The sequence below is a fragment of the Populus euphratica genome, unplaced genomic scaffold, assembly GCF_000495115.2.
Source record: "Populus euphratica unplaced genomic scaffold, PopEup_1.0 scaffold144.1, whole genome shotgun sequence".
Lineage (NCBI taxonomy): Eukaryota > Viridiplantae > Streptophyta > Magnoliopsida > Malpighiales > Salicaceae > Populus > Populus euphratica.
The window spans coordinates 317,431-377,050 of record NW_011500010.1 but is presented as its reverse complement, the minus strand read 5'-3'; the positions used below and the strand labels follow the sequence as shown (position 1 = coordinate 377,050).

At 32.3% G+C, this 59,620-nt stretch overlaps 6 protein-coding genes across 11 annotated transcripts; 4 read left to right on the top strand and 2 right to left on the bottom strand.

Annotated features, from left to right (window-relative positions):
* The first annotated feature begins 5,858 nt into the window (after window positions 1-5,858).
* Window positions 5,859-6,281, top strand: LOC105141422 (secoisolariciresinol dehydrogenase-like). The gene has a single exon (XM_011048634.1). It carries the CDS (start codon window positions 5,859-5,861, stop codon window positions 6,279-6,281), a length of 423 nt encoding a protein of 140 aa, XP_011046936.1.
* A 5,996-nt stretch (window positions 6,282-12,277) lies between these two features.
* LOC105141398 (secoisolariciresinol dehydrogenase-like) lies at window positions 12,278-13,522 on the bottom strand. Of its 2 annotated transcripts, XM_011048602.1 has the most exons (3): window positions 13,427-13,519; window positions 13,318-13,391; window positions 12,278-13,225 (listed from the first exon to the last, which is right to left on the bottom strand). In XM_011048602.1, exons 2-3 carry the CDS (start codon window positions 13,353-13,355, stop codon window positions 12,430-12,432), a joined length of 834 nt encoding a protein of 277 aa, XP_011046904.1. In that variant the 5' UTR covers window positions 13,356-13,391; window positions 13,427-13,519; the 3' UTR covers window positions 12,278-12,429. The 2 variants fall into 2 exon arrangements, with proteins under 2 accessions (XP_011046904.1, XP_011046903.1); XM_011048601.1 differs by having other exon boundaries at window positions 13,318-13,522.
* A 5,023-nt stretch (window positions 13,523-18,545) lies between these two features.
* Window positions 18,546-19,775, top strand: LOC105141397 (secoisolariciresinol dehydrogenase-like). The gene is made up of 2 exons (XM_011048600.1): window positions 18,546-18,724; window positions 18,870-19,775. The coding sequence occupies exons 1-2, from the start codon at window positions 18,687-18,689 to the stop codon at window positions 19,669-19,671; spliced, it is 840 nt and encodes a 279-aa protein (XP_011046902.1). The 5' UTR covers window positions 18,546-18,686; the 3' UTR covers window positions 19,672-19,775.
* A 624-nt stretch (window positions 19,776-20,399) lies between these two features.
* On the bottom strand, window positions 20,400-34,368 carry LOC105141395 (TLD-domain containing nucleolar protein). Of its 4 annotated transcripts, none has more exons than XM_011048598.1 (9): window positions 34,197-34,367; window positions 34,010-34,112; window positions 33,773-33,877; window positions 33,572-33,657; window positions 32,871-33,112; window positions 32,029-32,218; window positions 30,686-30,869; window positions 22,405-22,715; window positions 20,400-21,116 (listed from the first exon to the last, which is right to left on the bottom strand). In XM_011048598.1, exons 1-8 carry the CDS (start codon window positions 34,247-34,249, stop codon window positions 22,410-22,412), a joined length of 1,269 nt encoding a protein of 422 aa, XP_011046900.1. In that variant the 5' UTR covers window positions 34,250-34,367; the 3' UTR covers window positions 20,400-21,116; window positions 22,405-22,409. The 4 variants fall into 4 exon arrangements, with proteins under 4 accessions (XP_011046900.1, XP_011046899.1, XP_011046898.1 ...); XM_011048597.1 differs by having other exon boundaries at window positions 20,400-21,113; XM_011048596.1 differs by lacking the exon at window positions 20,400-21,116 and having other exon boundaries at window positions 22,115-22,715.
* Window positions 34,369-34,887: 519 nt separating this feature from the next.
* On the top strand, window positions 34,888-39,576 carry LOC105141394 (uncharacterized). Of its 2 annotated transcripts, none has more exons than XM_011048594.1 (3): window positions 34,888-35,076; window positions 35,166-35,339; window positions 39,162-39,576. In XM_011048594.1, the coding sequence occupies exons 2-3, from the start codon at window positions 35,172-35,174 to the stop codon at window positions 39,327-39,329; spliced, it is 336 nt and encodes a 111-aa protein (XP_011046896.1). In that variant the 5' UTR covers window positions 34,888-35,076; window positions 35,166-35,171; the 3' UTR covers window positions 39,330-39,576. The 2 variants fall into 2 exon arrangements, with proteins under 2 accessions (XP_011046896.1, XP_011046895.1); XM_011048593.1 differs by having other exon boundaries at window positions 35,163-35,339.
* Window positions 39,577-57,504: 17,928 nt separating this feature from the next.
* Window positions 57,505-57,837, top strand: LOC105141421 (uncharacterized). Its single transcript, XM_011048633.1, has one exon. The coding sequence runs from the start codon at window positions 57,505-57,507 to the stop codon at window positions 57,835-57,837; it is 333 nt and encodes a 110-aa protein (XP_011046935.1).
* The last annotated feature ends 1,783 nt before the right edge of the window (window positions 57,838-59,620 follow it).

Sequence of the window (59,620 nt, the reverse complement as noted above, 5' to 3'; positions counted from 1 at the left end):
CAGTCGTGTCATTTCACTCAAGTCCTAAATTGCAATTTTGATTTAAAAATCAAAATTATAATTGCATCCCTGCTGAAAAATCCAACAGCGGCCCTAAAGTTGGCTGCCTTTTTCACTTTGATCCTTGGTTTTGAATGTGTATAATTTGAGCTTCAATTGAGCAATAAACTTTTAATTTCTTCAATTAGGCCCCTGACCGGTTTTAATTCCAGCCCCTCCATTTACGCACCTTTTCCATTTTAGTCCTTAGTTTTGGATTTCTTCTATTAAGTTCTTAATTGGCCATAAGCCTTCAATATTTATACAATTAAGCCCCTGATTTTATCAAATTAACTTTCAAAATTATAATTTGGCCCTATAACTTTAATTTCTTTCAATTAAAGCCTAAATTGACTCCAAAATTATTTTTTTCTTGCAATCAAACTCTTTATAAATTCAATTAAACCTTCAATAAAATTTAATTAAGTCCACAAACATCTGATTTTGGACTTTTCTTACTCAAATTGAATTTTTTTTATCAACAAGGCTGTCATCAGTTAATAAAATACTACTAAATTTTAATCTTTGTTTTTTTTAAACTCCTCAACCAATTTTTACCTATTTTTTAGGCGCGCTAACATCCTTTGTTCACTATTTATATTTTTTGATAATATTTTTTTGTTTTTTTATTTTTCATGTGGGGGCCCAAAATGGGTTATGAAAAATATAATAAAATTTAAGATACCAATTAAATTTAATTATATATTCAATTAACATTTTAAAGGTAAATTTAACAATATCAATTCAAATTTTTTAAAAAATTCAATTATTATGACAATACGAATAATAAAATAAATAGAACAAATAAAAAGAAAAAACTAAAAAGTTTAAAAATGAAAAATGTTTACCTTAATAGTGAGTTGATTTTAGGATTTTCTATATAAATAATACACCAAACAAAGAACACTACCAAAATAATCATAATTAAAAAAAAAAGGCAAAACGGATAAAAAAAAAAAGAAAGGAGAATCATACCTTTTAATATGTTTAGATAAAACAATAAAAACAATAAAACTACAATGAAAAACACAAACTGAGAGGGGAAGAGAAGGACGAGAAGAGAAGGAATTAGAGGTGCCATGAAAAAGGAACTGTGAAGGGGGGGTCGGTTTTATACTACAGTTTTTTCGATGGAATTACCGAGAAAACATAAAATAATATTTTTTTGGGTAGTGGAATTAAATTATGTCTGTAATTTCTGTTGGTATTTTTTGAAATTCACACTAAAATTTTGAAAATCCCTCTAGATTTTTTGAAGTCCGTCAGCAAATGAATCTATAACAATGTGTTAGAGCACGGGCACCTTGGATTTGCCCCATCCGCATTGGAATGTGCACCATCTATTGGTGATGCTGTCAGTAAACGCACCAGTGATTATGGCAGGGGTTTTAATTGTTTTTGCAACTCTCAACAAAATACCAACTGGCATATGCCGTCAATATAGCCGTCGGTGAATGTGGTAAAATGTAATAATTTTTTTGTAACTCTCTATGAAATACCGATAGGTAACAATTAGAGGTCTTTACGTCGGTGTTGTGTCAAGCTTTTACATGTTTTTTTTTTGTATTGGCTGTTAATTAGTACTTAAAAGTGTATTTTTATCAAGGTTTTATATCATTATTTTTACACTTAAAGTATCAATAACTCCTTAACTAGAGAATATTTTATAATACCATGTCTAATACTATAAGATACCTTTAATTTATGGTAAATATTCATCTTAAATGCAGGCCTATGACATAAATGAAAAGATTGATTGATGAGTTTAACTTCTGAAATTTAGAAAATAATAAAAAGGCCAAGTTTAGAAAAGAGATGTTGGTTTAGTCCAAACTAGAATATTGTTCGGTCATTGGGTCATATTTAGAGTTATAGAATTTGAATCTAGGTTTATTCTATATCAATGGAAAGCTAAGACATAGGCCCTAAAACTTTCATAGAAGTCCAAGATTCAGAAAGGTTGTTTTCAAGTTCAAATTGTAGCAACAATAGAGAAGTTGAAATCTATCCTACAGCCCAGACACTGTTCAGTGTTTAGCAATATCTCTTGTTTCTGCTTCTCATTTCCTTTCCTTTACTTAGTTAACTTATATCTTATTTATGTTCTTATCTTGTTTATTTATATTTCTCCATTTCATTATATTTAGCTAAGTTTATTATGTCAATGTGAAAACATTATACTAATGGTGTAAGAATAAGTATAATATAAACTCAATATGGACTTCAGTGCTTGTATCCTAAACAACTTGCTATTAACATGTCTTATCATTTTTATCTTATTAATTCTTAATACATTGCTTGTTAAATGGTTAATCTAGATTTGTGTTGTATAATACTTGATATAACAAATGCTTGACACTTTCATAGCTCAATCGTATGGTATAACCTACACCTGTGCTATGAAAGAAACTTGATTTTTTGTTAACATAAGTTAGCATCATGAATTCTTAACAATATTTAAAAATTTGGTGTTATTTAAATAAAATAATTAATATGATCATGTTAACAATTTTTAATGAGCTATTAATGACAAATTATCCGATTGAAACCTTCTTTGTGTGTGGTTTGTAGTGGAGTAATAAAAAGAGTTTATATTATACTTATTTGAAATATCATTAGTAAATCCTCTAACCTTAACATTTGTTTTTATCATTGTTTAATCCTTACATTAATTTTATATCTCAAAGTCCTCTTTAACTTATTATTATTATTATTATTATTATTATTATACAGTTAACTTTCTTATGGTTCGACCCCGGTTTTGCCGAGTTATTTATTACTTCGATATTTCTACACCTAGGAGAAAACATTAATCTTTTAGTCATGTCAAAGATCTTTTGTGACAAATTTAAAAACTCTCTAATGTTGAAGTATTTTTTTAGAAAAGACAATTATATTTTAGAAAGAGATTTTAAAAATAAATATATAGTTGAGAATAGAGATTAAGAATCCCTTTTTTTTAAGGATATGATAGGTGTTTATAAATCATTGTTCTTAACTTGTAATAAAGGAGACTAAAAGGTCATCTTCCTCTTATAGCATTGAAACCCATTATGCATAAAAAAGAGAAATTATCTCTGACTCGTTATTTAAATTATCTCTTACACATCAGAGAAAAAATACATCTTACTTATCAGGAAAAAAAATCTTGTGGTTCAAAATAGAGCCTAACAAGATTGTCAGAGCCACGTGAGCTTGGGCTAAAAATTACCTAAGTCTGAGGGTAATGGGATGATAGCTTGCTAGTCTTATTTCTATATGGACTCAATATTTGAATGAGCTCAAGGATGTTACGTGATACAACCATATTATTCGATAATTTCACTCACATTTAACTAGTGTTTTGTCTATGTTTTATATATATAATGCCTTGATATTCTTTATTTTATATTTTAAAGGTACTTTTGGATGAAAGATGCAACAAGAAGTAAATTGAAGGTAATTGATAGATTTGACCTTCAATCAATGTTTTGTGCAGAGCGTGAGCTCTAGAGGTCGAAATGAAGTGATTCTGGTGGCATTAAAAATCTAACATCCATACCTTTATGTACATCTAAGGTAAGAAATAAAATAAGAAAGCTCACGGAAATCGCAGCCTTCAAATTCAAATCTCGTAATCTACCAATGTTGACCTTTGACCATTCTGACTTGAATATCTAGAGTTACAGAAGTCCAATTGATGCAAACTCAATTTTTTTGGATTTCTGACTCAAAAGCATATAAATGCTCCAAATTTCAGGAAAAAAAAAGATGTTATATGAGGGAGATATGATTTTCAAAGATGTCAACTGAATTCTGCTAGATAACAAGTTTCGTGAAGAAATGAGTCCAAATTACGTTTTGAAGAATCAAAACTGATATCCAAGTTTTTATTTCAGCAATTTAACTCCTCTAAGTCAAAACTTGAATATTTCATGCAAGGATATTTCTTTTTTTTTTAGAAAAATAGCTATTAAAGTACTTAAATGTAAACTGTCTACTTAAGAGAAGACTATTTTATAAAATAAAGACTAAGGTTTCCTAGGATATGAAAAGAATGAGAGAATAGAAGGGGTTCAGCCAGCCAAGAGGAGGAAAATGCTCCCCTTTTCTAAAACATGAAATTGTGCATTTTTCTTTCTCTTTAATTAGTTGTTCAATAAAGATGCAAGACTAAACACTTTTTCTTGGTTGCAAGAACACCTGTGAATTTATTTTACCTTTTTGTTTCAGTTTATAAGATGAATATGTTTGTTCTTCTATGCTTATTTTTTCTATAATTATTTATTTTAATTGCTAGAGTAAACTCTAAGTTATTATTGTGAACAATCTATTGCTAAGTTTGATATCATAACCAGAGTTGTCATATATGAACTTGTGAAGCAACTGAGTTTAATGATTGTTATTGATCTACATTTTTAATCTTAGAGAGAACATTCAATTAAATCAAACATAGACTGTGGACAGTTATGTTTTCTTGATTAATCAACTTATCTAGTTCTTAATGTTGCCATTGAATTAAATTACTAGTACGGATACTGTAGTTTTTTGATAGTTAGAGTTAGTTATACAGCGAATCCGTTAACTAACCAATATTAAGAAGAGATAAATATTCAGAATATAAATTGATGTTTCTTTCCAGTTTTGATTTCTGTAGGTGGATGTGTGCTTGCAACCAAGGTTTGTTCTCTTGATAATTTTCTGATTTTATTAAATTTCATTTGATAGTTTTTTGTTTTCTTTTGCTTTAGCCTAGATAATGTCCAAACCCCCCAAATTACATATCATCTAGCATAAAAATTTAACTTTAACATTTCTCGTGGGACTGACCCCTTGCTTGCTATATACTATCCTGTGTGTTCTGTTTGAAGTTAGGGTAACTAATTTATGCAACCACGACATTGCAACACTACGTTTGGCAACTCCTCATACTCGTATATACTTGAGCTTAATATTTTAGACAATATTTGGAATTTTGGTTTCTTTTTCAAAGAATTTTTAAAAAACTATATCAAAATAATATTTTTTATTTTTTTAAATCACTATATCAAAACAATCCAAAATAATTTAAAAAGATATATTTTTTTAATATTTTTTAACCCAAAAACAAACATACACTTGATAATTAATATGACTCCATAGGCTTGGTGTGTCTGGTAAAGATAAGCTCTCAATCATGGTCATTAAAATAACTAGCTTTAGATGTGAAAAGTTGACCGATTTCTTTTTTTCTCAAATTTAAATAATTAGAAGAAATATTGTCCGTAATTATTTTATTTGTATTATATTGTGCATATGACTTTAATCATAATTAAACTACTTTATTTTATGAATTGGATGAAGTGACTTGGCAAACTACTTGGTAACATTTTAGACTCTAAGGCATCCTTTTCCTTTCCTACATGTGTAAGGGCAAACCATTTGGTAAATGGTATTAATTAATACAAACTATAATTAATCTGTGGGTTGGATGGGAGTCAGTATCATCTTTCTCTGATATTGCTACGGTGTTGAGGGTGTATTTAAATGTGTAGTTGTTATTATTTTTTAAAATATTTTTTATTTAAAAATATATTAAAATAATATTTTTTATTTTTTAAAAATTATTTTTGATGTTATCGTATCAAATCGATATAAAAATACTAAAAGAATATGAATTTAAAATAAAAAAAATTAAAATTTTAAAAAATAGATGTTGGACTGCAATTCTATATGTTTTAATTTTTTTAAAAAATACATGTTGGACTGCAATTCTATATGTTCTATTATTTCGCTTCTTATAAAACGCTTACCAAACCTATTCTATTTTCACAAGCAAATTGAAGAGCTCTGCTGCTTCAATGATCCCGGCACAGACGGGCAGCATTTTATTCACTTCACGCTTTGCTTCGGTGTGTTATGGGGCTATGCTCCCATACGCATATGCTGTGTCAAAACATGCTCTGGTTGGACTTACTAAGAACTTGTGTGTAGAATTAGGGCAATATGGAATTAGAGTTAATTGCATTTCACCATTTGGTGTGGCGACTCCATTATTAAGGAAAGGATTGGGAGGGATCGACCAGAAGACGGTGGAGGAGTTCATTTGTACATCAGCGAACTTGAAGGAGGCAGTGCTGAAAGCAAATGATGTGGCAGAGGCAGCACTGTATTTGGGTGGTGATGATTCCAAGTATGTTAGCGGACTAAATTTGGTTATCGACGGTGGCTATAGCACCACCAATGTGGCCGTAAGAGAGCAAATGAAAGAATATTTTGGTTAATAAAGGTGTGTTTGTTAAGAGGGATTAAGAAGGGATAGACAAAAGAATAAAAAGTGAAGAATTGAGTATTTAATATCGCAAGGATGGAGATTGAAAAGATATTGGAAATATCGGTTTCAATCCTTAATTTACTGTGATTTTTAATTAGCTTTTTTAATCCGGATGGATTGAATTTCATCCTTTCTATTATTTTCTATTATTAGCTAAATAATCGAAGGAATGACAAGTCGTGTTATTTTGTCTCCCATCCTTACACTTCGTTCTATCTATTTTTTTTTTTAACAGAATCTATTAAAATATTTAATTACATTAAAAATACAGTTTATTTTTTATGAAGTCCAATACAATTGACGCTTTATACATAGGTTTTGCCGAAACAAGCTACTTTCTTTTTCACTATTCAATGTATTAGTAAATAATACAATTCATTTGTATGGTTCACATGAACAATATGCATGAATTATACTACTTATTTAAAATAATAAATAGTGTAAGTGAAATTTAATTCACTTGTTGTAATAGTTTTTTTAGTATGTTTATTTTTTTAACAGTTTTTTTTTTAAAACTAGTTTAAAATGAATTAAATTCATTCATACTATGATATGATGCGAATAATATTTTTTTCTAAAAAATTAGCGTAGAATGAATTATATTCACTCACACTGTAATATCAATTTTATTTCTAATAATATTTTATCTAATTTTATTGCACGCTCGAAAAATTATGAAAACTGTAGTTTTTATCGAATGAATTTTGTACGTAATGGAATCGTAGATGATTTAATGGAATAATAAAAAATATTTTATATAAAGTATTATTTATTTAATGATGCAATAGTAGTAATTAATTCTACAATATTTAAATTTAAAACCATTAATATTAATATATATAATTTTTTACTTATTTTATAACCTCAATTTAAAAAGTATTATTAACCAAACATATTAAATTACTTTTTGTTCAACTTCAATTTTAACCATAGTTTTAACTAAACATACAGAAATAACAAACCAACCTCAACTAAAAATATGTTTTATAAAATAATTTTTTTCAAATTATAACCACAAAAGTTACCACAATACCATAGCTAAAAGTATAGATACAAAACTCTAACTAGCTAAAAACTCAAGTTATGTGTTGGTTTCTCCAATCTAATTTTATTATTATTATTATTAAAACAATATTGTTTTATCAAACTATCAATGAACCAATTTAACTCAAAAATTTAAATAGTTAGGTAAGGTTCTAAGATTTAATTTATATTATTTTTTAATATGTACTATAAAATAAAAACCCTTTAAATTTGAAACTTACACATGTCATATTACCTTATCCTTATTTTTAATCAAATCAATAGATATTGTAAAATTTAAACTTGTGGCTACTTAAATATTAAGATTTTAATATCATGTCAAAAAAATTAATCTAAAAATTTAAGTTGTTAGATAAAATTTTAATAATATAATTTATATTATTTTATAACACAAACATTATAAATTCTATATTTTTTTCTCTAAATAAAACTATATTATTAGGTTAAAATATTCAACTTCACATAAAACTAAGTACAAACTAGAATCTAATTAATAAATTATCAAATCAAGTTAGATTTATAACTCCCGGTGAAAGTCAATGTACTACCAAAACAAATAAAGTAAGAGTCTATGTACTACCAAAACAAATAAAGTAAGAAAAGTTATCCTTGTTTACCGGGAATACATGAGGCCTGAGGGTTTCAATAACACTCAACGTACAATATATTCATAAACCTTGTTCGTCCTGACGCTAGTTGTATTTGTCAGTGAGCTAAGGTGTTCTGCTATGAATTTTTATACAAAATAAGACATAGTTTGTCTTTTCAGGCAAGGTATCTTGTACTTTGATTAAATCCATGGGCTGTGGAAGACTCATCAAATGCTAATTGGCTGTGTTTAATAATTAGCCATGAATGGCATAACATTTTATGGTTAAGCACTTCATCATAGGCAAACCGATGTAGAGATTAACGTTGTTATACATCAGAGGATCAACCAAGTACACACGGTTGCAAACCTAGTGCTGCCCGTGCTTAAGTGCCTGACAGATCATGGGGTAGGAAAAAAATAATAATGCAAATTCATCATTGCAATTTTCGGCTGTAATTTGTTTTGCTATTTTATAGTTTCATTAAATTTTATGTTTCTCAAAGTCCTTTTATACGCACAGATGTAATGCAGGGTTTGGTTACTGTTCTCAAATAGAAGAGATAGAGACATATATTATTTTTTTCCTTTTACATGAATGTAATCCTCGTCTCATGACACTACCATAATTATATCAAACACAAATGAACTCTATTATAATAATATCAAACACAAAAAAAAATACTAACAAAAAAAAACTCATCAATAAATTACAGTGATATTTATCTATGAAATATTTTATAATTATTTATCTCAATACATATTAAAAGAATTATAATTGAAAATGAAATAATAAAAAAATATCATTATTATAGAAAACATTACAAAAACAAATATGTTCATAGCTATTGGTGAATTCATCAATAATATTTAAATTATAATCTAACAAATAACCCCTTATCTCTCCCTCTCTAACTTCTTTCTCCTCTTCTTCCTTTTAAATCTATGAAAAACTACAGACAACACTCTTATATTTTATCACAAATCAAGCTATCATCTTTAAAAAATAAGATTAGCCTAACATTCAGTCTATTAGCATTCATGTTCTAGATCAATTGTTTTTCAGATTTGTCATATACAGTAAGTAAAATTATCTTTTTTTGTTGTAATTTATTTTTAAAATGTTGATTTTTTGACATTTTGATGTGGTATATATAGTTTATTTATGTATTTACTTGTTTTATAGATATTTTTCTCATAAAAATTTGTTGTATGATTTGTACATGTTAAGGTTTATTTAAGATTTTAAAAAATAATATTTATTTTTTATTTAATGAAATTGAGTTTGATTTTATAATTTAAGTATTTTACAATAAATATTGATGGAGCATTCCATTATTATTATGTGAAATTTTGGTTGTGTGACCTAAATCAAGAGTTTTTCAATTTAACCTAAATTTACTCAGTTTTTTTTAAATAATTATTTTTATTTTATCCTTCAACATTGAGTTAGTTGGGAATTGAGCTTTGTAATTATTTTTTATTTGATTTCTATAAGATAATACTACTTTTATAATCTAGGTCACAGGTTCAAAAGGTTCTTCGAGGTTAACTTGGATTTTTAAGCTATTTTTTAAATTAATTTATTTTTCAAGTTCATCCTTCAACATTGGATAGATTTGAAATTGAGATTTATAATTTTTTTAGTTCTTTTTCTATGGGGTTATTATGATTTCATAACTTAGGTTTTGGATTTAGTGGGTTAATTTGGGTCGTCTTGAATCTTTTGTAAGATATATATTTTTTAATAGTTAGTAATTGTATTTTATAATTTTTTTTAATTTTTTTTCTATGTTGTTATCATGTTCTGATAATCTGTGATGTGAGTTTAGAAGTTTTGTCAACGTTAACTTGATCTAATTTTTCTTGCCCTTTTTTAGAAATCTAATTTTTTATTTTTTATTTTTATACTTCAATATTGCGTTGACTGAAAATAGACCTTTATAATTCATTTCGATTAGATTTTTAAAGAGTTATCTCATTCTTATAAACTATATCATGGGTTTGGTCAGTTTACTCATGATGACTTGGATCATTTTCGTCATTTTTTTTAGAATGATTTTTTTTTAACCTTATTCTCTAATATTAATTTGTCTAGGAATTGAGATTCATATTTTTTTATATAATATTTATTTTTCATGGAGTATCACGAGTTATAGATTTTATAAGTTAATTAGGATTGTTTTAAGCATTTTTTTTTTAAAATAGTTGTTCCTATAATATTAAATGGATTCTAGATACAAAAGTTACAATCTATCATTATTTTAATATTAAAAAATAAAAAATATATTATTATCTTAATATTTAAAAGAGATGAGTTCAGTATACATCATATTTTGATCATATTTTGAGTTGGTCGTTAAATTCAATATTTGGATGACTCGCTTAAGACCAGTGGGAGAAGCCTACACGTACGTGGATATTTGATAAGTATACTTAAATCTGCCAAAGTGAATTTGTTTCAAGTCACAGACTTATGAAACCAATTCTTTAATGTCCCTTTTTAGATAGATCTCGATTGGTTGTGTTGCGACCCTCATCAATGACAAGGTTCACTCTGCTAACATCTATAGAGTCATCACTTCCCTAGTATATTGCTGCCTCTGCTACATCTTCCTCCTCAAGGATGAACTCTTTTGATTTTGCTTCTGCAGGGACCATTTCTAATGTTGTATTCCTTTTGATTCCTTCGAATATTATTTCCTTTACTGATGCCATTTTCTTCACATTTGTAAAGGGTCATCTTGGACATATGTAAACTTTAATGTAGGCGAAAAGTTTCATAGTTATGAACAATTAATTGGAGATTTGGCAGCAGTGGATTATGTATAAAACCAGTAGATTTGTTTGTGAATCAATAAAATAAAGCTAGTCTGAGAAGAGGTATGTTTATGAAATACCAATAATGTTAAATAAAAAAATCATAACTTTCCATCTTATTATTGGATTATATTGAAATTTCCTCTGCTACAATTCTTGTTGACTTGGCTCATTGCACCAGCCAACTTCTATAAGACCCTCAAATTAGGTTTAAGGATATTGTTTGAATTAATTTTGTTATTTTACTTCTTTTTTTGAAATATTTCAATTTAATTGTGAATTTTATAGTGTTTTCCTTTTTAATATTGTCTTCTTGTGTTCTGTCTTTCGCATCACCTGACACTGCTGACAAAAAAAAAAATGGCACTACACTGAGATTTTTATCATGACAGAGCAGGTGATTGTTTTCAATTAACTAATACAGCCCGTACCCATTCAGAGTTCCAAGCCTCCACGTGAGAGTGCCAGCTTAATTTGTCGCGCAAGGTGAGGAATATTTTTTTTTTTTCGGCATGGTTTTGGGCATTTTGAGTTCACTTGCTATTTTTTCAATGAAGTGATTATTTATCACATGAAATTTGGCTTGACATGGAATTTATTGCACCTCCACGAGTTGGTTACGCAGACATTTGTCTAATATGCCATTTTGTCAAAGTTGCGAGCCTCAATTGAACTTTCCCCTCCTCTGAGCTGGATCGACAACTTCTTGACATCTCCTCTGGAGAATTTGGCTGTTGTTTTAATATCTTTACTTTTGGATATTCTTGGTGCTATGTGATTTTGTTCAATAGATAGATTTTTTTGTGTCGGTCGCTTCGCTACGGTTAGTTTTGGTTACTGAGTGAAGATTAAAAGTTCTTTTCTGAGTTTTTTTTTTTTTAGAAGAACACGATTTAATGGCGATGTTGACAGTTTGTTTAACGAAGATAAAGAAGAGAAATTAAACAGTTCTATTAGTGATGAAAATCGTGATTGTGTTTTAGAAACTCCAAACTATTTCTAATGATTTCAAGGCTCCTGGAAATGTTCACGCTTGTTTCTCTATGGAGACTAATTTAATCTCAATATTTCCTTGAGTCCATTTTAATTTTCAAGGGACTAGGTGCTTCGTGACTTCCTTTCTCATAACAAAGAATCTTCTTGACGTTGGCCCTGGTTACAAATGGAATTTGGATTTGACAAGCTGTTGTACCGTTCATGCTTGAGTGGATACTTCATATAAATAGCCTCTGAGCTTTCTTTTTTTTCTTGGTATCATAAATGCTTGATAACACCACAGTTACAGTTTGCAGCCCTTTGCCTTGCAAGCTTAGCTTTAGATTGTTATTTCATATTTTTCCTTTTGGATGCGCAGCTGATTCATTACTCCTTACCTTGATTCATGCCAGAAGTATTCATTGAGTTCCGAATCACAGAGAGCCTTCAAATTAAGAAACAACTTATTGGCCTTCTGTTTCCTACTGAATTAAAGAAATAATACCTCACACCCCGGAAAGCTACGAATTACAACATCTTTGTGGTCTGACTCACGACCTCTCCTGTAAAGGGAGAGATGCAACCTGGAACAATAATGGTCTACTGGCAGATGATATTATTCTTATGCAAAATGTAAATTTGGGTTTGGTTTGGGTCGTAAATAGCCTAACTAAACGATGTCCTTCAAGCTATCTGCAAGATTTGTATTGGTCGCGCTGATACCCCCGTCAACCACAAGGTTCAACCCACTCACATATTTGGAGTCATCGCTCGCCAAGTACAATGCTGCCTGTGCTACATCCTCCTCCTCAAGCATGACCCCCTTTAAGTGTGCTGCTGCAGAAGCTATTTCCAATGCCGCATTCCTACTAATTCCTCCAAATGCATTCCTCATTAAAGGGGTGGGTACGGCGGCAGGAGAGATGCAGTTGACTCTAATCCCAAACTGCCCTAACTCGGCACACAAGTTCTTTGTCAGTCCTACGATGGCGTGCTTCGATGCTGTGTAGGCATGTGGAACATTGCCAACAATTACTGAAACCAAACTTGAAGAGTAGATAATGCTGCCTTTCTTCTCAGGAATCATTACTCTTGAAGCATGCTTAGCTCCAAGGAATGCTCCATATACATTTGTATCGAAGACCCTCTTAAAATTATCATAATCAATAGCTGATGCTTGCGGATCCCCTTTTCCAAAAATTCCTGCATTGCTGAAAAATATGTCAAGCTTCCCGTACTTTGAAACAGCTGTATTAACTGCCTTTTCAACATCAGATTCTCTTGTAACGTCGCAACGGACATAGGAAAGGGATTCGTTGGAGCAAATTTCTTCACATACAGAATGGCCAGGGTCATCTTGGATGTCTGCAATTACAACCTTGGCGCCATGCCGAACAAATAGCCTAGCACTAGATTCACCAATCCCACTAGCTCCGCCTGTAATCAGGGCTACCTTTCCTTCTAACCTGCATGTAATCAAAGGAGTTGTTGATATTGTTTTCCATCAAGTCCGTTGCACGGTAACTACAATATGGCTTTATTGGAGAGTCGTTCTTACCTCTTGGAAACAGGAGCAAGCAAGGAAGAGCCTTTCATCCTTCACCTTTGGTTCGTGCACAAAAAGGATAAAAGCTTGTACGATTTTATATTGAAGTCATGCAGCTTGTCTAGGCAAAGCTTTAAACCTGGTCCACAACTTTTTGTGGATCAAGGTGGGTGGTGTTTTATCAGCCTAGTTTTAGGGATCTCGAGCTCAAATGGGATCATTATATTATACTGAACACTGAAACTACTAGAGTTTGCTACAGGTACTTCACTATTTCCAGTGCTTCATCTTTCTTTTCTTTTTTTCATTTTCAAACTTTTTTTTTATTGCAATCAATCCTTCTATAACCTAATTTAATAGAATTATGCTTAAATTATAGGGAAAAAAATTATATTAAAATATATTGCACTTAAATGTAAATTATATATACTATAAGCTAAAAGAACATGGGTTTTTTCTATGTGTTTCCTTGTTAAGGTGCTTCACTGTTTATATAAATAATAAAGTATTTTTTTTTAATTTTTTAATTGAATTTAATTTTTCTATAACCTAATTTGATATAATTAGGCTTGAAATTATTGACAAAATATCAAATTAAAAGATACCAAACTTAAATATAAAACATGAAAAAAATATTCTTGATGGTTTTATTTTTTTATCCAAAAGTGCACTTTGTTCATTTTTCACTCCCTTGCATTGAAATGAGAGAGGAAGTTGTCCGAAAATAGCGAGGAAAGAAAAAAATCATAAGTTAGGCTACTTTTGAGCTTTATTCAACAATGAAAATCACTACAAAAATATTGGGAAAATGCAATTCCCAATAGAAACAGTGACAGAATTAAAAAAAAAAAAAATCAATTTTGTCACAAAAAAAAAACACAATTTTTCCCCCCCCCCCCCCCCCCCCCCCCCGACGATTCAGGTCTCTTCCCCGGAACCAGCAGCTTCTTCTCTTGTCCGATTCCGTGAGGTCAATCTTTTTCCTATTCCAATTCCTTTTCCCCCATTGGAGACCTCATTCCCCTCTTCCTTCTATGTCCTCCTCCACCTGAGCTAGAAGAATCTTTCTATCTTTCATCACATAGCGCTCTGCGAACCCCTTATTTCTTCTTACTCAATTCAATTGGAACCCTTAACCTCTTAAAATTCAAGTAGGCAATTCATTTTTTCTATAAGTATCATGCCTCCAACAAACCTAGTAAGTAATTCAAAACTTGTCTAGTAGGACCAATCACTTTGGATTTACTAAGTTTCTTAATATCTGCAGAGCTCTTAAATTGAACACAATTAATCCTAAAATTCAGCTTGCCATTTGGGTTTTTTTCTTTCTTTCTTTCAAAACTTTTTCTTATCTTTTTGTGTGGATTTCTCTATGTCAATAGCATTGTTTAAGCATATTTTTGTACTCGAAATCTTGAATAGACATATTTAATGAATTGAAATCTTGAATAGGCATGTTTAATGAAGATTATTAACTTTGTGAACGATTTCTACTAAGAGTACTTGACATTTGATCAATTTTAGATAAGAATTAGTGAAATTAACTTGTAACTATTTTTAACTTCTTATATTCTAGTTCAGTTTGTGGACATGAATATAATTGGTTTTATGTTGGTGCAGGGCTAGATTTGATTGTTGAAAGAAAGTATTTGATATTAAAAAATAATATAAATTTAGAATTTCACTTAACAGTTTAAATTATTAAATTAAAATAGTTCTTTGATATGGTATTAGAGTCTTAATAACTAAAAAGTTACGAGTTTGAATATTATTATCCTTATTTATTTGATAAAAATTAAGTATAAGGTAACGTAGATCTATGTAAATTTCAAGTTTAAAAGACTTTCACTTGAGATGATGTGTTAGAGAATAATATAAATTATATCTTGAAACCTCACTTAATAGTTTAAACTATTAAATTAAAATAGTTCTTTGATATTTGATATACTAATCTTATTTTTCTTTTTATATTTTAGTAATTATATTTATTTTCCCTATGCACGTTTGTAAACTGCCTTATGTTTACCAAACTATATATAGCTTGCATTTTATGCAAGAATTCAACTCTGAACGCTTGAATAAGAGAAATGAATGCTCAAAAAAATAGTTATGTATCATGGTAACCCGGGCTCTCATGCTTGGCTAACCTTTTTTTGGGCATTTTTCCTTGTTTTTTTTCTTGAAATTTTTTTATGGTTAGTTATGTTTTTGGGATAATTTAGTTTTACAAGAATTAAAGACTAATATGATTTTTATATAAATAATATGGGTTTGTTAGTTTAGTAATCTTTTTTCTTCTTTGTTTTTTATTATTATATCATATCTTTTCAACTTCTCATTTTTATATCTTTTTAAATATAATATTTTTAATATTTGTAACTAAATTCTTACTTTATTATTTTTAATAATTGGATGATATTTTTTTATTGATTTGAATTGTTGAATTTAATTATTTCTTAATTTTTATTCTTATACATATTGTTTTTTTTCTAGTAATGATTTTATTAGTCAATGTACAAATTTTTGACAAGTGTCATAGGATTTAACAAAATTAGTTAAATAAAAACCTCAAAAGGATTTTTCAATGAAAAAGTTTAAAGAAAAAAAATTAAGAACACAAGGGCAAACATGTTATAATATTTTTTTACTGGTTGAATATATGAAAAATTGACATGAAGAGGGAGTTTAGTATCTTATATCTTTTATGATTGTGATTTGAAAAAAATTATTTTATAAAAAATACTTTTAGTTGAAGTTGTTTAGTATTTATATATGTTTAGTTAAAACTGTAGTTGAATTTGAGGTTGAATAAAAAGTAGTTTAATGTATTTGGTTAAAATATTGTTTTTCAAATTAAGGTTATAAAATAATTAATATATATATATATATATATTAATATTTATGGTTTTTAGCGCGCAACAACATCGGATAAAATATAATTAAAAATAAAATTAAGATTATAATCAAATTCTACAAATACTACACCATCAATAAAATATAATTAAAAAAAATAAAATTTAATTTTTATACTAGGTCGGACCTGCAAATCCAACTGAAATCATGCACCACTATTCACTTTTAAATATATGGTCCAAAGCTCCATACTGAAAGCAGCATTGTACTGCTTTTAGTAACCTGTATTTTTAATGCAGGAATTGCTAGGGTTCACATGACTAAATTAAATTTTTAGCCATTACTAAATATTATATTTATACAATGAATTTTAAAAGCAGAAATTACAGCATACTTTATATGGATGTTGTCTTATTCCTACAACATTCATAAAGTTTCTTTTTTATATATAAATAAATAAATAACATTGCTTTAGTCTTTCTTCAAACAACTTAATTCTTATTTAATCATAATTTATTAGAGAAATGTATAATTCAAAACAACTTAATTCTTATTTGATCATATCTTATTAGAGAATTGTATAATTCTTATTGACTCAGCACGGACAAAGTTTTAGAAGATTTTCGAATTAAATCTGAAAGATATTATCTGAATTAATTTGTTAATTTACTTTTTTGTTGGAATATTTCAATTTAATTGTGAATTTTATATTGTGTTTTCCTTTTTATTTAAGATTTTAATTATCCTACCTTGTAAAGATTGATTTCTATCCTATTTAAAGAGTTTTCAATCTTTTTGAGAGATAGATGTTTAAAATAAACTACGAATTAAAGTTTTTATATGAAAATCTTTTTCAACATTAATTATGCATTTATTTACCTATTGTCTTCTTGTGTTCTGTCTTTCGCGTCACCTGACACTGTTGACAAAAAAAAAAAAAGGCACTGCACTGAGATTTTTATCATGACAGAGCAATTGGTTGTTTTCAATTGACTTATACAGCCTGTACCCATTCAGAGTTCCAAGCCTCCACGTGAGAGTGCGAGTTTGTTTTTGAAACTGAGATTATTTTTTTAGAAGAACACAATTTAATGGCGATGTTGACAGTTTGTTTAACGAAGATAAAGAAGAGAAATTAAACAGTTCTATTAGTGATGAAAATCGTGATTGTGTTTTAGAAACTCCAAACTATTTCTAATGATTTCAAGGCTCCTGGAAATGTTCACGCTTGTTTCTCTATGGAGACTAATTTAATCTCAATATTTCCTTGAGTCCATTTTAATTTTCAAGGGACTAGGTGCTTCGTGACTTCCTTTCTCATAACAAAGAATCTTCTTGACGTTGGCCCTGATTACAAAGGGAATTTGGATTTGACAAGCTGTTGTAGTACCGTTCATGCTTGAGTGGATACTTCATATAAATAGCCTCTGAGCTTTCTTTTTTTTCTTGGTATCATAAATGCTTGATAACACCACAGTTACAGTTTGCAGCCCTTTGCCTTGCAAGCTTAGCTTTAGATTGTTATTTCATATTTTTCCTTTTGGATGCGCAGCTGATTCATTACTCCTTACCTTGATTCATGCCAGAAGTATTCATTGAGTTCCGAACCACACAGAGCCTTCAAATTAAGAAACAACTTATTGGCCTTTTGTTTCCGACTGAATTAAAGAAATAATACCTCACACCCCAGAAAGCTACGAATTACAACATCTTTGTGGTCTGACTCACGACCTCTCCCGTAAAGGGAGAGATGCAGCCTGGAGGTTGTTTTGTTGAGAACAGTACATTCAGTATTTAGTATATGTGGATGTTGTGTTGTGTCCTGCAACTTTCATAAAATTCTTTTCTATATGTATAAATAAATAACATTGCTTTAGTCTTTCATCAAAACAACCCAGTGGGCTTGAGTCATGGGCATTTGGTAACCCACTTACTTTTCTTATTTATTTTTTTAAATGAAATACTAACGCAATATAATTTTCAATTACATTTAACTTTCCATAGTTTGGTATGAATTACATTTTGTCTCTATTGTTTGAAAAAATTATGCTTTTCCTCATAGACCAACATAGAATTTCAAATTAGGTGAATGTTCATCTTGCCCTCGTATATCTTATAATTCAAATTAGGTTGTGCTATTATGAAAAATGTAAACTAAAAAAATTATACAAGTTGTGTTATTTAAAATAGCACAACCTGTATATTTAAATAAAAAAAATGGATCTCACTTTTGAGAACAATAGAATCATAAATCTATGCTATTTTTTAAAAATTTATTGGGTTGTATTATGTTTTTTTATTAGGATAGTGCCATTAGGATAGGCATAAATTCCAAATCTCTTTATCAGTCCTAGTAATGAAAAGGGAAAGGCATAAATTCCAAATTCCAACTCTCTGTTGTCTCCAGCCCTTGGTATACACTTTGTGTCGTAATGGGTTCAAAACATTTCCTCTGGTTTTGAGAGGACAAGGTTGCTTTCTCTTACACAACAAAGATTCCCGTGAGTACTCGTCCAGTTTGGGGGAAAATGAGTTCCATCACTTCAGCGACTCCAGTCACCAAGAGGTAAATGACTCCTTACACTTCATGTCCATTAATTTTTATGTTTAAGTGGTCTCACTTCTCTGATCATAATCATAGAAAGAAAATATACCTGGCTGTTTCACATTACAAATCGATTTTCTAAAACAAGAAGCACGATCAATTGCAGGCTTGAAGGCAAGGTGGCATTGATAACAGGTGGTGCAAGTGGTATAGGAGCTTGCACGGCAAGACTTTTTGTCCAACATGGAGCTAAAGTCCTGATTGCTGACATCCAAGATGATCTTGGGCACTCCTTCTGCCAAGAATTTGGGCCCCAAGAAACCATCTCTTATGTCCATTGCAATGTAACCTGTGATTCTGATGTTCAAAACGCAGTGGATACAGCTGTTTCCAAGTATGGAAAGCTCGACATCATGTTCAACAATGCTGGAATTCCAGGTGACAGAAAATCAGGTATTCTAACTTGCGATAACGAAAACTTTAAGAGGGTCCTTGATGTCAATGTCTATGGTGGATTCTTGGGTGCCAAACACGCTGCCAGGGTAATGATCCCTGCAAAGAAAGGGTGTATCCTCTTCACTTCAAGTGTGGCTTCAGTATTGTATGGTGAATTGGCACATGCATACACCGCATCTAAGAATGCTATTGTAGGCTTGGCCAAGAACTTGAGTGTGGAGTTGGGACAATATGGGATTAGAGTAAATAGCATTTCACCCTATGCAGTTGCAACCCCTTTGCTTACTGATGGTTTGAGCATGACAAAGGAGGCTGCTGAGGAATTGGTCGCGTCAGCAGCAACCTTAAAAGATGTGGTATTGGAACCAGAAGATGTTTCACAGGCAGCCTTATATCTAGCTAGTGAAGAGTCCAAGTATGTTAGTGGGGTTAACTTGGTCATTGACGGAGGTTATAACCTTACCAACCCCTCATTTTCAATGGCATTGAAAGCCTACTTTCCTAACTTTTAATAGGCGAGGTTCTTAATGTCAACAACCTTAACATTGCTATGACTGCTTTTGATATTACTGCCAGTGAATTGACTATTCTGTTCTGGTTATAAATGTGGTTCCAATCGGTATCCTTAAAAATAAAAAGAAGCTTCATACAAACGATTATGTGCAAGCTAACATGGCTGACTACATCAGTTGAAAACAGTACTGTGATTGTCCGGTTTCCAATGGAGAATAGTGTCACCGCTGGTTCAAGTAAATGATAATTCTCAAAAGAAATTACAATTCGCTAGTTTGCTAACAGATCATGAGGAAAAATTCTTAACTACTTCGATCGGTTTAAAATTAGTTTTATGCTCCTTGTCAACCCTAAACCTAACATTCGAAGCACCGAAAGGAAATATTTAACTGAATCTAAGAGCCATCTATGATTTATTGATTTGATAATGGCTTATGCAATAATGAGGTGTTGAGCATTCTGGGATCAACATGTGCTTTCTCTAGCTCAATTGAAAGTTAGTAGGCAATTGACTCCTATTCTCTGTCTCTCCCTGGTTGATTAAAGTCCTTCACTTTATTTATTTATTTTGCAAATATTTGTGTTTTGATACCCAAAATGGGGGGATGCAGTATGCGGATAGATGGATAAGTGAAGCATGGATTATGTTGATCACCATTCTAAGAAGAACGAACGAGCAAGGATTTAAACTCAGAAAATATAGAGTTTTAGACAGCGAGCCACTCAATGGAATCCACCAAAAAGATGCATCACTAAAAATAAGCTAACAAGCTTAACTTAATTTTTATCAATTCAACCAATCTCTCTGTTATGGGACATGTTTTTCTTGTTTATAAGCCCTTTGAATTCTTAACCTTCCAGTAGCAATTTAACAAGCAGATTGCACTTGGATCTTTGGAATTATCGGGGCAGCCCCTGCGTCAGTTGTGGCAAAGGTTGAAATAACATTTTTTTTCCTGGTTTCATTTCAGTAGAGTTCTGCATAATTCTCGATGCAGGGGCTGTCCTGATGATCCCAAAGATACAAATTCAATTTGGTTGGAAAATGCTAAAGGATGGGTTAAGGGATCAAAAGGTTCTTAAACAACAAAAACATGTCCCAAAACAGAGGAGTATCCTAACTATTGACAAGTTCAAAAGCTTTTCTGTATTGATTCCCAGCAAACCACTAACAAGTCTATATATCAATTGAAAGATAAATGTATCTAGTTTCCAACGCTTCAAACGGTGCATGAATTGGAGTTTCCTTGAGGGAGTTGTGACAATTGTACTCCCTACTGTGCAGCTGTCAGGAATCCGAAATCCCTCCATAGCATTAATTTTAATTGCATCATTCTTCCTCCTTTGCCAACAAGCCTCACATCAAGCTTTTGACATTGTCATTTGCGGTCACTTGCATGTGAAAGGGCCTCCATTGACAATGAAATAGCAGAGATTTCGCCTGCTACAATATCCACAACTTAGACTTGATAAAACGGTGCAGATGGAGAAAGATTTTTTATTGAAAAATCTACCACCTTGAAGATTTTATCACCTACTAGAAGCTAGCTAGTTTGAATTTCATGTGTAGACGTAAGAGTAGGGTTTTTTTCCTAGCCTGGAGGAATTGTTCCAAGTATAGTTAAGAGTGTTTCATCTTTGTAGTGAGAATAGAGAATTTGTTGATGGATCAAAGTGAGCTTGTTAAAGTTTGTTTCTAGTTTCTGTATCACTATGATGGATTTCGTTAAGTGGTGAGCTATCCTAAACTCCAATTTCTAAGGTAGTGATTTATCTGTATCCTTGGATTTTTTATTTATTCCTTGTTCTTCCTCTCTAGAACAGTGATTTTCTGCATCTCTAAAGGGCTGAAAATCATTTATCCCTCGTATATCCATCCTACACACTTCTATCCCCATCATCTATCATATCCATAATTTACATTGATACAACCCCCAATCATCCCCTCTCATTTTCTTGTATCAATTCTTAGTCATTAACAATATATTTGGAATCCTCTTAATTAAATCATTAACAGTATATTTGGAATCCTCTTAATTGAATTCAATCCATAAGTTTTAATGAAGAACCATTTCGAGTGTCAAAAATTGAATTCCAAATAAAATTCAATCTCTAAAAATGACACAAAAGTAAATCAGAGGTCAATCATTTATTTACTACACTGAAGAGGATAGATTAATGTTAAAACTACCTTCTCCATAATATCAATCCACTCATCTCTTTTTTTCAGAAACTTTCAAAGAAAAGATGATGAGGGTAATACAAGAAACACAATGAATTGATTCTATATCTTCTCAACTTGTGAATTCAACTTACTGATTAATTAAATTCAAATTGAACGCTATAATTAAAATCAATTATAGTAGAGAACTGGTTCCAAATCGGTCCTAATAATATTGTCATTGTTTTCTACCATAACAAAATAATGTAGGACAACAAATCTTTAAATCACAAGTTCTCAGCATTTCATCTCATTGAAAAAAATTGAGTTTTACTTATCCAATCTGACGTGATCCACCAAGTTGGCAAGCCATATCAGTTTGTGGCACAAAATAACATAAGCCTATGAATCTACCATGTCATATGTTGCACAAAATAACAAAGTAAAACTCACATTGAAATGTACAGTATATGTTAAATCAGCATCCATGTTTGGGCATTTGAGTCCAGGACAAGTTATCAGATCATAGATGACTGATATGCAATGCATACCACAACGCTAGAAATCTCACCAGATTTACTCGCTTGAATTTGCAAGCCCCACCATGTTGAGCATGTGTCGGTCCTCCTTAAATCTCTCTAAAACTGTAGCTTTGGCGGCATCAAGTTTTTCTTCTTGTGCTCCATTTTGAACAACCCCCCAGCATTCTATCACTTCTGGGAATATGCGATTGGTCTTGGAGAGGCAAGGACTACCAAAAGTGGTGCAAGTGAAGGTCTGACCCACATCAAAGCTTGCTGAGAGGAACAAGCCAAAGTGATTAACACGTCCTCCAAAACCAATGCCATTTGGGATGGACTCTGAGCTAAAATTCGCAGCACACTGTCAATCCACAGGTACAAGCAATGTCACTTTTTATATATATACACAATTTTTATCCAAAGTGGAAAACATAAAGGTAATGGTAACAAAAAATAAGTAATTTTTGAAGAAGAGATCAATGAATGCCAAAATAAGCTAACATGAGAATCCTCACATCTCACAGATAAAAATTACTTTGACTCTGAAGGCCACAACTTCCAACTTCTGCAACGATCAAGTTAAGAGTCTAAACATGTATGTTGATGATGCAGGAAAGCTTTGAATGCTGTTCTAGATATAACTTTGGAGGTTGTTTAGGGCTGTATTTCTGCTGGGAATTGTACAAACTATTAGAGTCACTAAAAGGGTTTCTAGGATTCACACCTAGAGGATAGAAAAACCTAAGTGTAGCACCCAAGGGAGATTGAGACATACAATCATAAAGACTACTTACTTGTTTATAGATTTCTAGTTGTCAAAATCCAATAAGGACTTAGATTACTATACAAGAAATACTAACTCTATCTAGATTAGGAAAAAACATAATAAACTAATTACTCCTTAGAATATAAAACCTAGACTTACACAAATTTCCAGATTTTCCATGAATTACAGAAATACCATTGTCTTCAAAAATACAAAAGTTTTGCTTTCTTTGGTGTCCACATCATTCTCCCCTAGATGGAAAAAACTCGACTTTGAGTTTACATCAATTGTTATCAGAGCTCAAAGATTCTTAATGGTTATTTTGTTTTGTTGTAATATGCTACAGAACAACTATGGTTAGAAAAGATCTCAATAATCCGTGGTGGTTATTTTGATTTGTTGTGTGCTATAAAATCATCATAGCTAGAAAAGGTTATAGAACAAGACGTGCTTGTGTGAGGGGGTGAGGAGATTCCTCTAGGGAAAAAGACATCTAGGAATTACTTTGTTGTTTTTGTCTACATTAATTGTTGTCATTCAAAATCCTAGTGGAACCCATGATGGAGCGGCCCACGCAAAGACGTTGTATTAGGAATCCATGATAATGTAGCTCACACAAAAATATTAGGGATCCACGATAAGATAACTCATGAATAAACAGATCTTTTTAATGGAAGACAATTCCAACTAAAGACTGAATTTGAGGACAAATTCCTTTCAACCCTGACGACTGATGGGTTTTTTTTTAGGAAAATAGATATTTTTCTATTTTTATTTTTCTATTCTTTATTATAATGTTTTTCTAGTTTTCTTCCTATTTGAAGGGAATATTCTTCATAGTTTATTTTTTTCTATTCAGTATTATTCAAATTTTATAGTTTTTTTCTATATAAAAATATTATAATAGCCTTTTAACAAGTGGAGACATGAATGAATAAAATTAAACATTTTGAGAGTCTATTTGTACTTACAGTACTTTGGTCTTTTAAGGATTGTGACATGTAACAAACCCTTTTATCCCTTGTTCCTATCTTGTTCCTATCTGCATCCTAATTTTTTTCTATAAAAAGACATAAGTTTTGCTCACTTTGTTATGCGCATCAATTGATGATTTGGTTCTGAAGCATAAAATGAGCAAACATTTACACTTTTGAATTCCAAGAAAATTACCATTAGGATAGAAAAAAGAGAGTTATCAAACCTATCAATTGGAACCTATTGATAGACAAATTTCTATTTTTATCTCTAGCTGAGAAAAATGACTGATTAAGGAATATAGCGCACATAAATGAAGCTTGAAGTGTGAAACATCTTTTGGCCACTAAAGATCTTTATAATCCATAAGATTCTAGTTGCATTTGTCCCTCTCCTATGGTTCCTAGCTCTTTTTTTTTCCTTAATCTATCTTAGTTGCTTCTTCTTGTGAATCCACATTTGAAATTGCCACTGCCAACTTCGGCAGTCACATGACACATCAAAACCTCCCCTACTTTTCTTACTCCAAATGAGGTAATGCCAACAAGACATGAAATCAACAGGAGTCGGGAAGACTAAGAAGACTTTCTTTTGGATGTCACTTGCTATTGGCTGGGCAAGCTACTCCAACTTCAATTGCATTATTTTTTGGCTCAACTGTACCGCTTCAATTTCACTTGAATCACCTTGAGGTGAAACAACCTGACAGTTGGCAACAGGTATAAACAAATGACAAAACCAACAGCAAAATCAAGAAACTTGGTCTTTGTTTGCCCAATTTCCTTCTCAATTTACTACAGTATAACCACCAGTTTTTTGGGATGTTGATGCACTAAAACTTCTTCAGACCTTTTTGTGTGTAAATGGCCATTTTTTGTTTTTATGGATTCTACCCTTTTAGGTATGCTTCTGTTAAAGACATGTGCCATCCCCTCCAATTCTATTAGTTTACATGTTATGTGTCAAGTTTTGATTTGCTAAGCCATGAAAAATTGACATGTGAAATTAAAAAAAAAAAAAACCAAACCCAATTTTTTTACCTCCACTCAAGAGAACCCGAATCAAAACAAATCTCTTTCTCCTTGATAAAACACCAAAAGCCAAACTAGAACTAAACCTAGGATCCCCAATGCCAGTCCCAATTGAGCTAGCTACCAGCCAAATCACCACTGCTCACAAAACCACAACCATGAATCATGACCATTGTGATGAGAAAGAGGTGTGGATTACTAGGGACAAGGTTTTATAATATTGGTACATAGTTAAACAGTTTTTACTTAGACTCTTGGGCTTGTTTGGGAAGTTCTTCATATGGGTCTAAATGTATCGAATAAAAAATAAAAATAAAAATAAAAAAGAATGTTCTGTTTTTTATAGGGATGGTCTTGTCAGGTGGAGGAAAACTAGTGTTTGAGTTTGGATCTAATTGCAGAGGTGAGATGGTGTTGTTAATAGCAGAGCTTCTGCTGGCCATGTTAGCCCAACCATGAATTTATTTTCTAGGGTTTGGACCTCTTAATTGTTAATTTTATTTATAGCAATAATTTATATTTACATGATCTTTGTGGTTGGAAGAGCAATGATAGGAATTTATATGGTTGGTGGAGCAATGTTTGGGATTTCGAATGATTTGATAGAGAAAATCATGCATGTAATTAATAATTAGGCTGTAAATAGAGGAAATTCTAACAATTTAAAGAGAGGCATACCTCCATTGAGAGGCATTCAAACTGAAAACCAATTTCAATCTTTCTAAAATGGTATTAGAGCTCCTAACTTAAATTTCAAGAGTTGTGAGAAATTCTCATCTTGGTTTGTGGGTTGATTCAGTTCATTTTTTTGGAGGTTCTTTGGCTTGGGCTAAATTATATCAGCATCTTGTTTTGTGCCATTAATGTTTTCATTGATCTTGTCTATTTTTTTAAGGTTGTTGTGGTTTTTTAGTCATGTTAAAAAAGAGAATTTCCATTATTCGCATGAATGGCAAGAATTACTCTTCTTGAAAATTTTAATTTCAGATGTTTGTTAAAGGAAAAGAATTATGGAATCATTTGGATGGATCTTCTATAGTTCCAGTTGATCCCATAGAACTAGGATCTTGGGAAAGCAAGGATGCCAAGGTTGTTTCATGGTTGTTGAGTTCTATCAAACCTCGTATGGTTAATAATCTTTGTTCCTTCAATACAGCTATGGAAATTTGGGATTTATTTCGGCAGATGTATCATCACGATAACTCTGCTCGAAAGTTCCAATTAGAGTTGGACATTGAAAATTATCGCCAAGGAAATCAGATAATTATTATTTGGGTTTTCTAAATTTATGCAGTGATTATTCTAGGTTAGTGCAATCTAAAGTTCCAAAGGAAGCATTGGGGGCAGTATAAGCGATCCATATCGAGAGCAAACAAGACCAATTCTTAATGAAGCTTTGTCCAGAATTTGAGCGTGTATGCACTAGGTTGATTAACCGCAAACCTGTTCCAACCTTTGATGAGTGCCTGGGAGAGCTTCTGCATGAGGAACAACATCTTGCCTCACAACATGACATTGCCCAAAACATTGTCAGTACTGAGATATTCTGAGATATTCAATATGGCCTATGCAGCTCAAGGAAAAGGTAGATTCAAATCCTCGCCACAATGCTACAGTTGCAAGGAGTTTGGGCATATAGCAAAGAATTGCAGGAAGAAGTTATGCAATTACTGTAAAAAGGAAGGTCACATTATTAAGGACTATCGCATACCAACTCAGAATTGATCTACCCATGCCTTGTATAATGTTGACCAGTCCAACCTTGTTACCACGCCTCTAAATCAACCGGCTGTCCCGGGGTCTTCTTCTACTCTTACACCGAAGCATATCCAACAAATGATAGTTTCCGCTCTTTCTGCTCTTGGACTTCAAGATAAGACACAACTACTCCCCTCTCCTTGGTTATTTGATTCCGCGGCTTCCAATCACATGATTAGCAATTTTGAAGAACTATAGGATGTTTGTAAGTATGATGGTGAGCAGAATATTCAAAAAGCTGATGGTCGTACTACTCCTATTACTGCCATTAGCAATCTAAGGTCTGCCTTTACCAATTTTTTTGTGTCTCCTGTCTTATCTGCCAATTTAATCTTTGTTGGCTAATTGGTAGAAAATGATTATTCCCCTCATTTTGACCATCATGGTTGTCATGTGCAGGATCAAGTATCGGGACATGTAGTAGCAACGAGGCCTAAAGTGGGACGTCTTTTTCCTCTTCAATCTTTTTTATACCTCATTCAATATATTTGGGTTGTTCTTCTATTACCAATACTAGTCATCTTTGGCATAAGAAATTAAGACATCTTAATTCTATTATTTTGAAACATCTTGTTAAAAGTGGTTATTTGAATAATATACATGAGTTTTCCTCCCATTTGGCTTTTGATTGTGCTTTTTATAAACTTGGTAAAAGCAAATCATTATTATTTCCTATGCAAGAAAGTCGGGCTTCTACCTATTTTGAAATTATTCATAGAGATGTTTGGGGTGCAAATCATATTCTTTCTCATGCGCAGTATAGATATTTTGTAACATTCATTGATGACTATAGTCGATTCACTTGGATCTATTTCCTTCATTCTATAGTTGACGTGTTTTCTATTTTCCAAACTTTTGTTGATCTTGTAGAGCCACAATTTTCTATCAAAATTAAAATCTTCCATTCCGATTCTGGAGGAGAATACATGTCTCATGACTTTCAATCCTTCCTACAGCAAAAGGGTATTATCTCTCAACATTCATGTCCTTACACTTCTAAACAGAATGGAGTCACCAAGTATAAAAATCAACATCTTGTAAAAGTTGTTCATACCTTACTGCTTGAATCTTTTGTACCTCCTCGATTTTGGGTAGAAGTTTTATCTACAGTAATCTATTTGATTAATCGTTTGCCTTCTCAAACCTTGAATCTTGATTCTCCATATTTTCATTTGTTCGGAGTCCCTCCTAACTATAATTCTCTTCATGTTTTTTGTTGCATTTGCTTTGTTCACTTAACTCCCATCAAACACCACAAGCTTGCTACTCAGGCTGTTCAATGAGCTTTTCTAGGCTATAGTAAATCTCATAAAGGATTTGTATGTTATAATGCGGATAATAACAAGATTCACATTTAACGAAATGTGGTTTTTTTTTTTTCTAAATTAGTATTTCTCTCCGTCTTGTGGCAATTTTGTTCTTCTTTTGCGTTGCTTCCTACTTCCTTCTTTTGATGATATGTCTACTACTCTTAATAGTTTTAAGCTAGGAATTGTCTATCAACAACGTCACCCACTACCTCTTTCTACTTCTAAACCAACATCTGATCTTATTTTACAAAAGCCTCAACGGTCCACTCAGGTTTCACAACCTCCAAATAGGTATGGCTTCTCACATTCTGCTCTTCAGGCCAATATTAATACTAGTTATGTGCCTAAATCTTATTCCGAGGCCTCTAATCAAGAGTATTGGCAACAAGCTATACAAGATGAACTCCAAGCTCTTCAGGATAATCATACTTGGGATATTATTTCTTGTCCCTCTGGGGTAAAACCTATTGGATGCAAATAGGTATACATCATTGAGATGGGTGCTAATGTATCTATTGACTAATATAAAGCTCGACTGGTGGCACTCAAAAACTGACAACAATATGGCCTAGATTATAAGGAAACATTTGCTCCTATAGCCAAAATGACTATTGTCCATATTCTTATGGTCATTACTGTCTGAAAAGGATGGTCGCTTCGTCAGATGGATGTGAAGAATGTTTTTCTACATGGTGATTTGTAGGAAGAGATTTACATGACTCCTCCTCCTGGTTTGTTTTCTTCCTCTTCAACTGAGGTTTGTCACTTAAAGCGATCTCTATATGGTTTGAAGCAAGCACCACAGGCATGGTTTGAGAAATTTCGTGCTACTCTTTTGGATTTCACCTTCATACAGATCTAGTATAACTACTCTCTTCTTTCACAAGACTGACATTAGGATCGTTCTACTTCTTGTATATGTCGATGATATTGTGATTACAGGATCTGATTCCTAGTTGATCGAGCAGCTTCAGCAGCAACTCAAATCTTCCTTTCATATGAAAGATCTTAGTCCGTTGCAGTATTTTATTGGTCTTGAGGCCCAGCATTGTCCAACTGGCATACTTTTGCATCAACATAAGCATACCCAAGAGCTTATTTCCTTAGTTAGACTTTCAGATGCTAACTCGGTTCTTACACTTATGGAGGTCAACTTGAAGATACATCATGAGAGTGGTGATCTATTACCTAATCCCTCCATGTATCGGCAGCTGGTAGGAAGCTCGAATTATGTGACCATTACCTGACCTAATATCTCGTTTGTTGTATAGCAGGTTAGTCAGTTTATGCAGGCCCCTTGCCAAACCCACTTAGTCATTGCCCATTGTCTCCTTCGATATCTTAAAGTGGCATCTGGCCATGGTTTGTTCTTTTCTTTAGGGACTTCTTTACAATTGGAGGCTTATAGTGATGCTGATTGGGCTGGTTATCCAAATACTCGTCGTTCTATTTCTGGTTAGTGCATGTTTCCTAGTAGTTCTCTTATTTCTTGGAAGAGTAAAAAGCAAGCACGTCTCCAAGTCATCTACCGAGTCTGAATATAGAGCCATGTCATCTACCTGTTCTAAAATTACATGGCTTCAAGGGCTATTAGGTGAACTTGGTGTTCCACAGCTTACTCCAACTCCTCTTTATGCTAATAACACCAGTGCTATTCAAATTGTTGTCAATCCTGTTTTCGATGAACACACCAAGCATATTGAGGTGGATTGTCATTCCATTCGTGAAGCACTTGTTCATCAAGAGATTGCTCTTCCTCACATTTCCACCGAACATCAAATTATTGACATCTTTAACAAGGCTCTCTCTCGTCACCACCATAAATTCATGATTGATAAATTGATGCTTCTTAATCGACTAGCATCAATTTGAGGAGGGATGTTACCAGATTAGGCAATATTTTATATATAGCAATAATTTATATTTACAGTATCTTTGTGGTTAGTAGAGCAATGTTAGGGTTTTATATGGGTGGTGGAGCAATGTTAGGGATTTTGAATGATTTGATTGAGAAAATCATGCATGCAATTAATAATTAAGTTGTAAATAGAGGAAATTCTAACTATTTAAAGAGAGGCAAACCTCCATTGAGGGGTATTCAAACTGAAAACCAATTTCAATCTTTCTAACATTGATTTTAAACTTCACGTTCAAACCTTGCAACTTCTTATTGGATAGAAGGGCACATTCCTTAACGGAATAATACTTAAAAAACAAAATTCATAAAAACAATTGTAAGCTAAAACCATTGAAAAAACAAAAAAAAAAAAAAAAAACAGGCATACAATGGCAAAACATGCCATTTACCTGACATTTTAGAAAAGAAAATTGACACTCTTAAGCCTTTGCATCCAACTGCCTTATGCCAAAGCAGAAAGGAAAATTACCGGCAGAATCAAAACAAATAGGCAACGACTGTGATCCTACATTCTTAAAATGATTATGCACCATTACCATTATTTCATAACAGATAAAATAAATGGAAACATACCCATTGTACATTATTGTTTGCTCCGGTGGGCTTGAAAATTGATGCCTTCGGGTAAAGCTGAAACAAAAATGACTTCAAATCTCCATAGAAATCGCCATGCCTCTCCCAAGGCTGAGAAGCATAGCCTCCATATATGTAGCCATCTTTATCCTTAATAATCAATATTGTCGGCCCTTCACCATTTCTGCAGTTCAAGTGAACAATTATCCATTCCACTCCTACTTATAAAATCAGTTCAAGCAACCGAGAAACTGAAATAAAATTAGACTACCTATCTTTTACACTATTTTGTTTTCCAGTTAAGAAAAAGGGGAATTGAAGAAGGAGAAAAAAAAGAGGAAGCTAAACATCAAGACACCATGGAAACCTAGCAAGACATAAAATATCGTTGTCTACTAATTTCTGCATCGATCACATTATGCATATCCATTTTGGCACAAACAGCTTCTAGCAATTCTAACTAAAGAAGTCAAACTGATAACAAGAAGATGGCATCTGGTTGGAGCACCCCCTTTCAAGGAAGAAGCGGAATTTAGTTCCTCTGGCTATTGTATGCTGTATGCCAGCAAGAGATAGCTGTGCTATTTACAAGTCTTTCACAAACTAAACAAGACTCATCATCCCTGAGCACATCCAACTGAACCTTTCTGCACACATACTCCATGAGACATTGGAACCTAAGAGATACTTGCAGAGAATTCCACAAATTCCATGCTCATAAATCATTATTTAGACTTGTTTATAATAAGAAGTTGACTTCTGAAATTAATTAAAAATTAGGAGCAGAAGGTGAACCAATAAGTACTTATAAATCAGAATCGGCCCAATTCAGGAGCAAAGAGTGGGTAGAAAATCTCAAACAATTTATCAAAGCAACAATTAGTAGCCTTGTTCCATAAATGTGAGAACACTGAGATCTAAAGTCTTCACATACCCAATGGATATACATACATTGACGTCACTTCATTAATCCAATCTCCAATATAATATTACCTTCATGATACAAAAGAACCTAATTAACACTATTGATTGTGATGATTGTATGGACATGTGAGGAAGTTCCCAATTATTCAAGCCCAGGCAAAGAAAAAGTTTAACAAACAGCATGAACCCATCACTTCTGAGCAGAATACAATTCAAAACAGTTTTGCAAAGGATTATCGAACGTTTATTCCAAGGAGTTTTAATTGAAATTAATGAATCTTGAGAAAGCCACCTTTAAATCCAACACCAAAATCATTTTTTGAAGCATGAAGAAATTCACAAAAATCAAGGAAATCAAATGACCCAAAAATCTGATGATTTACATATCAATTATTATTGAATGAGAGAAAGCTACTCACGATGTACTTCCCAAGAACGTATTGAAGCTCATGCCATTAATAGCACTATGGTACAAAAGTTTCCACTCCTCCAGCTCATGGTGTGGAAGGGCTCCTCCTATATGCCAAGCATATTCCTCCCTCATTACTATCAAGTCAGGATTGATATTATCCCCGTGCACCAACTGAGGAACTTGAGAACCTAACCTTCCTACATAGCAACTTCATGATCAAAACTAGAAGAACAATCACACTTTATCTCAGTCCACTAAATTGAATTATGATAGCCAAAAATATTTGATAAGGTCTGACAACTGAGTGGTGATGATGAAAGAAAATTATACCAGTCAATAATTGAATTTGAATACCATGAAACTAGAAAGAAAAAAAAAATCATATGTTTTGTCTAATTATACAAATGATACAACTCATCCTTCCAAGCAATTCTGTCTAGCATCCAATTTGTGGAAATATATTATTTACACAACTACAACAGAAACAGCCCGTGAAAATTGGAAATATGTTTGGTGATTCATGGTGTATTTTTCCTTATCTCAAAAAAAAAAATCTGCATTAAATGAACTGAAATTATCAGTCGGTATTTTCTTTTCATGGATCTAAATAAAAAAGAATGCAGGGAAATCCACATATCCCAATGGTGAAAGGCCACCATGTTCATGAGCCATAAAAAAATTGAGTACATATACTTCATCCAAGTAATGCTTTTTGGAGGGAAAAAAAAATGTTTAAGACCAGTAACGAGATCAATCTGCTTTATATTGTTCTTAAGAGAGGAAATTAAAATGTATGAGTATCAAAACTAAAAACTATAGGTATTATGTGAATGAAGAAAGATAGAAAACCTGCATCGGGGGGTATTAACAAACTTCCAAGGAACTTCCTGACTGATGGAAGAAGAGCACACCAACTTCTGAAATCCTCAAAAGACATACTTTTCTCAGGTGCTCCTTCAACAACCTTCGAAAATTTTGCAGCATTAAGAAATACATTAATAATCTCCCGATGTGAATTCAATCCAGGGTTAGAAGTTTCCAGGGAAAAAATACTCCTCAAAATTGCAGCTAGGACAGATTCAATATCACACCTGAAACAGATTGCCAGTGTTACATACATCAACAAACAAGAACAGCAAAGGGAGCAATGCTACAAATGACAAAACAAGATCTATGTATCATATACTACAAATGACAAAACAAGATCTATGTATCATTTGTATGTATAAAATCATTCTATTGAGAAAAATCAAAGAATACTAAAACCACGCATATACCATGTAAGGATTTAATATGAAAAGAGGAATGTGAGATGAAGCTTTGGCTCGCCACCCTGAGCCATAGGTCAATGTATTATATTTATAGATATACACTGTAACTATAAGATGGTAAAATACAAGACAAACTCATTCTAAAGGGAGGGCCACAATATTAGGAGACTCAGTCAAATTGCCAACAGAATGGATATTGCAATCTGTTGCTGCTGCATATCCTGCGCACGTACATGCACATTCATACATTTAGAACTAGTAAATAGAAAAAAAGGTTACCTCCCCACAACACCATCACCTGTTACATTAAGTAATTGATAAATAAACTCTTCAATATCATCTCTTGTTCCTTTCTCATAAACACTCTGCAATACCAAGAATAAAACACAAATAAAAATAAGCGGCTGCGAGCAAGTCATGATCACAAAATAACCATAAATATGAATACACAGATTAAAAGTTCCAAACTTTAAGCCTTACTTTAGCAATAACAAGATCGTGGAAGGTGAGTTTGTTATCTTTTCTCTGTTGGGTCACTAAATCAAACAATCTCTCTCCGAGAGAACTCTTTAATCCAAAATAAGCCTAATCCAGTAATTTCTGTCAGCTTCATTAATTGAAATTAAAACAAAAATAAAAAAAAAAGCTGGGTTCTGATAAATTGGGAAATAAAACACAAAAGGGAAGAGAAATTTATGAAACAAAAACAAAACTGACCTGAAAAACAGAGAGGGAGATATATTCATTGTTGCTCTTCGATTGGGCAGCCAGAGATACAAAGAGTGAATTGAGGTCTTCAAGGTCCTTTGGAGTAAAAGCTCTGTTCGATTTAGTATTAATCAATCAGAAGCGATACATTCACACGTATAATAGAGAGGAGGGAGGGATTATTTAAGAGAGAAACCTGGTGGCAGAAGAGAAACGAGGATCAGCAGGAGGTGACTGAGAATTGCCCATTGCTAGCAGCTTTTTCTCCTTGTTTCTGGGAAATTATTTGCAGTTAAACAGGTAGTCCTTTATTATTATCGTTCCTTCTTTCTTTCTTTTTTTTTTTTCTTTTTTGTCTCTGTACTGTGTATTTGCTGAATATTTATAGTCACATATTCTTTAATAATAAAAAAAAAAAATCAATCAATCAACTTGTGACTTATTTTTTTTGGTTTTTGAAAATTATATGATTATTGTTTTTTTAATATTTTTTAGTTAAAAATATATTAAATTAATATTTTTTATTTAAAAAAATTATTTTTAATACTAAAACATTAAAAATTATTCAAAAATATTAATTTTAAATAAAAAAATTCAATTTTAAAAAAAAATAAATTTTTAAATAGGTTTCAAATGGCTCTTTGTACTCAAGTTTGAGTTTCTTTTTATTTATTTAATTATAAACAATAAAAAAAATGATGATAGTATTTGTTATTTTGATAATTAATATATTTTAAAAATATTTTTTATTTAAAAATATGTTAAAATAATATTATTTAATCTTTTAAAATTTATTTTTAATATTTACAATTTAAAACAATATTAAAACACGGTAAAAAAAAAAAAAAAAGTTTTTAAGAACGGCGTTTTCAACGCATTATACGGGGTGAAATTTATAAATATGTAAACTACGGAACAGAGAGGTACCTCTGAAAAAAAAAAGCCCAAAACAGAGTAGAAAATTCCTAACAGAGGAATCGTTGCCGACTCTGGTGAAATGACAGCAAAACAGGAACATAATAATCTGACTAAGAAATCCCATTTATGTTTCTCCTTCTCTCACTGAATTTCGATCTGTAAGTTTTATTTCTTTATTTCTGCTCCCTTCATGTGATTAAAAGAACATTTGTTTAATTAAAAGAGCTGCTTGTGCTTCCTGTAGCAGTAAAGGATGGCAAGACCATGGGTACTGGTGTTCTTGCTGTTGTTCATTGTGCTCACCTCTCAGATAGAGTGGAAACAACAATTTGGTAATGAAATTGAAGCGAGTCCAAACATTTCCCAGAAAGACCACCAACAACAACATAGTTCAAAACGACAAGACGTTGTCAAAGAAAAGGTTTCCTTCTTCTTATAATTACATTCCGTGTTTCATGTGCTAATAGAACCAACAAAGATTACAAGGGAAAGACTGTTGGTTTTTTTTAATAAGAAAAGTGAGAGTTGAAGATTTTGTTCTATGCATTCATACAATTATTTGATCAAGTGGCTTCTATTGAATTATGTGGGAGAGCTTCAGTGATTTTTTTTTATTTTTTATTTTTTTGGTGCTGTTGGAAAGTTTGATATAGTCTTGGAGTTTCAAATGCTTGAGTCGAGGAAATACAATAACGTTAACTAATTATACTGACTGTGTGATATGTTTGGTGATTATCCTTGATGCAATTTTGGTTATAGAGGAAGTGCTAGGTAAAGAAATGGCGGTTTCTTTCTCTTTTTCTTTTTTCGTTCATTCGCCATGGACTTATTAGAATCAGTGATGAATCTAGTGCTTTGTTGCAATTTGGTAATCGGAAGAGTGTAAAACATAATCTCTTGCTTTTCTTTTTCAGTCGTTCGTTTCCTTACAAACCCAAATGCTGGTATTGTAAGCTGAGTTCTATTTTTGGATTGACATAATTCGCTACTTTACTACTAGAGTAGTGAATGAACTTCTTATATAAACATAGCATGACGTTTGGTACCTTGCAAGAATTGAGCTTTCTGAAAAAGTTTTTAGTGTCGGCCAAAGTTGTAGTCATCCAAGTAGGACCTTGTAATTCAAATATATAGTCAGATCAACTATTTAGTCCTTCTTTTATTTTTTTGCTGGGCTATTTAAATGTTAAATGGCAATTACTGTTGCCAAAAGATTGATTTCATGCTTTCTTAGGACATTATTATCACTTAAACATTTGGAGCATGTGTAATCAGTATGAATGTTGTGATCATTGTTACAATCAATAATTTTATTAATTTGAGCATTGATTCACATCAAGATAAACTCAAATTGGGTTTAGGTAACAGCAAACGTAGGGCTTATGAAAAAACTTTCAAGAGGCCAAATTCTTTCTGCTAAAGATTTGCTGGCTTTGTACTGTAGCCTCTAGTATCTTTTTGAAAAGCCATGCAAGTAACGAAAAGCATTCACTTTTTTTAGCATGCTCTCTGTTGATCTTTTCTTCTATTATTTCTGATAGTTTGCATGATGACTTCCTGCTAAATTAATATAATTCCAGACTGTGACTGTTAACAAGGTTTTGACATGAACTCCTACATAGGCTGGATTCCAGATATATCCATGCATTGTTAATTTTAACTGAAATTTTGTCTATCCTCAATCAGTTGTTGTTGTTGTTGTTGTTCTATTCCTTCACATGGTCTTATCACCATTAATGATATCATTGCTCAAATTCTCATTCAAAGCAAGTACAGTTTTCTGATTAAATTAGAGTTTGTTAAGCTGTATTTTTCTCTTAGAGACCTTAGTAGCCTAAGTGTTCCTCTTTCTTGAGTGAATCCTTTCTAAGTTCAGATGCCTACAAAATCATTACTTTCCTACTGTGACTAGTGTCTCTTGTTATAACCAATTTTTTATTTATCCCTGCTATAATGTATCAGCCTTTGGTCCACTGTTTTGTTTTTGATATCCTGATTGATCAATTAAATAAAGGGACTTGATTGATTTCAACCGAAAGACTTATGTGGCATCCATTGTCTTTCTTTTTATTTTTTCCTTTAGCTTCCTCAAAAACAATTTTGCACAATCTGTATTCTGCATTACCAGAATATGAACAACCTATCAGTGCATCTTGTAAACAGAATTTATTTTCCTCATTTCATTTTTTCAGATGAACTGTTGAATATATTGGAAGAATTTGGTAGAGATTCCTTTATATGTCACTACTTCATCTGCAGACAAAGGTTGTAAGCTATTTATGTAAAAGGCTGTTGTTGCCACACCATTGCAAATGTTCCTCCTTCCCTTAGGGTCTGAAGTTCAAGTCCTCCCAAAGTCCAAAAAATGGCATGTACTTGACACCATATTAGTTAGTTCCCTCAAGTCAATCCTGATAAGGTTTGGAATAGATGGCCCTGGTTTAGCTGGACTGATAATGGATATCTTAAATGCTCCAGCTCATGGGAAAAAAGAGTTGTCAATTTACAAATCGTATGGCCTGAGATATTGTGGTTAACCTGAAGTGTTCCATGACATGGATTTATTCAACTTTCAATTCGCAGCATTTTACTTTACAAGTGTGCTTGTAGTCAATTAGAAAACATTTCACATTCTTTGAGTTATTTTCATTGATTCAGTATGCATTTGATTTACTAGATATTTTCCAAAGGAAGGTCGAGCACAAGTGCACTGGATTTGTGTATGCTCCAAATGTTGGATTGCTTGCTAACTCCCATTATGCAATGAATGTTTGCTGTGTTTGCTTTGTCTAAACAGCTTGTCCATCACTAAAGTATCTTATCCTGAACCTTTTTTTCCTTTGACTTTTTATTTCTATTCATTGTTCAGGTTGTATGTTCATTATCTTGTCTGAATAGAGTGTTTTGATTGTTATGATTTTTTACTTATATGTTATAGAAATTATACTCCACTTGTCAAGATTTTGCTTATTTCAATTCCAGTTTTGTTTTCACCCAATCAGTTGTTGTTGTTTTTATTCTGTTCCTCTACATGACCATACTCCCTTTTCAATAAAAATGATGTTCCTGCTCCCAATCCTCATCCAGAACAAGTACAGTTATCTAAAAAGTTACCCGCCCTTCAGGAAATCACTCTCAATTATTCCAGTTAAAAAAATTAGTATCTTCGTACTTTGACCAGCACTTTACTGGCCATAGCCTTGTTGTCTTTGATGCACTGACCTTGGTGTGCCTTAGGTTTTTGTTATAAAAAATAATCCAGTAAATGAATATCTTTGATTGACTTTTGCCTTGCTCTTTCCAATCTGAAAGCTTAATCAGTGTATTCCTGGCCTTCCTTTTCATTTATTTTCCAAGCATTTCTTTCTTTAAAACATTTTTTTTGTTTTCAGACTGGGTTTCCTACATTCTGTATTCTGCATCACCAAAAAAGAAACTTCTATTAGTACACTTTATAATCAAATGGTATGTTCTTCAGCCCCCCTTTCAGGTTGAATTGGTGAGCAGATTGAAGATTTTGGTTGAGATTCATTTTTATGTCCCTTCATTTGCAGATGAGGGAGGGATTTCATCTTTTAAGTAAAAAGGCATTTAGTTGATACCATATGGGTCAGTTCCCCTTAATCAACCTTGTTCAGGTGCAAAAGAGATTTTCATGGGATAATTGGGGACAGTGGGTGCTTATCATGTTAAATGCTTAAAATCTCAAAAAAAAAATAATAATAATAATTGCAGTTGCTAATTTACAAATAATATGGTCAGAGACATTAGTGGCATGTAGTAGTTCTCATTACCAATACCTAGCTTCAGGCGCACAACATTTTACATTACAAAGATGTCCTGTAGTCTAGTCAGGAAACGTTCTACATTCTTCATGAGCTATTTTTTTCCCTTACCAAGGCTCGTGAATCATTGATTTAATATGTTTTTTGATTTACATGATGTTTTGATATGGAAGATCTCACACAAATTTTCTTGCTTTATGTTCACGGTCTAAGCATTGAATTGCTGACTAGCACCTTCATCTAAACAGTCTTCTATCTCAAAAAGTAGCTTAGAATAACATTTTTCCCTTGAATGACAATTGTGTTTCATTGTTGAGGTTCTATTTTTCATGATCCAGCTGATTAGGTTGTTTGAGCTGTTACAAGCTTTCATCATTATGTTAGACGTTGTGTTAGGCTAGTCAAGATTTTTCAAAATTGCGCTACAATTGTTAATCTTATGGCTATCATTGCTGCAGATAATCCTCTCACAAGAGAAGAATATTCAGAAACTTAATGAGCTTGTCCAGAGCCTCCAAGAACAATTGCAACGGTGTAGGAGTGAAAATTATGTTCTCAACAGCACTGCAACCCCTTTGACTGAACATTTAAATGATCTCAAACAGCAATCAGTACTGGATGACTAGACACGGACCGCCCATGTTTAACATTGATATGTTTGGTATGTACTTGTAGACAAACCTAGTATTTCTGTCTTGGCAATTTAACTTCCCTAGGAGATGATCCCTGTTATTTTATATGACTCTTATAAAACAATCATTATCCACATTTTCAATTGTTAATATTGAATGGATTGCTAAAGCCTGTATCCTATTCATCACCCATTTTGAAGGAATTTATTATAATCTGCAACTAATCACAATGTATTCTGTATTTGAAATCTTAGTGAGAGAGGTGGGTGGATATTTGCGACGGAGTACAAAGTAAATAATGTTGCTACATTGTAGCATCATCGTAATTAGGGCTTATTTAAGTTAACCTTAGTGTTTGTCAAGGAACATCGGATGTTAAATTGAAGGATCCTATCCCATCACTCTTGCAACTGTATTTTATTAGATTCTATGCAACTGAAATTAGAGATTATAGTTTTTCACTTAATTTAGAGATAATGACGGTTTCCAGAAATCTGACGCAGACATGCTTCTGAATTTGACTAGAGCTGACGGGTTGGTTTTAGTTTGAAGCTGATGAAATGTGTTGTCATCTAGGAGTGTTGTGCGTGCATCTCTCTACAACTTCTATTCTATGTGTTGGGCATTAATACTATTTGTCGGGCTTGCATATGCAGTTACATATTGTGTTCTTGTCCAGTTATTATGCTCCCAAGGATGTTAATTGAGAGGTGGCCGAAAATTTCTGTCAAAAGAGAAAGTTTGAAAGTTCGAAGGCAGTGTGTATAATCTTTTGATATTCAAATTTCAAAAACTTCGCTGAACAGGAATGAATATTGGGAAGTGTCTGCTAAATTTAACCTTAGAGAGAAACAAATTTCTGGACAACCTCTATTCCAATTCTTACATTCAACTTCATGCTATAGATATATTGTGAGATCTGAAATTCCATACTTTGTTGTCTCCGACCAATCAAGAATTACCATGTCTTTACATGCCATCACTTTTACTTGCAACTCAAACTTTATTATTGTGCTTATGCATGTAATTTCTATGCTAATCTTGGTACTATTTGTAAAATGCTTTGTTATTAGTGATTCCCTTTATTTTATGATTCCTTCGTATTTATATTGCCCATGATTAAATCAAATTGGTCTATTTAAAATTTAATTATGTTATTGGACTTAATTTTTATGCAAATTCGTCCAATAATCATTTAATTTAACCTTGAATTTGCATTTTTTTTTTATTTTTGGGCATAATGGAGCACAATTAGGTCTTGAATTTCCTCCAAAAATTGCAACTTGATTTCCTGACCTACTTTCTCCACGTTGCTAGCCTTTATGATTATTTTTTATCTTTATTTTGAAAAAAAAATGAATTTTGGAGAATAATCGAGGATTGGGCTATGACAGTTGCCCCCCTCTTTATAAGGCTTACGATAGAAAGTCTCGTAAGAGACTTTAGATAGTAAGCGTTGTAAAGAAGAAAAAGAAGGATGAGAGATAATTGACTCATCATATTGAGAAATAATGAATCCTTTTAAGGGCTAGAAAACGTATTCAGAGTAAAAACTGGAAGGCTTTTCTTTTGAAAATTTAGAGATTTTGAAATGGTCGAATTGTCATGGGTGACCTACCCAACGAAGAATTTTTTTAAAAAAAAATGGTCTTATTGTAATGGATAACCTACCCACAAAGATTTTTGAAGATTTTTTCAAAGTGGTGAAAAATAGAGAGAAATTTCAAAGTGGTCTTGTTGTAATGGGCGACCTGCCCAGGTTTTCAAAGAGGTGAAAAATACAGAGGCTTTTCAAAGTGGTCCTGTTGTAATGGGCGACCTACCTTGGTTTTTCAAAATGATGAAAAATATAAAGATTTTTCAAAGAGATGAAAAATGTAGAGACTTTTCAAAGTAGTCTTTTTGTAATGGGCAACCTATCCAAATGGAAAATGAAAAGAGTTTTCATAGTGGTGAAAAATACAAAGATTTCTCAAAGTGGTCTATTGTAATGGGTGACCTGTTCAGGTTTTTCAAAGTGATGAAAAATATAAAGATTTTTCAAAGAGGTGAAAAATATAGAGACTTTTCAAAGTGGTCTTGTTATAATAGGCGACTTACCCATAAATGATTGTATGAGTATTACGAAGGATCTACCGTTTTATTATATTAAATGTAATTGTGATGAATGTATTACCAAAGATCTATTGTTGTATTTTAATTGAATGTAACAGTGATGAATGATTGTATGAGTGTTATGAAAGATCTACTTTCGTAATGTATTGATGGTTAATTACCACGAATGGTGGTGTGAGTATTACAGGGGATTTATTGTTGTGTTGCATTGAACATTAATTGTCATAAATGGTTGGATGAGTGATACGAAGGGTATTGTTGTGTTATACTGAATGCTAAACTATTATGGAATGTTTGGTTCTGCATTACAAAGGATCTATCATCGTGTTATTGAATGATAAATTATTAGGAAATGGTGGTACGAGTACCATGAAGGGTCTGCTATTATGATGCAAGGAATGTCAAATTGTCATGAATTGTTAGATGAAACGATGATTAGCTTCGGCTAATGGCATCCGAAGGGATGACCAGAATAAACGATTGATTAGCTTCGGATAAATGGCATCCAAAGGGATAACCGAAACAAATGATTGATTAGCTTCGGCTAATGGCATCCGAATAGATGACCGAGATAAATGATTGATTAGCTTCTGCTAATGGCATCCAAAGGGGTGACCAGGACAAACGATTGATTAGCTTTGGCTAATGGCATCCGAAGGGATGACTGGGACAAATGATTGGTTAGCTTCTGCTAATGGCATCCGAATGGATAATCGGAATAAACGATTGATTAGGAATCCGAATGGATGACCGGGAGAAACGATTCATTAGCTTCGGCTAATAGCATCCGAATGGATAATTAGGACAAATAATTGATTAGCTTTTGTTAATGACATCCGAAGGGATGACTGGCATAAATGATTGATTAGATTTTGCTAATAGCATCCGAAGGGATGACCGGGACAAATAATTGATTAGTTTCGGCTAATGACATTAAAAGGGATGACCGAAACAAACGATTGATTAGCTTCGATTAATGGCATGCGAATGGATGACCGGGACAAATGATTGATTAGCTTCTGTTAATGGCATCCGTATTTTCACTCCGTTCCTTCCCTCATCGTGTTTTGTATTTATTGTTGTATCATGCCTTGTTGGCTGACATTGCTGTTTGGAGTGCTGCTATTATCTGAGGGGGGGCAATGGTTTGGTCTCTTGTTTGAGTGACTACCCTGGTTGTGCTTTATGATTCTACCGTGCAGAATTGTGCAGAATTGAATGAGCCAATTTAATATCACAGCTGATCTTGCCAAGTGGCTTTACCAAATTTCTTTCAAGTTAGTTTACATAATATCCTCCTTGGTGTTGTGTCATAATATCGCAGATATGTAGGTTGTCTGCAAACAGGTTATGATGGAATTCAAACTTTGAACTGCTGTTAAGAGAAGCATATAGTTTGGAATATCTTCTAATTGGTCTCCAACATGGCAATTTATTCCTGGTATTGAAAACCGAAGTTTGATTTATGATTTATAACATCGTATTGTCAAGCATGCCTGAACAAATGAAGAATACGGACGTTTTTGTTTTAGGGTTCAAAAAGAAAATGTACTTAGGCCCCTAGTTTGACGACCAAAATCCTGCTATGTTGATGTCTATAAATTCATGGTATAGTTGAATTTCAACTGGTTATTCTGTCAGTCACTTAAACACTATTGGTGGGAACTAGCAAGTAGTTGCATCATCTTTCATGTTTAGGAATTGGAGGTAAGGGTTAACTTTTTCTTTCTTTTTTGATGAACAAGGGTGAGCTTCCAGAATGCTAAATCCCAATCCTTGGGAAAGACTACCAATCTTTCCTCCAAAAAACAAAGTAATTCTTCAGCTTCAATGTGATCCACAGCTTTGAGTCAATCAAGTTAATCTCACCCACCCCATGAACCTTCAAGGGATTATAATTATGATTTCTGATGCAATTGTATCCACAGTAGTAGCTATGAGTCCATTGAATAAAACAGGTCATTTGATGGTGCTATTTCAAAAACCAAGCTTGATAGCCTCGATCAAAATCAAATCCCATTTCTCAGGAAATATTGCCTCGTTGCATTGCCAGATTTCTTTTAGCCAGAATGCAGTCGAAACAGAAGTTCGTCAAAAAAAAAAAAAAGTTGCTTAGTTTTTGTTTCAAATGTTAGTATTTAAAAGATAAAAAAATATATATTATTTTAATGTATTTATAAATAAAAAATACTTCAAAAAATAATCACTATAATACTTTCAAACACCTCATTAACACATATCAATCTGTTGCATCTCCATCTTTATCACGAGCAATCTGATTATTAATATTTCCTCTATCTTTTCATTCTCTTGTACTTGAAGATTTTATTTTGAGAGGAATATTCTCATGGAAAAGGCTAATTCAAGCTCAAAGTAATTACCAGAAAGCAAAATCTAGAATTGAAAGAAAGACTTCATTGATCTTAAACTCTTCCCACTTGACGGTAGGGTCCTTGACCTTAATCACGTAGTTGGTAATCAATTAATGAGCCTTTATCAAAATATTCAAGAGGGAAAAATTATATGGATAACTGACTGCTAGGCTGGAGGCCCGCAGCCTTGCCACACCCTCGTCTATATGTAACAAAGATTATTAGAAATGCTAGGCAATGTTTGGTACTTCATGTATTTGAAAGAGTTTTTTTTTTAAATTTAGTTTTTATTAAATTAAATATTTTTATAATTTTAGGTTATTTTGATATGAAAAATATATATTTCAATATATTTGTAAATAAAAATTAAAACTTTTTTAAATTATATTTTTTAGTAATTAATATATTAAAAAAAATATTCTCAACATGTGTAAGTAGATAAAAAATAAATTCATTATAATTAAATGAAAAAATAGGTTTGTCCTTAAAAGAACTCATGGGACATATTTCAATTTATTACTTAAAAAACTAATTATTAATTAAGAGATATTTGGAAGTGTGGAAGTAGTTATTTTTTATTGAAAAATATATTAAAATAATAATTTTATTTTTTAAAATTATTTTTATATCAATACAATAAAATAATTTAAAAACAAAAAAAAAGTTAATTTTTATCCACCACCTACTGAGAATACAATAATATCATACAGGGGCCAAGGAGGGGTGTTAACACATAAAACGTACCGACACATGTACATGTGGGTGGGGTTAAAGAGAGATTATCCAAAGGTTAGTGGACAAACACGTGGAAGAATCTCAATCACATGATGCTGGATCCAGGCCATATGTCAAATCGTGGCATAAATATTTTGTGTTTTTCGAAGTTTTTAAAGACAGCCTCGAAGAGATTCTCGTAGAGAGAAATGTAAGTTGATTTTAAAGATGAGGATAGCTTGCCCTTAAACACAATCATTTAAACCCTCTGTTTTCCATCTTACAAAATTAAATACGCCGCTGTAAGGAAAACCCCACATTTATTTTTCTTGTTCTAAGAAAAAATCATTACGCAGTGGATTCTTAAGAATTGAATGTTCTTAATGGCATGCATTTGAAGTTCTTGGTGGAGTTTGGTAGGGTTATGACATGGATCCGTTAATGGCGTTTCAATGCCCTCCCTCCCTCCCTCTCTCTCTCTCTCTCTCTCTCTCTCTCTCTCTCTCTCTCTCAACATATATATATATATATAATCAATCAAAGGAGATCGAAGACTTGATTGCTCTGATGTTCTCTCTCCAGATTTAGAGGCTAATCTGCTGGGAAGTCACTAAATGCTTTGCATGCATTTCAATGAAGGTGGAGGTTGAAAAATTCAATCCACCTTTCATCAATGTCCTAACTTAGTATAAAAGATTTATTTCATTACAACCGTTTGCTTTTTTTTCCCCTTCTTTTTCACGTAAATGTGAAGATCCTCCCTTGACTTGACTTTTTATCTATTTAATTTTACATGTGCTCTAATATTAAATCCAACTACTTACGATCTTGATCCCATATTATTCCTCGTTATTAAATCTAGTGCGTTCATGTGGTCCATTATCACTTTATTTACATGTTTGATTGTTTAAGTTAACGTCAGGATGAAGGAGAGATGAGCAGCTAGGAATATATATATATATATATATATGCATAAAAGATCATGATAGCAGCACTCGGATGGATAATCTCCCGAGAATTACTATATATCTCAACCCACATGTAGATATGATCGTTGACAGATCTCGAGTTGATAGATTTTTTCTTGTAATTTAACTTTTGAAAATAATTATTTATCCATGAGGAACGTCCAGAAATACACCCATGATTAGAGATATCCAAGGAAGAAGTAGAATCCCCTTTAATGTATTGATATCTTCCAAGCCAGTCCATTAAGATAGTTTAATGAGAGTGAAGAAATTAGTTGAATGAGTGTATTTTCTGTTCTGTCCTTCTGGGGAAAAATACAAATATATACTACCATTTAAAAAAAAAAAAAGTTTCGCCATAAGACCAATAAATCTAGCTTTCAAACCTTCCTTTTTTACTTTCAAATGAGGCAATTTATTATAATTATAGTGTTTTTAAGTCACAAACTATTAAACATATTTATTTATTTTATCGATCGTAACAATTTATCTACTTATCACTTAGTAAGTTAACTAAATATTCCATAATTATGATAGTTATTAATATTACTGTGCAATTACGACTCAAAGAGTAAATATTTTTTATCCTTAAGAAAATATCATTCACTTCAGTGATTATAAATTGTTAAATAGATTCAATTGATTAAAATTATAGTTAATTATTATAATTATGGAGCAATTAGCAAAATTACGAAAAAAATAAAGATGATTTTTTAGGAGCTTCTTTCAAAAGTCAATACATCCTGGGATTGTAAAGTGCTTTTTATGAGGTGATGGTTACTTTTGAATTAACAACGATATGGAAGTCAAGGTTTTAGATTAAGAAATCAGAGGTGGATGGCATGGTGATCTTGTAACAGTACTGTTCTTTGTTGGGTGTTTGGGTGTTACGGGTGTCACCTGCTAACATGGTGTTAGTCGGATTACGGTGTGTTTTTTCCGACAAGATGCAGTGTTTCGTTGTTTGCAGTGCTTTATTAGGGCTAGGAGGGTGGCTTTTTGGGCATGCTAATGCTTAATTAGGGCTAGAGGGTTTCACAGCCACTTATCTTTCATACATATAATAGTTTTTTCTCTCCTTTTATTTATTTATTTATTCTCATTTTTTACCTCACCCATGATGTTTGCACCTTCCAAAGACTCCTTCCATTGGTGTTTAGGCATATTTGTTAGTTTTTTCTTTCTTTTATTTATTTATTTTTTCTTATTTTTTACCTCGATTTACACCCATGATGTTTCCACCTTCCAAGGACCTTCATTGGTGTTCATGTATTTTTAATTCTTGAAGATGTAATTTATACTTTAAAAAAGTTGTACTTTTGAAGAAAAAAACAGTGGTAAAGATTTTTTAATTTTTTATTGAAAATATATTAAAATAATATTTTTTTTCTATTTTTTAAAATTTATTTTTTACATTAGTACATTAAAAATACTTACCCTTTTTAAAAATACACAATTTTTTTAAGAAAATATCAATTATAATCAATGTTATGATGGTAGTGTATTGTTAGTATTTTACCTATTAATTATTTTTTTTCCTTTTAAACTCGAGTAATGGTTAAAAAAATTGGGATGCCTTAAATTTGTAAAATAGCCAGTATATGGGAGCCCGGAGGAAGTCAATGTGCCTGTTCTGTTCTTCATTCTCGCAGACATCTCGTATCATCAGCTGACAGGTTTGTAGTTGGCCATTCTACAACCAGCCCCTTGTCAATTTCTTCGTAGTTCAGCCATGGATTCCACACGACAGCAAAAATCGTTTTTAGAAGCTGAAAAAAAATCCTTCTAAAGCACTTTTCTTTTTCTTCTAAAAGCTATTAAGAGCGCATTAAATTCTTCGCTAAATCAAATGGTTTTTGAAACAGGAAAGTATTACAATTTTAAAAGCTAGAAGTATTATCACTTTTATAGTTTTATAAAAGCAGTTTACCGGTTTAAAGTAGCATAATAATTAATGTGCTTCTATGTACATTTTAAAGTTATAATACTTCAAGGGAGGTGTCTTGGAGTGCGGCTTTTTGTTTAAAGTTATTAAGTATATAAGTTAATTTGAGCCCAAAATTAGAAGAGTTAATTAATTTCAAGGACTTAATTACATTTCAAGGGATTTTTAGGATTCAATAAAGGACTCAATTGAATAAAAATCAAGTTTAAAAACCTAATTTAAATCAATTTGCAATTATTAAAAGATTAGGGATATAGATGAAACTTTAGAAGGTTGAATTGGTGCAATCAGGGGTTCAATTGTGTGAAATTTAAAGTTTGTAGGCTAATCAAGGGTCAAATTGGAACAATTCAAGACCAAGAACCCTTATGCAAAAAGGGCGCAACATTGAGGGTTATACTAAACTTCTCCAAATTAAAGAAAACCAAAGCTTAAGGCTTAATTGGGGACTAAATTGAACAAAATATAAACCAAGAGCTACAATGTAAAAGACGCTATGCTTGAAGGGTCTCAATTAATTTCTGATAGAGATCTCATTGCATAAAATTAATCAAATTTGTTTCAATAAAGGATGTTTGAGCTTAAATTGAAATTACAGATACCAAATCAAAATGACTCAAATCCCTATTCAAAGTTCCTCATTTTAAAGGTTTTAATTGGGTGACGTGTCACTCAAATTTAGAAGAAGGTGAATGAGACATCGTTTTGTGACTCTGTTTCACCACGAGAAAGAATCTTCATCGATCCATGAGTTGAGGGTCAAATGAGCTTGTAGTTTGCAATTTAGAAGAAGCTGAAAGCTCTAGTTTGCAATTTTGCATGAGCGAAGGACTGAAAGTGTTGTAGCTTTTAGCATTTGCAATTAATAGAGATGGTGTGTGTGTGTGTGGACGGATATTTTTCTTCAATTAGATTTGTCAACGGAGGATTTAAATATATATATAAGTTTAATTAATTTCTATATATTCACTCATAACTTTACCCCTTTTTTTTCATCAATTTAGTGTCACGTTGAAGAAAGATTCAAACTTAATTAGTACAATTAATTAAACCCCCTTCTACACTAAGACATATTGCATGCAGCCAATGAGGTCTCAAACTTTAAATCTTGGAAAAATCAGTGAAATGTTACGCTAACTCAGCCCAGCATTAACTTGGTGTGTGGAGGCCTCACTAATGTAGGGGGTAATTAAATTGAATTTACCATAAGACGTGCGTGCGCGCACGTGTAAAGGAGTTTAAAATTATATGCAACAACTTATGCTTGATTATGAGAGATTTTATGGCTTGATGTATAGCAAGCAGTATTTTATTAGTTATTCTATGAGTTTATATATATATATATATATATATATATAAATAGAAGAGACAAATCTTATATGAAAATATTTTTATTACTTTTAGTGGGTCATAAATTTTATTTTTTCTCGTCTCTTTATCTCTATCACTTTCTTCAACGTAATTTCGTAAAGAGTAATTACTAAAGTGTTACTAATTACTTCACGAGTTTCGTAAAAATTTCCTTTAATTATATATCATTTTTAATTTTTTAGGGCTTCTAAAAAAATGAATAGTGATATTATAACTATATATTCAATATAGTGATAAATAGATCATGTTGTAATTTAAATTTTAAAAATGTCTTATTGTAAATAGAGATTAGAATAGTGATGAATTCGTAAAAAACTTTTTTGTTTTAACTCGTATAAATTGGTTAGATTGGATGAATCCCAACAAAGGCTGCTTCCCCAAAGAACACTCTTTTTTTCCTTGTACGTACCATCAAATAGTCACTTATTTAGACCATGTAAAAAAAAAAAATGAAGTCAAATAAAAAGTGACTACCTTAGTTAATCGACTAATTGATTTCTTCCTTAGCGTCTTGTAATATGGAACGCCTAAAAAAATAAAAGAACTAGAACAAATATTCAGCGATAAATAATACAGAGATCTAGAGAGAGAGAGGGTTAGGTGGCCTTAAAGTACTTCATTGAAAACTCAAATTTCTTACTCTAATGGGCTAGCTAACGCCTGCATGGTATTAGTGTATTACTGTGCTCTCTTTCTAGGGTTTTTTTTTGGGTATATTGTCATTGGATCTTTGGTTATATGTTCAAACTGCACGACTTGTGCCTTAAATGTGGCCTTAATGGGAGGGGATTTGAACTAGGCTTGGATGTGGTCATGGATGAATAGGAAATTTTATTACTCCCTTCTTTTTTCTAACATTGACTTTGTTTAGTGTAAATTATTACTCCATTTATGGTACTTGTTAATAAAGAAATAGATGAGGATTTTAAAATATTTAAGAAGTAATTACTAGGGAAAATCAAAAGCAATAAAAATATCTTAACCCAAATATAAAAATATTTTTAAAATTTTCAATCTTATTTCTCTCTCTATATTATATTATATCTATCTCTCTTGTTTAGTTATTATTAGTAATCGTTCATTGAATGCCATAAATTCTCGGTCAACAAAAAGTAAAATGAGATGCAAACATCACATGATGAACTATCTCTAGTTTATACTAGATAGGCATCTCCGCTATACAGCGTGCTGGTTGTGAAAATTTTCAATTTAAAAAGAAAATGTTAAGATGATTAAAATATTTTTAAAAAAGTAAAAAAAAATTAATACTCGTGTTAATTATAATGATTTAATATAATTAATTAATTTAAAAATAATATAAATAAAAAGATACAATAATAAAATAAACTTACAAAAAAATTAACAATATAAAAAATTAAATGCAAAAAAAACCTAATCATTGTCCATCCAAGTTAGTATGTCAAATCCAAAATCTAGTCATTATAATGTAATAACCTTATCGAAAGCATACAAAATAAAACAAAGCTTATTTATTAAATAATCTAATATTAAAAGGTAAAACTAAAAAAAAAAAAGCAACAAAAATTTGTTTGAGTCAACTTAAATTAATTCATTAACTCTGTAATTATTAGCACATAATTGGAATAATTCTATAGAGAGAAAAGTGAAAACAAAAACACGGAGATTAATTTCTAAAATTAAGTGCTTGAAAGATGAAACTGAAAAAAAAACATTTAAAAAAAAATAACCTAATAAAGACCGAAATCAAAACATGCTAACCTTCAAATCTTGTGACCCTGGTAATAAACCTGAGACTAATTCCACAGAAAATAAACTCTATAAAATAACAAAATAAAATTTTAAATTGAGGGATAAAATTGAAAATAAAATACTACAAAAAATATCAGAAATAAAAGAAATAGCAATAAAAAGAATGGAGACTAAATTTCATATAAAAATAATTTGAAATCAAATGTTGAGAGATGAAATTGAAAATAAAATTCAATTAAAAAATAATTAAAAAACAAATAGTAATGAAAAAAATAAAAACAAAATTTGATATAAAAATTAATTAAAACCAGATCCTGAGGGATGAAATTTAAAAAAAAATTCAATTTTAAAAAATAAAAAGTAATACAAATAAAAATTAAAAGAATGAAAGTTAAATTAAATAAAATAAATAAATGAATTGACATTTTTTATATTTTAACAAGAAAAAAAAAAGAAAAAAAAAGTTCATTAAAGTCCAATAACCATGTTGTTGTATACAAACGCCACACCACTAGAAAAATTACTTTGGAATGCTTCCAGTTCATCACAGAAAATAGTGTTTGGACGCGGGATAACACCTTACACTCCACTTGAAAGGTATGTTTATTGTTTACTCACTGAATAAATATGCCAGCTATTTTTGTTTTAAAAATAATACTTAGATTTATTAAAAGAACAAATTGCACATTCAATCAACTTGATAATTACTAAGAAACAATTTGAAAATACAAAAAGGCATCTAAATACTAGTATAAAAAATTTATGTTTAAGAGCAATTTAGTCATTTATATGAAGAACTACCGACACATATTAGCCTATGGGAGTATTTCTAGAAATTTAAGAGGTAGGGACACGGGAGTGGCAGTGTATTTATGAGACCAGGCAGAAGCATAGCTCTCTGTTGCCTTCCGAGAAATCCAAATTATCTGGACTAAAATTTTGGAATAATATATGCCATATCTCATTATAAGAGAACGTTTGGGATTCCATCAAAATTCATTTTTTTTAAAAAAAAAATTATGTTTTCAGATTATTTTAAATTGTTGATGTCAATATTAATTTTTAAAACATAAAAAAATATTATTTTAATATATTTATAAACAAAAATACTTTAAAAAATAACTTTGTCATTGTCAACTTTGTCAGATTAAAAATGAAAAAGAAATAAATAATAAATACTCACATTACTTCGAAGTAAATCACGTAGAGAGGTCAAAATCACCCATTTCTCCTAAATATTTTCCTTTTACTGGAAATCTATCACCACGAACCCAACTAGCAAAGTTAAGATTAAACAAGGAAGTGCAGGACGATGATATTGTTGTAGAAGCACGCCTCACGATTAAACTCTGTATTGGAAAGTTATTGATTGCATGGAAGCACCTAGCTAGAACTCACATGATTCATTTGAGGCACAAGATCAAGGCTGTTCTGCATATTAATTTAGTTAGGGATCTGCTGTGTTGGAAAATTGACGTTGTGCCCATGCAGCCTACTCTAACAGCTTCGTGTACGTATATTTAATTTTCTTACACTCAAATTAAGACCAATATTTGGTTACGAAGAGTACTTATATTAATTAACCAGATATGTTTAATTAACCAAGAAATAATACAATATTTTGCTGCTCGCAACCCAGTAAAGACTTGGAAGACTCCTCAAGGCTCAAACGTGCAGATTGGTTGGAAAATTCCCAACTCTCCTGTTGGCCATTGATTAATTGTACATAGTTATTTCCAAAGCAAATTAAATTTTGGATTTGAGCGAAGATCTTCGAAAGATCCCAAAAGTAGGGTCAACTTTTATGAACTGAGGCTGAGGGCTGATCGATCGAGCAAATTATGATTATAGTACTACAGCCAGTTGATATATTCGGTCCACATATTTGAATGCATCAATAATTTAGATCGGAGCTGCTTTATTAATTATTTCAAGTTTCAGCCCTTGCTGCCATTTTTGGCTTGTTTTTACAGGTAAAAATATGGCTGGGGTTTGGTGGATATGCTAAATAATAGTACGTACGTACTCAGTACTGTTACTCCAAAAACATCTTGGTAGCTGAACGTGGGCCACATCTTCACACCGTTCATACATATATGTATACATATGTGTGTGTATATGTATGTATGTGTGTATGTATATGTGAATATATATAGACACCTCGACAGCAGATGAAGGGGGGTAGTTCATATCATCATATTCATATGTACATGCGTGTGTGCATGCAGGCGTATGAAGATAAGAATTCTGCTCCAGTTGCCAGATTGGGGCATTTGGTGGCGGGTGGAAGCTTATTAATTCTTAGGAAATTGCTTAATTCTGATCAATCGAAGCACACAAGTGGGAGAGCATTAAAACATACCCTTATCTAACTAATGAATTGATTATCGTGTCCCCATTACAGATTCTTAATAGCAAATTAAAACGCAATTCAATTAGGGTAGATAACCTAATTAATTTAACGAATCGATGACTACTGAATTCAAATTAAGGGACTGTTAATTACTTTCCACGATTATTTAATTATTGCCATCGATCCGTCGTCCACCTTCTACTCAAATGGTGTTCAATGTGTATCTTTTTTTTATTATTTTAAATTATCTTATTCAACCTAACTTATAAATATATCAATTAATCTTATAAATTAAAACTTAGCTTCTAAGTTTTAATGTTAATGATTATATAAATTTTTAATAATTTTAAGAGAATTCAAATTCATAATTATTAAAAAATAAATTTAAAATCTGATCAATTAAATTAATTTCTATTATTCTGTATCTATTTTTATAAATACAAACCCCACACAGCTTTCTCAGTCCTGATACCATCATCACCACGTACCCATAATTATCACCAAGTGGGAGCAGTTTCCCAACTCTTGGCGTATCATAATATCGAGTTAGAAACTAGCAACGGGGAGATAAGCTACGACACAACCATCCAATATTGCTATCACATCTTACAAAGTCAAATGTACTAAGGAGGAAACGATTTCTTCTTTCGAGTTATTTGGTTAGGTTTTACAAAGGGCACTCTTGCAAAGGGAATACTAATTTAGCCAACCTTTTGTATTGGAGTCCAAATTCAATAATTGTAGCATCTTACAAAGTTTTTAATATTCTTGTTCCAATGGCAGAAACGTTTGATATAAATACAAACTTATCCAAATTTTCCCTTAAAGAATAAGAAAGAATGATATTGAAGAAGCTCCATTCGCAGTTTGGCCTTTCGTGGCCACCATTAAAGACCCAACTTAATACCCATAGACTCGAAGCAGCTTACTATTCATTACATTAGCCATAAGACCAGTTATTTATTAATATTAATTCAAGATTTCCAAGCACAGGACCGCTTGGTTAATGGGAATTTGTTTGCCTGCGAAGTTCTTAGATCCAAGCCACGAACTTTTATATTATTTTGTGAAGTTAATTATCAGCCATATAATTAACTTTACACAAAACATAACAGAAAGATAAAAAATCAAACTGTGGTGAGAAATGAGATGTCAAAATAAAGAAGTTTATAAAATCTTTATGATCTAATATAGATTGATTGTTCGTTTAATTTGGCACATAAATAAAATAGATTCAAAGATGAAATTTCTACCAAAAAAAATATCTTGTATAAAAAACAATTCAAGAGCTTTAATGATTATATCAAGCTATCCAGTCTCATTTGAATTCAAAGTTCCCATAGAAGCAAAGAAAAAACTCAACACAAGGCCATTGGACAAGATGTTCTCATTGATTAAAGGTTTGACATATTCCGAGATAAATCAAGATAAGCCCCACCAATTAAGAAATCTTGCACAAATACACCGGTAATTATGAATTAAGGCTAGCCTGTTGCTTGCAGCCTGCAAATTAAGCAGGATCAAGGCAACCGATCATTTATCATCAAAGACCGCCCACTTTGAACAAGTACTATTAATTCAATATTTTAAATTAAGCTGTATCTTCAAATAGTGTTCAAGAAAGGTTATAACTCGCAAGCCTCGACTCCTCTCCCCTACGCTTGAGAGGTAGCTAGACGATGACATTGAGAAAGGAAATCGAAGAGGTGAAAACAAAGCTTTAATTTATTCTCTGCTCACAGTCACATCTTTTACAGGACTAGCTAATTAGATTAGCATAGTTGTTATTGCAGAATTTGTGCTCAAGATGTAACCGAAAGCCCATATGCCTTGCTTTTTTAAAATACCTGGTAATGGAATCTAGCCTTTCCCTATAATATCAATGAAATAAAGATATTATTATATTTCTATAAAATAAAAATAAAAATTTGATTTTTTAAAAATACACTTATTAAAAGGGGTATTATAAACCCTAAACGGGACTGGTCTCGTCTTTTAAAATATATGAGAATATCCAGATAAAAAAATAAAATAAAAAATATTTTTAAAAATGAACGGGACTGGTCTCGTCTTTTAAAATATACGAGAATATCCGGATAAAAAATAAAATAAAATAAAATTTTAATTTTTTTTTTATTTTCTATTTTAAAAATATATAAATTTATTTAAAATTATCTCGGTTACACATTTATTTTCATGTTTCATTTTTATCTCTCCAATAAAAAAATATTTTTATTTACCTGACATAGGTATATTATCCTCATCAGGCATATTGAACATAATAAGGTACGTATATTATCGATACAACATCCATTACGTTTTTAAAAAAGCTTTTATTTTCAATTATCATTTATCAGCTTTTGAATTTATATAATGCATTTACAATTAATGATATATATATATATATATGGGGAGAGAGAGTGAATTATTAGCAGATCATATATATACTATAGGCTCAGGTGCTTCCAACGTTTATTTATTTATTTATATTAATTTGTGGGTACCGGGGATGCGAGAGGTTAATGAATCTAATATATCCTCACGTCAAGATTTGTTGATCTGATTAGTCAAAAGCCCCAAAGGGGCAGTCTACAAATGGAAAGCCCTAAAAGCTGGGTCAACGAGCTTTTGCCACCTGGATTCAAAGATTCGATCCGTCCGTGGAAAATGTACCTCTCCCCCCATGTTGTTTAGGTTTGTGATGACTTTTTTTTTATATTATTATTATTGTTTTTATTATGGCTCCTGTTCTGCCTAGCTAAAATTTATGGCGATGACCTCAAGCTCGCTTTGAGACTATCTTGTATGATAATATCTTTTTTTATTTTTTAAACAATTTGATTTTTATATTAATATATCAAAATGTTAAAAAATTAAAAAAATTAAAAAAAAAAAAAAAAAACACTTATGTACAATCCACCCCACCCCGTCTCCACGCTAGTGTTTATCAAACGAAACGAGTCACATGGAGCTCATAATAATTCTGATTTCAGACCTAAAGCACAACCATATATTATGAAACGTAATGAAATGAATATACTATATGTCCCTTTCTACCTTGACCGAGGAAGGAAGGGGCGTAGCAAGGGATCATATATATAATTCTAATGGAATAAATTAATTTACTGTACGTTTTTTTAATTCAATGATTTACATCCAAATCAACGAGTAAGACTGGATTATAATATATTCATAAGTGTATGTATTTAATTATGTATGTATGTATCACATGCATGGCAAGAATTGATAATCTTTCTTCCTTGCATGTGATATATATGATGAATCATTTGGAACCGCCCAGATGAATAACGTAGAAGATCAGTGACGAAATGGAATGGTAGAGATTATTTGAGGGAAATAGAAGAAATACAGTAAACTAGGAGGATGTTTCTGATATTTATCAAGACTTCCAAACTGAAAGCAGGTCACGTCTGGATGGAGATGGAGATGGTGTATTTGTCTTCTTCTCTGGGAGCTGCCATTTCTTTTCTTTGCTTTAAATTTATAGTGCACTGTTGGGCATTTAAATATTTTTCCTTTTATTTGGTTGACATTTAATTTCTTGGTGTTTTCTATTAAATTCTTAGGTGGTGATGGCTTTTTTCTTGAAAAATTAGCCCTTGGGATCTCCCTGTGGTCTTCTTGCTCTCTCTCACACACGCTTTAAAACACCGACCCCTCCTCTAATTAAAGCAATGAATGCTGCTCTTTGTAATTGCTTTATCTACTCTTATTTTTTCTACTTGTGCATGCTCCTTGGGATTTTTTCCATTCATTAATACATTTCCTGGCCTCAATTTACACTCTTCTTCTACCAATACTTCAATTCAATTCTCTCTCTCTCTCTCTCTCTCTCTCTCCCCCATAATTAAGTACAAAGATTTTAAATTAACCCCACCTCTCTCTCCCTTCATCTCCTTATATATAATGGCCTCAGATGTCCAGAACCACCAGCACCGGCGCCGGGTTCATGTTGATCGTGCTAGTCTTGATTCAAGCCTAACCTCTCCTCTCCACGTATTCAATTAGAAGAGCCCTCTGCTCTACCCTCGTGCTGGCAGAAGTTCCTTGACGTTAAGGTAATTTCTATAAATATATGTGACTCCTTTGGACAAGCCATAACTTGCTTTTTGAGGCCTTAGGCAGAACTCCTGTTGGGCTTCTTCAATTCAATTCTCTCTCTCTCTCTCTCCCCCCCCCATAATTAAGTACAAAGATTTTAAATTAACCCCACCTCTCTCTCCCTTCATCTCCTTATATATAATGGCCTCAGATGTCCAGAACCACCAGCACCGGCGCCGGGTTCATGTTGATCGTGCTAGTCTTGATTCAAGCCTAACCTCTCCTCTCCACGTATTCAATTAGAAGAGCCCTCTGCTCTACCCTCGTGCTGGCAGAAGTTCCTTGACGTTAAGGTAATTTCTATAAATATATGTGACTCCTTTGGACAAGCCATAACTTGCTTTTTGCGGTCTTTCTATGAAGGCAGAACTCCTGTTGGGCTCTTACAAAACTCGCTCCTGCTTTTTAATTAATCTCTTTGTTTCTGTTTTGTCTCCGACAGGGGTGATACACTACAAAAACAAATTATACGCCAAAGATGAGTCGAAGAAATGGTAGCCTTCCAAAGCTTGACCTGAAGCTGAACCTCTCACCACCAAGGGTGAACCCAAGAGTGGAGTCCCCAGGCCGATCGGCAACAGTGTCACCAACATCCCCACCAAGCTCATGTGTGTCGTCAGAGAGGAGCCACGATGACTCTAGCAGCCCTGAAGCTACATCCATGGTGCTTGTGGGATGCCCGAGGTGCCTCATGTATGTGATGCTCTCTGAAAATGACCCTAAATGCCCCAAATGCAAGAGTTCAGTGCTGCTTGATTTCCTCCATGATAACACCACCACCACCACCACTTTGAAGACAAGGAGGAGCTAGAGTAGTGCTCTCAAGCTCCCTTTTTAGCTAATTCTGATGCTATTAAATTAGGAATCCTACAGCCCCGCTCTCTCTCTCTCTCGTTAATCTTCTATCTCAGGTAGTGCTACTTCCGCTCCACTTTTTAGCTGCTTGATTGCATGTTACAAGAGCTAAATATGAAGAACAAAAGAAGTGGAGTGCCGATAGCGCTGCTGCTCTTCTTGTTTCAAACTGTTTTAATCGTTGAACATAGAATAGGGACCATATGGGCACAGATTGGTGTCTCTGTTTCTTTCTGGTTTCACATCTTTGGCAGAAGAGTATAAACTAGTTAACAGCAGCTGCTGCCCAAATCTTCCTATGAAATGTTTGGTATTCCATGATTTCCTTTCATCCATTGTTTTTCCGGGCTTTATAATTTATATTAATACTCTGTATCCAAACACAGCAAGCCTCATCATCAATTCCTACTCATTCAGTTCCCACTAAATTATGTGAAAGTGCATAATCAGTGGATTTACTTGGGACACAAAACAGAGGTAACTCGGTCACTGGTGCAGATTTTCAGTACTTGAAAGTAGTTTTCAAAAGATGACATGGGATATGATTCGGGTCCCACATAGCCATGATTATACGCCCATGCCGTGCCCAAGGAATTTAGAGCTATTTGACTCCAAGGAGCCGAACCATATGCTCAATAGCCCCTGTTCACCAAATCACCTACGGAAGAATGACAAGCTGATTCCAAAAGGATAGAGAAGCAGAGCAGGCGTAAACCGTAATTAGGAAAACCTCAAAGAATTCTCCTAAAACTCACAATCCCAAAACACTCTGTTTAAGGCATGCTATTGGGAAGTGACTAATTATCTATGAGATGGTAAATCTTTCTTTCCCCAGTTACACAATTGAGTTCCACTATATAAAGAACCCTCAAACGATCTTCTTCCAATATTGCTGTAAAGTTGAAATCATCCATGACCAGAGATAGAAGTAAACCCAAGATGCGCCTTCACCTAAACATGCCATCTTAACATGGTAATCAATAATAACATACATCTCTAATGACACAGATTCACGTATAATATAACCATAGGCCAAACTTAAAAAGCTTGTGTTTAGGGCAAAAAAAAAGAGGAGAGAAGTATAGTTGGGTAAATGAAGAGGGGGATGGGTGGTTCGAGCATTGAAAAAAGGAGGACTATACTAGTTTGAAAGACCATTAAAAACACATAAATGCAAAAGTAACTGAGACAGTTGAGAATAATGAAGGGTATTGCGTCAGATGATAAACACAAATTTAATTCCAGCTTCATCACTCTCTATTTTGCATCTCTGTTCTTTTTCTTTTTATCTTTTCCATTACTAACTCTACTCATCACTCACAAAATGCTACCTTTCAAGCGCCATGCTCTCATTTTGGTGAATCCTCCACCTTGTGTCCATGTTCTCCCCTTTTAATTCTCCTCCTTTCCTTCTTTCCAAATCATCCTTCCTTTACTCAACATGCTCTCTCCCATGTTGTTAGTGTTGAGATTTTACATTAAGAAAACACACGGAATATGCGAAAGACCATAAAAGCCACCTTATCCCATGTTAAATACCCAATATTTAGAAGGTTATAGAAAAAGAAATGGCGAGAGACGTTCAAATCCTCAACTTGTATTGCAGGGTATGACTATTCTATTACTTGCATCATTCTGATGTCTGGATGACCTAAATTCTTTGACTCTAATTTTTCTTTCCCCATTTTTTTAAAGGTTATTTCGTCCTCGCAATAAAGCTTTTATGGTATACTATGCAG

What these genes read in the sequence shown, in the direction of transcription:
- LOC105141398 (XM_011048601.1), bottom strand. Translation starts at nt 13,355, where the DNA reads ATGAAAGGCTCTTCCTTGCTTGCTCCTGTTTCCAAGAG. An exon ending in CTTGCTCCTGTTTCCAAGAG is followed by an intron (nt 13,226 to 13,317) that starts GTAAGAACGACT and finishes GATTACATGCAG; the next exon opens with GTTAGAAGGAAAGGTAGCCC.
- LOC105141397 (XM_011048600.1), top strand. Translation starts at nt 18,687, where the DNA reads ATGAGTTCCATCACTTCAGCGACTCCAGTCACCAAGAG. An exon ending in GCGACTCCAGTCACCAAGAG is followed by an intron (nt 18,725 to 18,869) that starts GTAAATGACTCC and finishes GATCAATTGCAG; the next exon opens with GCTTGAAGGCAAGGTGGCAT.
- LOC105141394 (XM_011048594.1), top strand. Translation starts at nt 35,172, where the DNA reads ATGGCAAGACCATGGGTACTGGTGTTCTTGCTGTTGTTCATTGTGCTC. An exon ending in AAGACGTTGTCAAAGAAAAG is followed by an intron (nt 35,340 to 39,161) that starts GTTTCCTTCTTC and finishes TCATTGCTGCAG; the next exon opens with ATAATCCTCTCACAAGAGAA.
- LOC105141395 (XM_011048598.1), bottom strand. Translation starts at nt 34,249, where the DNA reads ATGGGCAATTCTCAGTCACCTCCTGCTGATCCTCGTTTCTCTTCTGCC. An exon ending in ACGATCTTGTTATTGCTAAA is followed by an intron (nt 33,658 to 33,772) that starts GTAAGGCTTAAA and finishes TTGGTATTGCAG; the next exon opens with AGTGTTTATGAGAAAGGAAC. An exon ending in CAAACAATAATGTACAATGG is followed by an intron (nt 22,716 to 30,685) that starts GTATGTTTCCAT and finishes GTGGATTGACAG; the next exon opens with TGTGCTGCGAATTTTAGCTC.
- LOC105141421 (XM_011048633.1), top strand. Translation starts at nt 57,505, where the DNA reads ATGAGTCGAAGAAATGGTAGCCTTCCAAAGCTTGACCTGAAGCTGAAC.
- LOC105141422 (XM_011048634.1), top strand. Translation starts at nt 5,859, where the DNA reads ATGATCCCGGCACAGACGGGCAGCATTTTATTCACTTCACGCTTTGCT.